Source organism: Camellia sinensis, chromosome 9 (genome assembly GCF_055761805.1).
Source record: "Camellia sinensis isolate YWXY chromosome 9, ASM5576180v1, whole genome shotgun sequence".
Lineage (NCBI taxonomy): Eukaryota > Viridiplantae > Streptophyta > Magnoliopsida > Ericales > Theaceae > Camellia > Camellia sinensis.
The window spans coordinates 22,453,017-22,525,105 of NC_138969.1; the positions used below are offsets into that span (position 1 = coordinate 22,453,017).

The 72,089-nt window shown below is 37.5% G+C and overlaps 2 protein-coding genes across 4 annotated transcripts; both read right to left on the bottom strand.

The window, feature by feature from the left end:
• Positions 1 to 9,499: 9,499 nt before the first annotated feature.
• AAE14 (acyl-activating enzyme 14) lies at positions 9,500 to 16,966 on the bottom strand. Of its 2 annotated transcripts, XM_082886286.1 has the most exons (10): positions 16,524 to 16,966; positions 15,956 to 16,028; positions 14,964 to 15,129; positions 14,745 to 14,843; positions 13,727 to 13,824; positions 13,207 to 13,400; positions 12,466 to 12,593; positions 11,559 to 11,947; positions 10,676 to 10,890; positions 9,500 to 9,765 (listed from the first exon to the last, which is right to left on the bottom strand). In XM_082886286.1, exons 1-10 carry the CDS (start codon positions 16,721 to 16,723, stop codon positions 9,636 to 9,638), a joined length of 1,692 nt encoding a protein of 563 aa, XP_082742412.1. In that variant the 5' UTR covers positions 16,724 to 16,966; the 3' UTR covers positions 9,500 to 9,635. The 2 variants fall into 2 exon arrangements, with proteins under 2 accessions (XP_082742412.1, XP_082742414.1); XM_082886288.1 differs by lacking the exon at positions 15,956 to 16,028 and having other exon boundaries at positions 16,524 to 16,939.
• Positions 16,967 to 35,769: 18,803 nt separating this feature from the next.
• Positions 35,770 to 46,169, bottom strand: LOC114291592 (ADP-ribosylation factor GTPase-activating protein AGD12). 2 transcript variants are annotated; one of them, XR_014339433.1, is made up of 11 exons: positions 45,917 to 46,169; positions 45,335 to 45,428; positions 43,654 to 43,735; positions 41,565 to 41,640; positions 40,731 to 40,894; positions 40,190 to 40,331; positions 38,380 to 38,496; positions 37,769 to 37,864; positions 36,310 to 36,591; positions 36,085 to 36,140; positions 36,000 to 36,049 (listed from the first exon to the last, which is right to left on the bottom strand). XR_014339433.1 is itself a non-coding variant. In XM_082886289.1 (10 exons), exons 2-9 carry the CDS (start codon positions 45,372 to 45,374, stop codon positions 36,310 to 36,312), a joined length of 999 nt encoding a protein of 332 aa, XP_082742415.1. In that variant the 5' UTR covers positions 45,375 to 45,428; positions 45,917 to 46,169; the 3' UTR covers positions 35,770 to 36,140. The 2 variants fall into 2 exon arrangements, 1 of the variants encoding a protein (XP_082742415.1); XM_082886289.1 differs by having other exon boundaries at positions 35,770 to 36,140.
• Positions 46,170 to 72,089: the final 25,920 nt, after the last annotated feature.

Sequence of the window (72,089 nt, forward strand, 5' to 3'; positions counted from 1 at the left end):
AACACCTTGGTACCTGGAGATGGCAAGTTAGGGCCAAACTGGGAAGGTCCTTACAAGGTGGTTGGATTAGCAGGCAAAGGGGCATACCACCTAAAAGACAAGGACGGCAAAGCAATCCCTAGGCTATGGAACACGGCCAATCTCAAGTTGTTTTATTTTTAGCTTTTTCTCTTTCAAACATATGTAATTTTTTCTTTCCTCAATAAAACAATCAATTCTTTTCAGCATGCGTTGTTCTCTGTAAAAGTTAGCTTTAGTAAAATTAGGAATATTGCAAACCTTTTATTCTAGGTTAGCGGGAAAAAACTTACTTAGAGGTTGGCTGGAATAAACCAACACCCTTCCTAAGCCCAGGATAAGGATCCAGGCTGCAGGACGTTTGGTCGGAATAACCAAAAAAATGTTCTAAGTTAGCTGGAAAAAACTAACTTAGAGGTTGGCTGGAATAAACCAACACCCTTCCTAAGCCCAGGATAAGGATCTAGGCTGCAGGACGTTTGGTCGGAATAACCAAAAAATGTTCTAAGTTAGCTGGAAAAAACTAACTTAGAGGTTGGCTGGAATAAACCAACACCCTTCCTAAGCCCAGGATAAGGATCCAGGCTGCAGGACGTTTGGTCGGAATAACCAAATAATGTTCTAAGTTAGCTGGAAAAAACTAAACTTAGAGGTTGGCTGGAATAAACCAACTCTTAGTACTCTTCAGCCGAAGTATGGGGATGGCTGAAGAGTGGTTGGCTGGATTAAACCAACTCTTTGTACTCCTCAGCCGAAGTATGAGTATGGCTGAAGAGTGGTTGGCTGAAATAAACCAACTCTTGGTACTCTTCAGCCGAAGTAAGGGTATGGCTGAAGAGTGGTTGGCTGGAATAAATCAACTCTTAGTACTCTTCAGCCGAAGTATGGGGATGGCTGAAGAGTGGTTGGCTGGATTAAACCAACTCTTTGTACTCCTCAGCCGAAGTATGAGTATGGCTGAAGAGTGGTTGGCTGGAATAAACCAACTCTTGGTACTCTTCAGCCGATGTATGGGTATGGCTGAAGAGTGGTTGGCTACAAAACCAACTCATCGTACTCCTCAGCCGAAGTAATTATGTCGGCTAAGGAGTGGTTGGCTGATAAGCATAGTTTAACCATTTAAAACCGGAATAGCAGTTGGAACAATAGAAGACATTACAAGTGCAAGCACACATCAAAACCTGAATAAGAGTTCAAACAAAATTTTCATTCATTGAAAAGCAATTACAGGGGGGATAGCCCAGTTACAAAGAAAAGGTAACAAAAAAAAAAGAGAAAAAGTGCAAATTCAAGAGAAAAGATCTTCAATTTCGGCGTCAAAGGCAGCATCGGCATCAACATGAAGACCGGTTTCAGGCGGCTCGTTTTCAATCGCAAGAGTGGTTTCGGTCGGAACCACGGTTTCACCTGGTTGTTCAATAGTTAGATCTTCCACCATGGGCTCCGACCGAACTGCCTGATCTACATTCACAACCGGAGTATCCTCAGAGACAGAGTCTTCATCAGAGTCTGAGCCTTCAAGAAACTGCTGTTGCATGGCATTTGCATATTCCACAAGGGAGTTCGGTATAAAGTAGGCTGGAGGGTTGAAAACCTCGGTCTGTGGATCATGACCGAGCTTCTCAACGGCTCCCCTCCAGCCGCACTTAAAGAACAGATCCTTGGCGGCCTCACACTGTTTGACATATATATCCTCTGCCTTCTTAAAGCCTTTCTTTTCGGCTCCTTTGGCGCTCTCTTTGAGCTGGTTTATCTCGGTGTCCTTCTTCTTTTCAAGCTTTACCAGCTCGCGCAGGTACTTGTCCTTCAGAGCAATGGCAGCCTTCTGCTTTTTGGCTTCGGCCGAACTAACCAGTCCGGTCAGTCTGCCGATCTCACCTTGTAGCTCGGCCATTTGCTTTCTGGCCTCCTCTAGCTCGGTCGCTTTTACTTCAGCTTCTGCCGCGGCTTGCCTTGTTATTTTCCTAAGCTCCAGCACTTTCCTATGAGTGATTTGGTTTTTCTGAATGGCTTGACAAAGCAAAGATTTCCCTTTAGCCAAAGTAAAAGGTCGAAAAAAGAAAGTAGACAGAGAAAACGACCGAAGTTACTTACCAGAATCATGGATTTGGTCGAAGACCGGATGGCCTTTAGTTCGGTGTTCAGTTGTTTTTGGTGGTGCTCCATGTCTTTGGGGAGGCACACACTCTTGGCCAGGTTAAAGGCCAGCTGATGATCTTTTTCAGCAACAACCGAATCCGAATCTTGGATATCTCGATCGTTGAAAGTAAGGTTTGGTGCCCAGCTGGCGGTAGTTCGGTTGGTAGGCTCCGGTTGGGGGCTCGGCGGCAGGCTCGGTGGAAGAGCAGTTTCCCCTTCATCAACTAGGCTTTGTTCAGTTTCGGTAGTCCGGGCGCGCTTAGTTCGGCGAGAAGAAGACGGCTGTTGAGAAAGGAGGGCCACAACAGTAGGCTGCGATTGGCTTGATGGCATTACTTCAGGCCTGGTTGTTTCGGTTAAAAGCACCCTGACTCTGTTCTTTTTTGCCATCTCCTCTTCAGCTGTTAGTGGGATCAGTCTAATCTCGGGCAAGGATGGGTCCGGTTCTGGGGCCTCTTCCAGAAGAAAGTCAGTTACTCTGGCTTTCCGGCGACCGCTGTATCGGTAGGTCAGCTCGAATTTCAGCAATTTGGCCCAACTACGTTCAGGATATCGTAGTGCGGCTCGCAAAGTTGCAAGGTTTGGATAACTGTATAAGGAATGAAGGTGGGCAGAATCTGCGAACGAAGAACTGTTAGTTCGGTTGATAGACTAACAAACCGAAATAAAAAATATATATGCAAGAAAGAAGACCGAAGTTAAATTACCGGGCTCTCCTTTTTTCTAATTTATAGGTCGGCCAGGAATTTGGGCTTGAAAATCCTCAAAGTTCCCAAAGACCCAGAAAAAATCGTCGTCGTTTAAGTCTTTGTCTGGTGTATATTTAATTATCTTCTCTCGGCGGCGGCGTATCCTAAAATAATAGACCCACCCATCTTTTTTTGAGCCAATGGAATATTGATGGAAGATTTCGGCCAGGCTAAGGTTTAGTCCGGCTTGACGGTTCAGTTCGGCTATTCCCATAATGATGCGGTATGAATTAGTGGACAGTTGGGTAGGGCATAATCTAGTCTGCCTAAGAAATTCACAGATCAATGGTTGGACTGGAAACCGTAGTCCGGTTTCTATAATGGATAAAAGGGTAAAAGGGACGAAGCCTTCGTTATCCCAGGGAATGACATCTTTTTCGGCTAAAGACAGGTGGACATCATCAGGTATGTTATAGTCCTTTCTGAATTCGGCTAGGCTGCCTGGAGTGTCTACTAGGTACCTATACTTCCCCATTTAAGGAATAAGTTATGAATAAGTTAAATCAGTGCGAAAGTTGTGCTCAGTAGCTCAGTTGAGCACACGGAGGAGTGCCTGGGTAACCTCAGTCTGCAAAGTAGAAAACAAAAGGGTTAAGCACAGATCATAGGACCGTGCTACAAATTAAAAACAAGGTAAAAAAGCCCTACTTCGGTTTTATGGACAGGTTCTATCTCGGTTCAGCAAAAACGATTGGTAGCTCGGTTTGAGCAGGGTTTTTAGCCAAACCTTGGCAAATATCTCGGCATATTGGCTTTGGAATCAATTTTTAGACCGGTTCATCGTCTAGGGGCAGCTTTCTAAGTTCGGTCTAAAAAACTAAGAAAGCTGGTTTAGCCCCAAAGGCTAAATCGGTTGAACTATGAGTTTTGTTACTCCGGTTGAGCCTCTAGGGGTAGCTTTCTGAGTTTGGTTTAGAAACTAAGAAAGCTGGCTTAGCCCCAAAGGCCTAGCTCGGTTTAAGACCGAGGTTCCTAGTTCAATAGGGTTCAAAACGTCGTTCAATGAGCTTATCTCGGCCAGAGTGATTCGAGGGTTGGTAACCTACTGAAACTGCTAATTATTCCTACAAGCTCTAGTTCGGTTATTGTCCAAAGTGATCTACCTATATCGCATAAACAATATCCTAGTTCGGTTGCTACATGATTTTGGATCCAAGACTTGTTTTCTACAGAATAGTTCATACACATGGGTTCTGCTAATGTTTTTCCATGGAAGTTCAGAAGCAAAAACAAAAATGTACAAGCATGTTTCGTAAAAACATAGAAAGCAGAAAGAAGAAAAGCAAAGCAGGTTTCTTGAAGCTTACCAGAGGAAGATGAAGCTAAAGAGGGAAAAATGGCAGCAAAGTCACAGCCTCTTCAAGTGCAACGGAAGAACAGCAAGAACACAGGAAGGAGAGAGAAGAGAGTGATAGTCAAGTGGTAATCCAAAATATAGAAGGGGTTGTTTTGTGAAAAGGACGAAAGGGAAAAATGGCGGGACTGTTCAAATTTCACGAAGTACGAAGACGGCGTGACAGCCGTCCTCAGCCTATCAGAGCCTGCCACGTGTCATTAGAAAGTGAAGCGTTACAGTCACTGTGATTGAAGAGACGTTTTCACCGAACGAGTGGAGCCGGAGTGAAATAAGCTCGGTTTGAGAGGCTACACGGTTTTTTTAGCCCGGCTAGAAAGGCTTAAAAGCGTTAGCTCGGTTGGTCACCAGGTAATCCCAATCATGCTGTGCAGATGGAATTAAGGGGCAATTGAGAGGGTAATTTTTGATAAAAATTGGACCGAGCTATGAGATGGACTTTATGGCCCAAAATATGGACTGGGTAAGAAAGGCTGAAAAGTTACTCCGGCCCACGAGAGAAAAAATTACTCCGGCCAAAAGAGATGAAGTTACTTCGGCTCAGGAATTGTAAAGCTACTTCGGTCTGGACAACTTGGAGTTAGTCCAGTCTCCGAGTTAGTCCGGCCATGACGTATTCTGGATAGATCAGTCAGGACCTTGCTACTCGGTAGCTCGGTCCCAACATACCATGGTTCATACAAGGGAGAACAGAGATGAGTAAAAGGAAGGGCCGAACTAAGGATAGTTCGGCCTACCTTGTGGCTCAGCATAGCCAGTTTACTTCGGTCAAATGGTAGTTCAGCCATGGTAAAAACCAACCCACTTGGTTTAAGCAGTGGGGGGGTGTAAAAGGATAAGCATTATCCTTTAGAAGTATGAATCCTAGGAGGACTCTGCATGGAGAAATAAAAGTCCTACTAGGATTGTGCCACTCAAAACCTATAAAAGCTCACAAGCATCACCTTGGAGGAGGTAACATAACACAACACACAATTTTTGCTTCCTGAATACATTGAGCTTTGTCTATTTGTCAAGTTTTCTGACTTAGGCATCGGAGAGGTTTCCGGCACACACCCGCCGGCTAGCTCACGTTTGTGTTTTCAGGTGACAAAGCGACGTCGTACGGAGGAGCGTGGACTTAGTCAACAGGATTATACGAGGAGAATTATTTCTTCCCCGTACACATAGCATTCATTGACTCTATAATAATGTTCATATTTATATCAGATATTTCTGATTTATAAGTCAGAAACCGATATGCATTACTATTCTGAACATAGCCAATAAACACACAATCCACTGTTTTTTGTTCTATCTTAATCTTTTTCGGAACAGGAACTTCTACCTTTGCTAAACACCCCCACACTTTTAAGTATTTGTAAGAAGGTGGTCGATCTTTCCACAATTCATAAGGAATGCTGTTAGTTTTCTTGTGGGGTATCCTGTTAAGAACATAATTAGCAGACAAAATTGCTTCCCCCCACAAGTTCTGTGGTAAGCCTGAACTTAGTAACATGGGATTCATCATTTCTTTAAGGGTTCTATTCTTCCTTTCAGCAATTCCATTTTGCTGTGGAGAATAGGGTGCTGTAGTTTGGTGAAAAATGCCATGTTGTGCACAAAATTCATTTAAATGTGCATCATATTCACCACCCCTATCACTTCTAACTATTTTAATGATTTTACCAAGTTGATTTTCAACTTCAGTTTTGTATAGTTTAAACATTTCAAAGGCTTTATCTTTACTTTTAAGTAAGTATACATAACAATATCTTATGCAATTATCAATAAATGTTATGAAATACTTTTTACCTCCTCTAGTTTGAACAAATTTAATATCACATACACCAGTATGAATTAATTCTAAAGGTTTGATTTTTCTTTCAACCGATTTAAATAGAGCCTTACTTAGTTTTGCTTCTACACAAATTTCACATTTGTGATTAAGATCAATTTCAAATTTTGGTATATAATCCAAACCAATTAATTTACACAAAGCATCAAAATTCACATATCCTAATCTACCATGCCATAAATTTGACTCAAGAATATAAGCAAAAGATGTGTTATTCTTATTAATAGCAAGTTTTGATACAACCGTCATTACATTCAACTTGAAGAGACCATCACTCATGTATCCCTTACCAACATGCATACCACTCTTTGTTAATACAAATTTATCAAACTCAAATACAAGCCTAAAACCATTTTTACTTAGCAAAAAAATAGAAACTAAATTATTCCGGATGTCTGGTATATGCAGTACGTTGTTGAAGGTAAATTCCTTCCCTGACGTCATCTTCAAGATCACATTTCCTTGTCCAGCGATAGTAAAAGTAGAAAAATTTCCCATGAAAAATTGTTCACCATTTACAGCCTCATTATAAGTAGTGAACATCTTCTTATCCGCACAAATGTGACGAGTTACCCCAGTGTCAACCTACCATTTCTTGGGATTTCCAACCAAATTAACCTCAGACACTACAGCAGAGAGATTGATGTCATTTACCCCGTCAGAGATGTAATCTAATTCTGTCACATTGGCTTGAGTAGTGGTCTTCTTACTTGTACTTCCACGATCCTTCTTAGGGCGGCGGCAATCAGAAGCTCGATGTCCGGTCTTACCACAATTATAGCATTTTCCTTTAAATTTCTTATTGCCATTGTTGTCACCTTGTTTAGAACCATCTCCAACAAACTTCCTCTTTTTGTTTTGTGGTTTATACACTTGTTCAACCACATTAGCCTTGGACTCAATGGATTTTTACCATTCCTCTTTTCAGCCTTACGGTTATCTTCCTCAATTCTTAATCTTACAATCAATTCATCCATGGTCATCTCTTTGCATTTATGTTTTAAATAATTTTTGAAATCTTTCCAAGCCGGTGGTAATTTTTCCACTAATGCAGCGACTTGGAAAGACTCACTCAGAGATATATCCACAGCATGAATATCACGCAAAATTAATTGAAAATTTTGAACTTGAGAAATTACCATTTGAGAGTCTACCATAACGAAATTCAAAAATTTACCGACAACAAATTTCTTTGTGCTGGCATCCTATGTCTTGTATTTTTTTCTTCAAAGAATCCCACAATTCTATTACTGTTTCAAAGAGTTGTAAACATTATACAGCATGTTGTCAAAGCCATTGAGGATGTAATTTCTGCACTGAAAGTCAGAACGTTTTCAAGCGTCTACAGCGGCAACAACTTGCCGATCACTTTCATCCTCTCTCAATACTGGAGCCTCTTCACGGTTTAAGATTCAAAGTTATAAGATAAAATAACATTTTCTGCTTCCATCTCTTAAACTCGGTGCCATTAAATTTTTTCGATTTTTCTCCATAATTTATAAGAACTTGGACATAGTTTTGGATAGAGACCGGAGTCGTTGTAAGAATCGGATTTGGAGTACTACTTTCAGCAGCCATAATATCTGATTGTAAAAAATCAGAAAAATCAAAACACAAATTAATTTTCTACTTACTCAAACCAGAAAATAAATTATAACACAAAATAATTTTACTTTTCTAGTTACTAAAACCAGGGAAATAAATTACTACATAATAATTTTCTGTAACACTATTACACAAAATAATATTCTGAATTGTTAATGACACCAATATATTGCTACTAGTTGTCAAAGAAAATAAACAGTATACTACTACTATTTGTCAAATAGTATATAACTACTATTTGTATTTTCCAATCAGAATATCACTTTGTAAAAAGCATAGAAAACAAACACAATGAAGACACCAAAAAATAGGTTTGTCTTAAGATTGTTGGACAAGCTTCATTGTATTAAGAAAATTATGTTTGTGTACTTAACAACAAACAGAAGAAATAAAAAAAAAAAAATGAGAGAGATTGTTTGATTAGAAAAATCAAACCAGAATATAAAATAAATAAATAAAACAAATTTTTATTTTGTTACAAAAACAAAATCAAAATCTGAAACAAAAAAAATAATAAAATAAAAAAGTAAATTAATTACTTACCTTATTAATTTGTAGAACAAATTTTTGATCAAGTCCAGTGTTTAACACTGTGTCCGTAATGCTTTCAAATTATGGACGTATATCTCCCAAGATAAAATGATCTACTACGAATAATAACAAAAAATTATTTGCACAACGAACACACTTTGTGTTTACACTCTTTTTCACAAGAAAATAATGAAGCAAAATGCAGAGAGAGCAGGCAGAATTTGGGATGAAAATTAAGTGAAAAAATCAATTAAGGGACTACCTATTTATAGATGAAAATGGTGGCTGTTTTGTTTGAATCCAACAGGTATGATACCTGTTCAGACAGATCTGATTTAAATTTCAAACAGATAAAAACCTGTTTTAGATTTGAATTTGAACAGATTCAGATCTGTTTGGATAGATATGAAACTGTACAGAATTTCTAAAGAGGTGAAAATCAAAATTTGAATTTTATTTCCAATTAGAATTTGAAATAAAAACGGACAAATTTTATTTCCAAACAAATAAAATAAATTCGAATGTTTTTGACCCAAAAAGATAAGTATTGGGTCGGACAAACCCAACCCAACCCCACACTACGCACCCGCGCCCAGGCCTAGCCCAGTCTAGCCAGCCCGACCGACTGACCGGACGGACGGACGAACAGCGGTGGCGCGCGCGTGTGTTTATTTTTGGGTTCAATGGGTCTAATCCACTTTACCCATAACTTTTCCCTTCCACAAAATTGGAATGTCCCTTGGGGCCCTCCCTAAGTTACAAACCCAGGCTTTATAAACCCACAAAAGTTTACCTACCAAATCAATGTAGGACAAGCCTTAAACCAAATCTTAAGAAATTTCCACTGAAAACTCCATTTTCATGGAGCCACTTTGATTTCAATTTCCCATTCACCCGATAAAGGTTTTGAGCAACCAAATATACTACGTGAATCATAACGCGGCATAGAACGCGGTACCATTTAGACCCGCCAACTTTGGCATATGGATCCTACCTAAAAAAATAGACTAAAGTTAGAGGAAAAATCTGATTTTTCCAAAACTTCCAAAACCATTTCTAACAACACAAACCAAACACAGCCTTTAATCTTGGAACTTTACTTACTTTCCTCTTATTTACATTTTGTTAAAATTTGATTGGATATATTTTTTATTTTAGATTTTTAACCTTTGGCAACATTTTTTTAAGTGAAAGGTCCAAAGTAAAGCATAAGCAACATCATTCTGCATAAAAAATTGGTATAAAGTTGTAGAAAGCTACACAATCTGCAAAACAAGGAATTTAAATTGCTGTCTAATTTGGTTTTCACCCCATATTTCCTTCAACAAAGTCTTGAAGATACATGAACCAAAATTTCAAAAAATAAAAAAATAAAAAGAAGAAGAACAAACATTTTTGGTAGTTATAGATTGCTAGGCAGGATTTGCGAAGAAGACATAACTTCTCTTCTAATTTCATCTCTTCTCAATTTCCCAGTACTAGTCAATGGAAACTGCTTCTTCCATATAACAAAACTTTTTGGTATTTTAAACCTGAAAAATATAAAAATAAAAAATAAAGAAGAAGAAGAAGAAGAAGAAGAAGAAGAAGAAGAAGAAGAAAGACATTGTATGATATAAGAGGGAAAGAATATATATATATATATATTTTTCTAGAAGTGCCTAATGAAATTCCAAAGAGAAAGGAAAATAATAACAAAAATGCTAGAAATACCTAATGAATTACATACCAAGGCTTCGTTTGGGAAGTGTGTTGGCTTTTTGGCTTTTTTGACTATTTTAGTCTCGGACTAAAAAGCCTGATTTAGGAAAAGCTTTTGGCTTTTTTGGCTTTTTTGTAAAAGAAAGAATGTAATGATTATGGATTGGATGTGATATTTTGTCTTATTGGGCTAAAAAACTTATTTTATTTTTTATGGCTATTTTAGCCATAAAATCCTCAAACCCAACTTCCCAAACATATGCTAAATTATCAACTATTCACAATGAGATATGGGCCCTATGCTATACCCATTGGTAATTTAGTTTGCACATTATTAGGGGTCTGGAGAGAGACTCAGATATTAATTATCTTTTAAAAAGTTGTTATTACTCTAAAGAGGCATGCAAAAAGGCATCAAAATGTGTAAACATGCAGAAACAATGCATAAACAACCAGAAAATGAAGTATAAACAAAAATTTATACAAAATTTCATACCAAAATGAGGTGGCAATGACTTTCTTGAAAATATGTCATATTAATGGGTCAGTGTTTCTAATATGATAAAGCCCAAGGCTGCAACATCATTCCAGATAACCATTTTGTGTAAATTTTCTATTTGTAGAGCACTACTTTAAAAAACATATCTCAAGATTTTATTCTTTTTGACATTTTCCTCGCATTAACACAATCCCTCGAGTTGTCATCAGCATGATCCATATAAAAGTTAGGAAGAAAATTACCCAGTCAAATTCATTTTTCTGCAGAATTGCTGAAGAATTTGAGTGGATAAGGTTTGGTCTTTCTTTCCAGCTAAGTGATCAGAACATGAATCAGCCCATCTCCAATTGTCCCTTATTTGCAAACAAGCAACCACCACCTCTGTCAAACGAGTGTCTGGAAGTCCAACCACTACAATGCCAGAAACTCCCAGATGTTGGGATAGGATAGCCTCCACCTGAGTCATCAAACAACAACAAAAACTTACGCTCCGTTTGTTTCCATAAAATATTCTTCTACAGAAAATGAAACTTTTTGTTGTTGTTGTTGTTGTGTGTGTGTGTGTGTTTAGTTGCGACTTTGAAACTAAGGTGCTAGTAGTTGTATTAGTGATGAAGGTGGTGATGGAAGTAATGGTGGCGGTGGTGAGGTGGCAATGGCAACGGTGGTGATGTGGTGGCAGTGGTGGTAGTGATGGTGGTGGGGGTGACAATTATTGAGTGGTGGCATTGGTTCCACCTCAAATGTGGAAAATGTTTTCCCCAAAATATGTTTGTTTTCCATTAACCACATAAAATATTCTGTCAACTTTCCTTTTCCATCATACCAAAAACCAAAAAATGATGAATTCATTATCCAGAAAAATTTTCAGCTGAAAAAAACAGAGGGAGACTTCAAATTATTTAAGCTAATATATAAATAGGATGACATATAGGATTTTCTGTAAGACATTGCAGTTCGTCAAAAAAGGGGAAAAAAATATACTGAAAAACTACCCAACTCAACTTCTTTTCATTCCTTTATAACCAAACCAACAGAAAATGTGAAATAACAAATTTCGTTTCCTTTATTTTTCTCCATCTGAAGTTCGACTATCAAAGGGATGTATTAAGTTCTTACACTTACCTCTTCAGGGTAAACATTCTCTCCTCCACTCTTGATTCTTCCCTTAGATCGCCCAACTAGCCATACGTTACCAAAGTCATCGATCCACCCAACGTCTCCTGTGTCAATCCAACTGTCATCACCGGCACTCAATGCCTCTAGTGGAATTTGACCCCAATATCCAAGCATTACATGGGGACCCCTAGTCAATATCCGCCCAACGTGGGAACAATCCTCCGAGCTAATCCTTAGTTCGACATGTGGTGCAGCCTTGCCAACACAAACACCCTTTGGTTGGTGAACCAAACTGGAATCAATATTACAGGTTACGTGAAATGAATGGCTCGAGTTATCGGTTGTTGGATCATAGAGGGTCATAAAGGTTAGTGAAGAACATGTCTCTGTCATTCCTTCAAAACATTGCATGGAAATATGAGCAAAGAATTGTGATAATGCTAAATTAGGCATGTTTAACATTATGTTGCAAGTAGCAAACAAATTTGAAAGTTATACTGATGGAAGAAAAACTGAGTTGGTCAACATATATGCATTGAAGTAAAGCTTTTCATAATAAAATTAATCATGTTGAATCGTTGATCTGTGTGCTTGGATCTTCACGTACAAATCTGCTAAAACGTCATACAGAGAGCTTGAGCCTAATCCAGACTCAATCTCAACTCCCATGCATAGTTGAAATCATCATTTTCGTGATCCAATCATATAGTTGTTGATATACAAAACAAAACTCAACTATTGATCATTTTCACATGTTATATAATTCGATGTGTTTTCATTCGTGTTAATTTCCGGAGGTGCAATGCTATTTCGACTGGACAAAAAACCAACCTTTGTCAACATTTCTTTATAAAATGGACATCATATTAAAAAAAAAAAACTAGGACAAACAAAAGATGGAAGAGAAGCACACCATAAGCTGAAAGAAGCTTAGCTCTTGGGAAAAATATGGTGACATATTTGATAAGCTCAATTGAGAGACCACCGCCTCCATTTAAAATTTTCCTCACATTTTCTTTCCCTTTCCATGTCTCCTTCATCCTGGCCAAAAAAAAAAAAAATTAAACATAACTGAGAAAATTGACTACATGTCAAGATAAACAAACACAATACCAAATCCACTTAAAAACATGAATTCAGGAAAGTGAATATAGGCAAACTATAAACACAACATCAAATGCCAGTAACAAATGCCTTCATTCATTATGTTCAAAATTATTTCCAATCGTTAACACATCAAGCCCAGAAAATGCAGCGATTACAACAACTTGATTTTGTGGACAAGATATGTTTCAGAAAAGGCATAAGCTTTAATCCTTGTATCAATAATTTAACAGGAAAATAGAGCATACAGTGATTGGAATGGTTAAAGTATGTTTACATCCTCAAGAACTAAGGCCATGGCTCAGTATTGTTAAGCAAAAAAAACAAAAGCACAATTGAAACCACTGCATCAAATATCCATAGTAAAAAAATGCTGCACATGCAGCTTCTTAGTTTTTGTAGCATGAAAATGTCACATATGCAAAGCAGACACTGAAATGTGCTAACAACATACCCTCCTGTAATTTAATTGCATTTTCTACTAACACATTCTATCAAAGAATGTTTTCCTATCTTTTGTTCTCACAATAAAATGGATCACATGGTTTACCTGATTAAGGAAACAATATCAGCCATTATTGCAGGGACAGTTATAAAAGAAGTCACATGGAGTTGCTCTATGGCTTTGAGTGTCGAGTTAGCTTCAAACTTGGGTATCAAGACATGGCAACCTCCTACCATTAACATGGCCATGGCAGAGGATATCCCACCAATGTGGCATAATGGAGCTGTATGCAAATAAACCTACAAAAAAACCACAAAACAACTAAAGCAATTTGTCCCGGAGCTATACGCATAAAATGCACTTATCTATAAATTTCTTAGGTTGTGTTTGAATCATAGATTTGGGTAGAGATTTGAAAAAGGCGAGAAAAATGGAGAAAAAAGTTAGCATGTATTTCATACACATTTCCCTCGCATTTTCCTTTCACTTCCCAAACCCCTACCCAAATCCATGATCCCCTTAGTCTTTGCTAGTATTTTTCCTGTTGTCATTCCCACTGCTTGAATTGCCATATCCTTGTGATTTGCGTAAGAAAGAAAATCATGTTTGAGAAGGAAAGGCATACATCATCCTCACCATAGTTGACAATCGCAATTTTTGCCAGCGATTGTACAATCAGAGCTGAATGTCTTATGGTAACTCCCTTTGGCCGTCCTGTGGTTCCTAAATCCAAAAACAAATAATCAAATTAAAATACTGTTTGCCTAAAAGATTTGAGAGTAAATTAAAAAGTACTCAAATAATTTCTCAAAAACTTGATGACATTTGAATGGCCAACAAATGGTGACAAACTATTCCTGTTTCTCGAAGTTCTAACAAGCAGTGCCTACTTGTAACTCTAGCAGCATTTTGACCAACCACTCATACTCTGGTGACTGGTTTTTAAATGTTGGGTGATTTCATCAGTTTAAAACTAACTTTCGTGGGCAACAATAGGTGTCAGACAGTGTTCCACCACCTCTCCTAAAACCAATTGGTGTTACGGAAGGCTGCACTTATGCCTTTTACGGCTTTCGACATTGTGCCCACAAGCATGGTTTTAGAGCGGCATTGCATACCCAACGATCCCTCCCTCACGATGATGCTCCCACAACTTGGACGTATGACAACTTGACTCTAGTACCACTTGTTGAAGAGGATATTTCAAGTGGTGAACTCAATTTCGCTAGCTTAACTAAAAATTCTACCAACCGAATGCCCCAAAATTTAGACTCCAAAGATTTTAATCATCGAAAATTGTCAATCTAATAACACTGCATAAACCAAAGTAAAAAAGAAAAATTGCAATTTATCATCTGACATATGGAGTAGCCAAAATTACTAGTAAGCTTTTTCTTATCATGAACATATGCAATTGGTGGTGAAAATTTATACAAAATGAGAAAATTAAGAAAATAGTAAATCGGGTTCCTTATTTCACTCTCAATTCCTTACTGTCTTCGCATTTTTTTGAGAAATGTCGTGTATTTCTTTAGAAATCATTCCCATGACCATCAAAATCAGCCTTCCCCAAAGTTGCTTCCACGGACAATCTGCATACAAAAAAACAAAACAGGAAAAAAAAATGATGTTGAACTTTGTACCTGACGTGAAGCATATTATTGCGGCATTCTCAGGTGCCCAGAGGTAGTTGAATGACAGAGATCTTAAAACACGCTTTCGAAGTGTTTCAGTAGTTAATACTGCAAAACAAAGAGGAAATAACAATATCAAGACAATATGTCAATAATTCAAAGAGGAAAAAGATTCAACTCCATCAACAATATATTCCATGGTGTATGTTTATCAAGAAATCCACATACCAAATCTTTCGTTGTTGCAATCTGAAGGGGAATTCATGAAAACAAGCCATCTCAGTATCGGTATAGTACCTCTCTGGAGCTTTGAATACCAGTAACTTGAGCAGTCGTCAATCACCAACATTACCGGGTTCACAACCTCCATTGCAAACCTTGCCTCGTCCAAGCTCTATATGTTGAGATAACAAATTATTGCTAAATGTGGTATTTAACAAACAATGGCAGAATTTAAATAAGGCGGTCACATTATTAAGAGATTCCATAATCAAATACGGTTGTTGAAGCTTATTTATGAGAATGCACAAATTTTCAAACTGTACAACTGGATTTGGTCATCCAAAGCCCAAATTGTCAAAATAGTTTTAATTTCTCAATCTTCATCATTTTGCCTAAAATTGTTTTAACTAGTCATTTGAAGAACAATTATCACTATTCAGATTTCGGCCTCAGTGCAACCTTTGATGTTAATGGACTACAAAAGCTGATAAAAAAGCTTATAAGGTATAAAAGGGTGATTAGTAGGCTCAAGCTCAGGAAACCATGGGGGTATGTCATATAGCAATTGTTTCAAGTGAGTAAAGTTCAATATGGGGGGGGGGGGGGGGTGTTTATCCCAGTATAAATTATCCTGCATTTGCTTCAGATTTTGTGACCCGGAATAACTTATCCCTACGGCCCTTTTATCCGTCATATGGGGATTATTTTGTCCATCGGAGGTGGGACAATTTACCCTAGATAAGACTTTCATTGCAAAATGACAAAAATAGCCTCCTTGGCATAACGTATCCGGGATAAATTATCCCACCTAATCTTATCTGAAAATTAAACATGGCCTATGGGTTTTGCCTATCTGATCAACAAATGGCACTCAATGCCTTGAATGTAACTAGTATCAGAAATTAACCACGATCACTCGTTCATGAAGTCTTGAATAGGCAAAACCATGAATCCATAAAATAAACATGTATATCCAATTTAGTGATTTACATACATACCCATCTGTAATTGAGAGGAGCAGCTATCCCTCCAACAAATGTAACAGCCAATAACCACTCCAAAAACCAATCACTGACCCCGCCAAAAAAAATAAAAAATAAATAAGCAAACACTGTATATATGTCTATATATGCATAGAGAGATAGAGAGAAAGGGAATAAATTATCAAAGCTCCAAAATTTAAATCTTATTATCATGTTAATTGACTTATCAAACCTATTTTAGCTACACTACATCCTTATAAACAATAATAGAATTAGCCTTGTCAACTATACATTTTAGCCAAAAAAATTAAAAAGTGCCGTAAGTTCTCTATTTTTCTGCAAATTTTTTTGTAAAAAATCTTTTCTAAAAAGTTAAAAATTATCAAAATAATCGGTTTTGCAAACGAGGCCTTAATAACCATTTTAGTCCCAAAATATGCTATTTGTGTTATTATAGTTCCGAATATTTAAATTGTGTGAATTTAAATCCCGCAGTAAAAATGTTTCAATACATACATTATACATACATAGATTACATATACATATACATATAGTATAGCTAAGAATTGATGAGGAGAGGAACCTGTTGAGTGCACAGATGGCAACAATGTCACCGGGTTGGAGACCCAGATCGAGAAGCCCACGGGCGAGGCCCAATATTGCCTCCACGAACTGTTCGCCGGTTTTTCGCCGGTGGCCGGAGATTGTGACCGGCGAATTGCGGCGGAGGGTGGCTAGGCGGCTTAGGCACTGGCAAATGTGGGCGTCGGAGTGAATACCCATTTCTGTGGATTGCCCAAATTGGGCTTCTGAGAACTCTCTCTCTCTACGAAGAAGACATTGAAATTGAAGGAAGAGCAAACAAAGAGCTCTCTTTCGCTCTCTCTCTCTAGAGAGAGGCTCCAAAGCGCGGTTTGAAAATCTTATCTTATCTGATTGTGATTGTGATTGTGATTGTGTGGCCAATTGGTGAAATTAAGGAGAAATTTTTGTATGTCTAAGTAGTCCGTGTCACTGCCTTCTATCAATTATAAATATATATAACTTTTATTGTTCTTTAAATATTTAACATAAATATAATTGATTTTATTATCAAATCCAATCATAATAATAAAAAATATCATATGTCATATATTCTATCTATATATAAAAAAATTTCAAAATTAAGGCTCCAAATTAATAGACTCGACTCGATTTGTTAGAGTTCGTTTATAATTGGTTTCAGAGTGAGTAGGCTTTTTGATTTTTTAAGTCTGGGGTTAAAATGTCTTGTTTAGGATATGTTGTTTTGACTTTTTGTGAGAGAGAAAAAATATAATAATTATGGATTGAATGTGACATTATTTTATCTTATTAAGCTAAAAAACGTATTTTGTCTTTTTTTAACTAAAATAACTCCAACCCCAACCCAACCCAACCCAAGTTGCCAAACGAAAGCTTAAAGTCTGTTTGAATTTAATTTGTTAAATTTCTTTGTGTTTGAACTCAAACTTATTAAAATTTTGATAAATAAATCTAAATATATTGGTACTGTTTGGTGCAACTTATTATAAGCTAAAAGTTAATAATCAAAAAGTAGAAATCAAAAGTACTCATTCTCCAGCTTCTAAATAATCAGTTTTTCTCAACTTATTTAAGTTATTTCTACCTAAAAAGTTATAAACAAAAACTACACTAAACCATCTAACCCAAATTCTTAAATTAAAATAAATTATAATCACCTCTTATAAAGTTGGCTTGTAAATTCAATTCGCTAACTAACTCGTTTAATATTTATTATTTATATATTATATAATGTAATATATATAAAAAAAATAAGATAAATACTTTATTTATATGTTTAAAAAATGTAAATGTAAATCATAGCTAATTAAGGGTAATTTATAAATAAATTGGGCCGAGCTAAGGAAGAGGCTTCTTTGGAAGATTGGGCCGCACATCGGACCGAGACTGTAGCTCGGTCTAAAAACTAACGAGCTTAGGCCAGGTGAAGTTCGAACCGAGCTATAGGCCGAGGTGTTTGGGCTTCACAAGTTGGACGTCGCCCTTGTTAGCTTGGTCAAAGATTGCTGCAATTAGCTTGGAGTAAACAGACAAAACTGAGGTAACATCAATGACGAGGGCCGAGCTATGTGTAGCTCGGCAGGGTGGCATTCATTAGATCGGCTTCCAATCAAACGGTCTGAATAGCAGGGGACTGAGATAAGTCAGTTCGGTCAGGAATGTATAAACCGAGGTAAAGGGTTCGGCCATTTCACTTGGCTTGCAGTGATAAGACTCCTTGTAGGACTCTGCTAAGGAGAGTTAGAGTCCTACTAGGATTATGCAAACCATCTCACTTGGCTGGTAGTGAGTAGGAGTGTGACTCCTAGGAGGACTCTACTAAGGAGAGTAGAGTCTTGCTAGGATTGGGCAAAACCATCTCACTTGGTTGGTAGTGAGTAGGGTGTGCGATTCCTAGGAGGACTCTCATAGGGAGAGTTGGAATCCTACTAGGAATGTGCCACGCAGAGTTTATAAAAGCTCATGACCAGACCTATGTAGAGGTATCCCAATTCTTACTCCAGAATACACAGAGCTTATTGTCTATTGTCTAATTGCTGACTTAGGCATCGGAGGGGTTTCTGGCACGCACCCGCCGGTTAGCTCACGTTTGTGTTTTCAGGTGGCAAAGCAACGTTGTTTGGAGGAGTGCAAACTTGATCAACAGGATCATACGAGAAGAATTATTTCGTACTCGTACAATTGGCGCCGTCTGTGGGAATTTCACAAAGAGCAAAACCTCTTGATCAAGTTTTCCTCTCTAGTTGAAAGCAATGGCGCACAATGAAGACTTGCCACAATTTGCTATTGATGGGAAAACACCGGAAGGAGATGGGAGGCGCGAAGGTTTACCTTCTATCCTACCCATGGCAGAATTAGATCTCCAGCAAAGGAATCTGCGGAGAAAAGCAAGAGAAAGATAGGGCTCAAGTCCACACCGCTCTTAGAGCCCTGATAGACAGAGACGGAAGATGGATCCTCAGGTTCTCGAAGATCGCGTAAGGGAGCAAGACGAAGTAATAAGAAGAATGGCAGCTGACATAGAGACGATGAAGCGCCAGATAAAAGGCAAACGGGTGGCAACAAAAGAGGGGCGCAAAGGCAACACACACTCTTGCCACTTAGAAGGTCGTGACAGACAAGTCACACTATCACAAACTAAAAGAAGAAGTCTCAGGTCGGGCGATACACAATCAAAGACTTCCAGGGCACGCTACTCCAGGCTTGAGAGAATGAGGACTGAAAGGGCTCGAAGGAGAGAAGACACTCAGGCTCACGACCCCCGCAGAGTTTCCGAACTACAACGATTGGTTCCTAGAACACATGGGAATGCCGAGGTAGGAACACTAGAGCCGCGCCTTGCCTATGAACCAGCAGACAAAGTGTTAGCAAGGTTGCAAAGCTCGCCGTTCGTTCCGACAATTGAGGACGCACCATTACCCTCAGGCTTCCACCGGCCCAAATTCACTACTTATGAGGGGAAGTCGGACCCCTACATACACTTGAGCCACTTTCGCCAGGTTATGGCCGTGTATCGGCGAAACGAGGTTCTGATGTGTATCTTGTTTCCTTCTAGCCTTGGCGACATGGGTTTAACATGGTTTAAAAGGTTGCCAGAAAGCAGCATAGCTTCGACCAGATTCAGAACGAACACCAAGACACCAATGGAGATTGACCAGCTTCTCTCCATAGACATGGGCGAGAAAGAAATATTGAGGTCTTACAATAACCGGTATTGGGAGACTTTTAATCAGATTGGAGATTGTCCTACAAACTTAGCTATCGCACAGTACAAATGAGGTTTGCCGGCTGGCAATAAGTTGAGGGATTCAATGACAATGACGCCGCCCCTTACTATGGAAGCCCTAATGGAAAGAGTGCACCAACACATCCAGGCAGAGGAAGACGGGGTGCGCACCAAGGCAGAGTTTGGCGCAACAGTGATACCAGACAAAAAGCTTTTTGGCCAGAGTTAACACGGTTGACAAGTAGGATTGACCACGCAAAAGTCTTTGACCGACTAGGGGGCAATTGGGAAGGTTGGCAAGATTGGCCAACTCTTTCTAAATAAGTGTTTGCCCGACTAGGAGGCAACAGAAAAGGTTGGCAGGTTTGACCAACACTTTTTTCTTTCCTAAGCCGAGGATAAGGATCTAGGCTGCAGGACGTTTTGCAGGAATAACCAAACACTTCACTCTAAGTTGGCAGGAATAACCAACTTTGAGCTCTCTTCAGCTAAGATCAGGATCTGGGCTGAAGAGGTTGGCTGGAAAAACCAACACTTACTTTTCCTAAGTCGAGGATAAGAATCTAGGCTGCAGAACGTTTGGCCGGAATAACCAAACACTTTACTCTAAGTTAGTAGGAATAACCAACTTTGAGCTCTCTTCAACTAAGATCAAGATTTGGAATGAAGAGGTTGGTTGGAAAAACCAACATTTTGTTCTCTTCAGCCGAGATCAGGATTTAGGCATCAGGATCTAGGCTGGAGAGGGTTGGCTGGAAAAACTAACATTTTGTTCTCTTCAGCCGAGATCAGGATCTAAGCTAGAGAGGGTTGGCTGGAATAACCAACACTTCGTTCTCTTCAGCCGAGATCAGGATCTAGGCTGAAGAAGGTTGGCAGGTTTGACCAACAAATTTCTGAACTCTTTGGCCGGGATGATGGTTACCTTGGCCAAAGTAGGTTGGCAGGGTTATTGTAAACCGAGTTAGTCTACTCGGCGAGACATAGAAAGAACGACTCGCCGACGATTACAAACTCGAAGAATATATACGTTGAAGGCAAAAAAGTAGGGCTATTCAAATTTTTGGCATGACGGCTGTAATAAGAGAACGGGGCTAATGAGGGCACGCCACCTGTCCTTGGGATAGCGTCGTACCAGACATGCCAGATTAGTGGAATGACGTGCTGAGCAACTGACCAGACTTATTGGGACTGAACGAGCTGTGAGACCGAACAAACTTCTCTAGTTCGGCAGAGTTGAGCGTTTTTACCTCGGCTAGAGGAAAGTAATCTCAATCATGCTGCGTAGATGGAATTAAGGGGCAATTGAGAGGGTAATTTATAAATAAATTGGGCCAAGCTAAGGAAGAGGCTTCTTTGGAAGATTGGGCCGCACATCGGACCGAGATAGGAGCTGCTGTAGCTCGGTCTAAAAACTAACAAGCTTAGGCCAGGTAAAGTTCGAACCAAGCTATGGGCTGAGGTGTTTGGGCTTCACAAGTTGGATGTCGCCTTTGTTAGCTCGATCAGAGATTGCTGCAGTTAGCTTGGTCTAAACAGACAAAATCGAGGAAACATCAATGGCGAGGACCGAGCTATGTGTAGCTCGACAGGGTGGCATTCATTAGATCGGCTTCCAATCAAACGATCTGAATGGCAGGGGACCGAGATAAGTCAGTTCTGTTAGGAATGTATAAACCGAGGTAAAGGGTTCAGCCATCTCACTTGGCTTGCAGTGATGAGACTCCTAGTATGACTCTGGTAAGGAAAGTTAGAGTCCTACTGGGATTATGCAAATCATCTCACTTGGTTGGTAGTGAGTAGGAGTGTGACTCGTAGGAGGACTCTGCTAAAGAGAGTAGAGTCCTGCTAGGATTAGGCAAAACCATCTCACTTGGTTGGTAATGAGTAGGGTGTGTGATTCCTAGGAGGACTCTCATAGGGAGAGTTGGAATCCTACTAGGAATGTGCCAAGCAGAGTCTATAAAAGCTCATGACCAGACCTATGTAGAGGTATCCCAATTCTTACTCCAGAATACACAGAGCTTATTGTCTATTATCTAGTTGCTGACTTAGGCATCGGAGGGGTTTCCGGCACACATCCGCCGGTTAGCTCACGTTTGTGTTTTCAGGTGGCAAAGCAACGTTGTTTGAAGGAGTGCAAACTTGATCAACAGGATCATACGAGAAGAATTATTTCGTGCTCGTACAATAGATAATACATTTATATAATAGTGGTGTGAGATATTATTATTTTGGTAAAATATTAATTTTTTAAATATATTTATATATAATTGTATAATTAAAGTTTTAATTATAATTTTAGTGTCATACACAAATATAAATTTATAATTTTTTTGACTCGTTAATACTTGTGAACAAACTCGAATTCAAATCAAGCCTAAATCAACTTTGTTTAAACTCAGTTCGTTAATTTTTTATTGAATTTGAGTTTAAGTTCGAACTCGTTAAATTTTTAATAAACAAATCCAAATATATTAAAACTCAATTTAGCTCACTTGCATCACAGCTCAACTGATTTGGAGAGTGGGTAATTCAATTGCACATTATTTTATTTTTTTACTAGTTGGACGCCCACGCACTCCGTGTGTGAGAGTCGCGCTGTTGTTGACTGAGAATAAGATGCACCACAATAAATAGTATTATGAAGGTGTTTTTAGATAATTTTAAAGTCGTAATATCAATCTACAAATAGACTTGATTAGATACAAAAATTTGAGTTTGGGAGCATTAAATTCAAATTAAGTATCATCTCCATACATGGAAAAAAAAAAAAAACACTTACTAATCAGACCTATTAACTAAACTTATTTACCTACATGTCCTATTAACAAATTTATCACTGTAAATTTATTCATAAAAATAAGTGAGACTGATAAATTTATTAATATGACTTAATGAATAATAAGTCCCAAAAATAGGACTTATTGGTAATTTATCCTAAAAAAAATTGTAAATTAAAAAATCACATATTAGATTGTCTTGTTTGACAGATGGTTTAACCATAAAAATATGTAACCTTGTTTGAGCGTTGTTGTTCATTGGTTGCTTGCTTGAGTGATTAGGTTGAATGGGTATAACCAAAGCAATTACTAATTTCTTCATTGTGTTAATCACTAAAAAAGACATTAGAACCAAATAAATCCAGCCCATGCATATCCACTTTGCCCATGTTTGATTTGATTTGATTTTTAAAAGCTTGTTTCAATTTTTTTAACTAAAAATTTATTTGGTGAAATAAATAAAAAAAATTAAAAATACTTATCACTTTTATATAATTTTATCTTTTGGAAGGTCAAAATTCATTTTTTAAACAAGCCAAATCACCCCTTGTATCTAGACATATGTGTACCGAACAATAGTAACTTTAATAGAAAAACATGATGGCTTTTGGTTGGCTAACCCAACATGTATACTCAATACAGGTGGCTAAGTTTGAAAGAAGATATTATTTCAAAAATAATTTTTTGGAGAGAGTTTAGAAAATTTGAAAATTTGTTTGGTTGTATATTTTGAAAATAGTTTTGGAGTTTTGGAATTTTGAATGACTGAGAACGAGAGAGGAGAGGGAAAAAATGATTGATTGATATGTAGTAGAGAGAAAAGTGATTTTGAAATTGTTTTCTCTAAAATTTTCAACTAAACATGTTGAATTTTTTTCTCCAAAAACATATTTTGAGAGATAAATCAAACATGCTTATAATTTCTCATATAAATATATTTACAAACACAAGCATATTCGATTGCTATAAATCTATAAACCATATATAAATCACAACAAAAACACTACGTAGCAAACAAATGAAAGACATGCAATCTTAGACACAAAAAAATCATATAAGTTATTGTTTAATTATTAACTAACATTACCTTCACCTAAGGCTCTTCTTCAACTTCATGGGCATTAGAAATGGAGGTAATCACAATATAGAATTTTTTTACTTACCCGAACAAGACCATTTTGATAGTGAACACTATGTGAAAGAGGAAATTAAAAACAAACATCCAAACTTTGACCGACAATGATGTGGCATAATATGTGTCAATTTTTAATTTATTACACATTCAATGATAAAAGGTCCAACTCTTATTATATCATTATACCAAACTATAGATCTCTAACATTTTGGAAAAATTTATTATATATTATAGGAACAAAAATACTATAAATCCAAACTTATGAATCCATAATTTGTCCATCAATTTTTTTTATATGGGTAAATTCTTGGTTTATAAATATCTTGTTATATGAAATATTTTGTAGAAAAACTGAAATGACCACCTCTATGCTCAAGCTACGTGGTTTGATATGTAGCAAAGCTATACGTCATCATTTCTATACCAAATGGCCCATCACAATGGTAGGCTATAATATTAATTTGTAGAAATGACATTTTTTCTAATTGGAGCTTGAGACTCAACTTATTGTTTTGCCACTCTTTATACATGTCAGTTGGCTCCCCACGCGAAACGCATGGGGGGTCTTGTCACCAAAGGTAGAATTTTAAATTTTATTTTTGGAATGAAAGTACATGTATAAAAATATTGAGTTAATTTGAGTACATTAATAATTAAACATAATTTCTTCTATAAACATTGTGAAAAAATTATTTTACAAGAAAAATAAATTAATCTAGTAAGTATATTTTTTTTTCAAAATATATATAACATTTAAATTTTTAATTTTTTTTAAAAAATGGCATATACCTCTTGTATTAATAAAATACTCAATAAAATTGATATATTGAGAGTAGTTTGTTTAATAGGCATGTTATTATTAATTTTAAAATTTATCATAAGTTAAATTTTTTTGAAAATGTTAAATGATTTTTTTTTTTTATGAATAGATTATGTGAAACTGTGGTTTCAAATTAAACCGGACCGTATTTAAATAGTTTGGTTTAGATCAATTTCATAATTTTAATGAGTTAATTTTATTTTAATTTTTTTAGAATTGTAGCGAATAAATTAATCTTGATTTCATCCTAAATCGATCCCAATCAGACCATATTAACCCCTCGTTATGAGATTTGTCAACCTTCCTCCACCAATAAAGACAAATTATTCAAAAGTCATGATGAGCAATCAACCAGTTAAAAATAAATAAATGGCGAATTACACTAACAATCCCTATAGTTTGAGACTCGTGTCACTTTGGTCCTGACTTTGCAATTATGATACATTTGACCCTAAAATTTGAATCTTGTTCCAAATAAGGATAACTGAAGATATCATTGCTCAATTTCAAGAGCAAAGTCGTCAATTTGATAAAATATAAACTAATTTGACAAATCAAAAAAATATTTTTGAATTTTTAAAAATAATTTTTACCCACCAAAGATAAAATTATGTAAAATTGATAAATCTTTTAGACATTTATTTTAACTTTTTTACCAAATTAATCTTTATTATGTGTTTAGATAATAATCATGTAAGGAGTGGTTGTTAGGCTTTTAATGTGTAATCGATATAGGTAATATATGAAATGTTTTTAGTTTTGAATTTTTTAATTTAATGGATTGGTTTAATAATAATATCAAAGTTATCGTCATATTTGACTTTTGGAAAAATATAAACCAATTTAATGAAAAGAAAAACAACTACCCATTACATAATCATCATCCAAACGCATAATAAAAATTAATTTGGTAAAATAAATAAATAAATAAATGTCTAAAAAATTTATCAATTTTACATAATTTTATCTTTAGTGGGTAGAAATAATTTTTAAAAATTCAAAATATTTTTTGACATCTATTTTTATCAAATTAGTTTATATTTTATCACATTGACGATTTTGCCATTGAAATTGAGCAATGGTATTTTCAATTGTCCTTATTTGAAACAAGATTCAAAATTTAAGATCAAATGTGTCACAATTAAAAAGTTAATGATCAAAATAACATAAGAATCAAACTATAGATATCGCTAGCATAATTTATCCATAAGTAAATAATAAATAATGAGCAACCAACAGAATGGGGGAAGGGTAATAAACCACAAAATAGAGGGCAATTGGGCTTTAGGTGGTGTTTGGTAGAACTTATAAGCAACTTATTTCAGCTTTTAACTTAATTTAAGCTAAAAACTTGTGTTTGGTTCAGCTTAACTTGACCAACTTATAACTTAAATGAAACTAATTTTCAACTCATTTGAAAAGTTGGTCAAGGGATGCTTATTATTTTAGCTTAAGCCCACAGCTGCTCTGTGGGGGGTGAAATGACTTAAATGCCCTTCCTAAACTCCATTATTTACGAAAATGCCACTATATATACCCGTTTGATGATCTCTCTTGCCCTAACTCTCGTCTCTCACACTCTGCTCTCCTATTTTCCTCTCCTCTGGTGACTGAGAAGAAGCTCTACCAACACCCACGAAAACAGTCGTCGACCTCTCTGATCACAGCAGATCGAGCTTGTAGAACCGTCGTCTAACTCTCCAAGAACAGTTGTCCCCTTGTTTTCCGTTCATCTGCACCGAAAAAGATAAGATTTCATGACTGTGATACATGTACGGACTCGATTAGGGTTTTGTTTTTGGTTATGTGAAATGGTGTCTTCTCTCTCTTCTTTACTCTCTGATTAGGGTTGAAAACCCTTTTTTGACTGCGATCTGTTATTAAGTTGAGGTGAATTGCAAACCCATGTTAAGAATTCGCTTTTGTTGGCTTCCATGAATGAGCTCAGCCTTATATTTTTTAGATGTAGAAGAAGTGAAATATCATTTTTAGGTGGTGAAAAATGTTCCTGATTAAATATTAAGATAATTATTTTGTGTGAGTTTTGGTTGTTGAATTTTTTTAATTACTAATCTTTGGAATTTTGAAAAGAAATTAGGGAATTTTTATGTTGAGATGATGAGAGCATCTAGCTTGAAAATTAAATTATGTTTGTTAATTGTTTTTCATTTTATTACTTTTCTAATTGTAAATATTCTTTTTGTGCTTTGAAGAGAATTTAGTGAATGAACATGTTAATACTGGCAATATATTTGTTTGAATTCTATTTTCTGGAGTTCGTAAAGAATAAACCCACAATTTGGCCATACTGATGGGTATCTTTTTTTAATTAAATATTTTGATCTGTTTGAATGGATGATACTTGAAAATCTAGCTACAAATGTTGGTACATTTCTATACAGTTGTGCAATTTCTTTTCGGAATTTCCATGTTAGAAAGAATATTGAAAATACACTAATGAAAACCTTTTTCATCAAAGAAATAGGTTAACAGACTAAATCCTAATAGTGTTTTGGTACTCTTATAGTTTAGATTATAATGTTTTATGTTTATCCAGTTTTACCAATATAAATATTACATTTTGACACGAAGAATAATACAACAGTTGCTCAAATGAGCTTAAACCTCCTCCATAGCCAATATCATGTGGTAACACCCATTTAATTTTATTTATTGTATGTGACCAAAAAAATAATGCAGTGGACTATTCTATGTTGAAGATCCACATCTATTCTGCAGAAGCATTTAATTTGCATCCTATCTAATCCTCCCTTTCACATTTCTATTTGCATTACAATCACAACAAATTGAGGACATCTGTTTCCCACTACAGATTTAAACTTTCTTTGTGTTTGAGTGCTTGTAGTCTTTCAATACAATTACTCAGCCTTAGGTGCCAATTAGTACAATAATATCTTTGTTGCTATCTATTGGTATCTATTTAGCCTTGGAGATCTCTTCTTTGTGGCCTTTACCCATGTTCTTCATTGTTCACATCCTTATAGGTGTTGTTTACTCTTGTGCTTACTAATTTATCATTTTTCTGAGGTGTTTTTATTTTTTATAAGCAAAATATTTTCAACCAAAAACTGACTATAAGATTAGGGCCCAATCACATAGAATAATCTCATCTTTTGGAATATGAGTTGCTACTATTTCCCAACTACAGATTTCAACTTTCTTTGTCTCTGAGTGCTTGTAGTCTTTCAATACAATTACTTAAGTGCCAATTAGTATAATGTCTTTGCTTCTATCTCTTGGTATCACTTTTTTCCTTTCTAAAACCCCTTTTAGCCTTTACATATCAACATCTCAATAAATTGTTATCCTTGTCACATAGTTTTTAAATATTCTCTTTTCTTGCCCAAACAAACTTCCAAAATTCATGATTCCATCACCATTCATTTGAAACTGGATATATCATACTCTTTTCAGATGATAAGGAAAAATATAGATATTTCATTCAACCATGTCTCTTTAACGTGCACATTAATTATAAGGAAGCCAAACCGTGCAGCAAACTCTAAGATCACATATTACCAATTACTATTCTCAAGATCTATGCACTTGATATACCTCCCTTATGTTTCCAAACACTGCCAGTTAAAGCAAAAAACTCGTCATGACAGGGTTTCTTTTAAGTTAACCTTATTACAATTTTTTAGCTTTTTGTTGTGCAAATTATACCTCAATTCATTGCCTATATTATATTTTCTACTTCTCATAAACTTTCTCAAATATTATCATATCTAATGTTTACTGCGTCCACCTTTGAACTAAAAGATCACTAGTATTATACTATTATCCTCTTCTCCTCGCAGCATCTTATGCTTTGTCCAACTATTAGCATATCATACATTCTTTATTGCAAAACACCCTTCTACTTTATTCTTAGTGTTTACAACTTGTTAGATCTCCAAAATTTTCATTTCATTTTTTCCCTCGAATTTGAAGCCACGAAATTTCTCTATCATAGTTTATAGGCGAAAAACACAAGCATTTCTGAAGATGACAACGTATATAGCAGGTGCTTGAAATGCAACTACACTAAATGAATCATAAATGATATAAAAGCAAATACGCAACTCAAATAACTCATAAAGTAAACTTGGTATTCAAAACATTCACCAAAGGCCTTTCATTCAAGTAAGATAAAGATTCAGAACTTCAACCAATTATGGATTGTGTTCTAGATTTCATTAAGAGACTTACATCTTTCTAATTAATGCAGAGGCATGTCATCCTCTAGTAACTATTCTTCTAGTGCTGAGACCTTGGACTTGAGGTATGAGGCTTTGAAATGTGATTATGGTGTAAGAGCTGCCATAAGGGTTACCGAGTCTGAGAAGCCATCAAAAGGGAGACTGTATGTCATTTGTGAGAAGAGAAATTGTCAATTTTGGAGGTGGTGTACCCCAAAATCTATGAGGATGGTAGAGAGGCAGAGGAACGAGACAAATCTTTATCAAAATCAAAACATCGAGACTGGAGGGCTAATAGTCAAGAACCAAATGCTTGAGCAATCCTTAACATTCATGAAGCAACTTGTTGTGGGTTTGTTCATAATTTGTATTGTTCTGTCAGTTGTATTACTTTTCAAATGATTGTAGGTGGCTTTTAGATCAGGTATTTTTGTGCTAAGTTGTGTACCCAATCAATGTTGATATATCTATCCTAGTTTCCATGTATGGTTATTTTGTACTAATCTTATGTTTTAATGCAAGCAATGATAAATGAGTATATGTTAAAGAATTTTTTTTTTCTTTCATAGAATGAGTACCCAAGAGGAAACACAATCTGAAAATAGGAAGAACAAAGGAAAATCCTCTCAAGTACCATCCATTAAGGCTCATTGGGATGCAAAATCAAATGAAATTTTTATTAAGCTTTGTGTTGAGCAAGTGAAGGTTGGACACAGACCTGGTACACACTTAGATAGGGTCGGGTGGGAAAATCTAATAACTAGGTTTAAAAGTATGACTGGAAAAGCATATCAACAAATACAAATGAAAAACCATTAGGATGTGTTGAAAAAAGATTGGCTTTTGTGGAATAATATGTTAAAGGGTGAGACAGGCTTAGGCCGTGATACATTGACTTAAGCTATATTTGCATGTGATGAGTGGTGGACCAAGAAATTGGAGGTAAGTAAATTGCTGAAGATGAACATGTATTTGTTTTTTGTTTAAACAGGCCAAATTTTGTTATTTGAAATTGTTAAATTTTCTTCTGTAATTGTTGCAAAGGTATCCTGATGCTGTTAAATTTTGGAGTATGCCATTGTAATTCATTGAAGACTTAAACATATTATTCTCAGATACAGCTGCTACAGGAGAATGGGCATACACTCCTAGCTCAGGGGTTATGCCTTACATTGATGAGACTCTAGAGGAATTTCATACCCCACATAATGCTGAATTTCATGATGATGCTGATTTGGAGGTAGTTCATCCTTCCGAGTTAAACAAAAAACGTTCATCAAACACTGATAGTTCATCAACCAAGAGCAAGACAAAGAAGAAATTTACTGGTGCAGCTCTACTTAACAAGACACTTGATCGTATAGTCAATGTGGTTAAGTCATCTTTAGCAACTTCAACATAAACCTCATCAAGATATCCTTCAATTGCAGAACGTTTGGCGAAGTTGAAAAGCATCCCTGGTGTGTCCCCGAATGATGAGTTGTATGTATGGGCTGCCAGATTGTTCTTACGAGACAAGCGTCGTGAGTGCTTAATGACTCTTCCTACGGATGAAGTTCGGTTGAGGTTTCTAAAGTTGGAGATTGAGATGGAGAAGATGACCACAGGTTATCGCGGCTAATTGTTTCTAAAGTTGGATGTTTCTGAATTTCGTAATTATTTCATGTTTAAGACCTTTATTAAGACTTTTATTATTAATTGTGGACTGTTGTGCTGGACTCATTATTTTTTTTCTTTTATTAATATTTTTTTGGACTTTGATTAATATTGACTATGTTGGAGTTTTATTAATATTTTGTTGGACTTTGATTAATTGACTATGTTGGACTTTTATTATTAATATTTGGGTAAGTGGCATTTTTTCAGTTGAATGGTAGGTGAATGGTTGACTGGTTGAATGTTAGTTGAATGGTTGATTTCAATTTTGAATATGAATGGTAGGTGAATGGTGAAAACTTTTATATATATGTAGATGTTTTCCAGCTGGTGTTATTATGAGAAAGGTTGAATTGCCTTATGCTTGTTGTGCTATATTTATTTTTTGTGCTGAATTTCCATCTCTTTTGTGCTGAATTTCCATATGTTGCTGTTGCTGTGCTGAATTTGGAGTTGTTTCTAGTTTGAATTTCAATCTGTTGCTGTTGTATTGTTGTGTTCATTGAAGGTAAAATCTTAGAAAGTTCAATTTGCATGTTGCTGTTGGTTCTAATTTATATATCTTGCAAAAATACTGACAAGTCAACTATTTATGATTATAAATTTTCTGTTATTGACAAGTGAAAAATGTTGATTATAAATTTTCTGTTGTTCTGATTTTCTGTTGCTAATCATCTTCATAATGATCATTTTTCTTGTTATTTTTAACAGCAATCATATTTATTACATTTTTGTGAGGCAACTAATTTGTTATCCATCAAAATCATTTGGATAAAACCCCAAATTGGATATCCTCACTAATCAATCTGCATACAGGAGATATTTGTCAAAGCCCATGATGATATATAAAGAATCCCACAAAGAAAAGAAAAAAAAGTGATGTGAGATTTTCATTCGTGCATTATTATACATTTTGAGCCAAATTGAATGAAATAACCTAATTAAAATTGGAGTAAAATTGTATGGACTAAATTATTAAAATTGAAAATGAAATTTGAGTTAAACTATAAGAATAAAAGTTAATTTTTTCTTTAAAAATTTGATGTTTCCTAATTTTGCTTGAAGTCGTGATGACTTATATGCTAAATTTGGACTAAAATCTAATTACAAGAAAGTAAGGTCATTCTTGTAATAGTAACTAAGCCTTTAAATGGGTAGGTATTTGAGAGATGAGTAACAGTGATGACGAATGTGGAATGATGATTACCATGGTGAAGATACGGAAGATGAAGGCAGCACATTGCAAACCCAATAACATAATGATATGCTCTTAGCTACGGCGGCAACAGTTGCAATGACATATGTAACAAATTATTTGATAAAAGAACTATGTATGACATTTAGTTTAACAGGAGGGAAGTTGATGGTAGAATTACAATAAGGGAATCGGGCAAGAATATTTGAAAATTTTCAAATGGAAAGAGAGATATTTTATCAATTGTGTGATTTGTTACAGACAAAGTATGGCCTTGAAACTAGACGAAAAGTCTCGATTCAGGAGCAAGTTGCAATATTTTTGTATATTGTTGGCGGTAATATTCGAAACAGAAATGTCCAAGAAAGATTTCAACATTCCAGCGAGACTATTTCAAAATACTTCAAGAAGGTGTTAAAAGTTGTTACAATGATGTCTATTGATTGGGTAAGACCTCAATCGAGAAATGGTGTGCATCCATATATTTGAAGCAAGCGCAAACATTATCCTGGAGCAAGCGCAAACATTATCCTCATTTCTAGGTAAAAAAATAATTACAAGTGAAACTTGGGTGTTACATATAATAATATTGGTGGGATATTTCTAATAATCTGTGACTAAAAATAATTTTATGAACTATTTTGTAATAGGATTGTATTGAAGCAATTGACGGAACACACATCAAAGCATATATATCTCCAGATAAGCAACCTCGTTTAATAGGTAGAAAGGGGTATGCAACTCAAAACATAATGGCCGCATGTGACTTTAATATGTGTTTCACATTTTGTTAACCAGGATGGGAAGGAAGTGCACATGATACTCAGATCTTCTTGGATACAATTAGGAATCTAGTTATAATTTTCCAAAACCACTAGAAGGTAACTGTTTTATATTTGATTGCTATAGTAGATGCACCACACTCACATCTCCATATTTATTTTTACATTTATAATTGCTTACTTTAATTTCATTTTTTTTTTTAAATAGATGAGTTTTACTTGGTGAATGCTAGGTATCCAAATATGAAAGGATATCTTGCACCTTACAAAAAAAAAAAGATACCATCTAACTCAATCTGAACATGGTCAACTCCCTCAAAATGCACAAGAAAAATTCAACCAAGCACATTCATCACTTAGAAGTGTACTAGAAAGAGCGTTTGGGGTTTGGAAAGCAAGATGGCCGATGATAAAGGATATCCCACCAAACTATAAGTGGCCAACCCAAGTCAAACTTGTTTGTGCAACAATGGCAATTCATAATTTCATCCGATAAAGTGAGTTCCGCGATATTGCATTTGACTCTTATGATAGATTCACAGATTATGTGCCTAATGAAGAGGAAGGATCTTCGTCTCAACAAGCACGCCATGGAAATGATGTTGACTGTGATGACAATGAGATGGAAGTGAGAAGACATAATAGTTGTATGTCAATTTGCAAACGAAATTAGGAGATTTTTAAAGGAAAAATTAGTCTAAGGTCCATCTCCCATTTTTAGTAATGGAAAAGATCCACAATATTATTTTTTGATGTCTAAGGTCCCTAAACCCATACCCATATATCATACCAGAGAAATTTGACTCTCCTCCGAAGGAACAAAGCTCTTTTTCGATACCCAACTCTCGAAATCATTAGCCTTAGACTCAGACCCAAAAAAACCCTCATCTATCCTCTATCTCTCCTCTCAAAACCATTACTAGATAAAAACTTCTTCGATGCCCCCTAATCATCAACCTCATCAACACGAGACGACCCTAATTCTCGGTTCGAATCTTCGTTCCTACGCGGCTCCACCGCGATTTCAAAGACTCATCGCCATACGATCTGAACCCACCGCTGAGCCTAGACTGGTCGAGCTCCTCGGCAGTTCGCTCACGTGGACATGTAGGAAACAACATCAGATCTGCGTTGCCGCCATTGTTTCTCTCTCTCTCTGGAATCTCAAACTCTCTCTCTCTAGAATCTCTCTCTCACTCTCTAATAGCTCTTGCTGTTTGAGCTGCGTATGTATATCGGCCATTGGTAGTGTAAAATGTATGAATTTGAGCAATTTATTTTCAGTAACTTTTCAAATCAATAAAAGACGTATTTTCTCTGTGTTTTAGTCTCTGGTCCATAATTTCTCTGGTCCAGAATTTTATCTAGTGAGCACTTTACTTTGGTTGTGTACTATTAGTATATATATATATATATATATTACACTTCTCATTCTTTCTTTTCTATTCAACTGATAAAGATTTGATTGGTAAAGGATTTAGAATTTTCTCTGGTACAAGATTTTGAATTTTCTCTAATAAAGGATTTGAATTTTCTCTAGTTCTACAAAGAAATGATTCTACAAAAGCAAATAATTTTGTTCAGGGAAATTTCAATTTTATCTGGAGAGAAGGAAAATTTCTCTAGAGAAGAGAGAAGGCCAGAGAAATTCTCTAGAGAGTGGGTCAGAGAAATTTGAAAGTTTAGAGAAATTATGTTTCTTGGTTGTACTTAGTTCTCTGGTACAAGATTTTGAATTTCTCTGGTAAATGATTTGAATTTTCTCTGGTTTCACAGAGAAATGATTCTACAGAAGCAAATAATTTTATTCATAGAAATTTCAATTTTCTCTAGAGAGAAGGGAAATTTCTCTAGAGAGAAGGGAAATTTCTTTGGAGAGGAGAGAGGGTTAGAGAAATTCTCTGGAGAGGAGAGAGGGTCAGAGAAATTTGAAAGCTCAAAGAAATTTTGTTTCTTGGTTGTACTCAGTGTAATAATTTTGTGCATGATCTGTCTGGTGTGCAAATTTCTCTTTACATCAGTGTTAGTGGTGGTGTTGTTGTTTTGCCTCTTTTTTTTTTCTTTTTTTCTTTTTTTTGTTTTGGAGTTAAAAACCATAGATGTTAGTTCCTTACATAATCTGGAAATTTCTCTGGAGAGAAATTGAGAATTTCTCTGGGTTGGAGAAAATTTCTCTGGTCTAGAATTTCTCTAGATAGAATTTCTCTGGGAAGTCTAGAGAAATTCTCTGGATGAAATTTCTCTGGATCAAATTGAGAGACCTTAGACATTATGAAAATATTAGATGTCCTTTATGTTATAAAATCTTAATACCAGTGACCCTAAAAAAAACCCATTTTTAAATATCTAGGAATTTTTATTTTTATTGCCTTAATAGTAATTTATTATATTTTTATTACAATGACATTTTTTTTGTTCCCTTGTCAACTCAATATATTAAAAAATAATAATAAAAATAAAAAAATAAATTTGAGGTAATGTAAAAATGTATCAAATTAGTTAATAATTAATCAACTTCCATTAATGAAATAACTTTTCCAAAATTTAAAGAGAAGAAAATGACAAAATTATAATTTTTTTGTTCATAAGAGCAAAAATGACAATTACACAAAAAAAAACTATTTTATAACTTATTTACCAAACACTACTCTGTTGCTTAAATCTATAATCCCACAGCTACACTAAACAGGTTACCAACTTATACTCACAGTTATAAGTTATAATCTGTTATGTTATATATAATCACTTTCTTCGACACCTTTGGCATCTTGCGTTAGATTCAAGCTGGTTTCTTTTTTTTATATATATTACAGATTTCTTTAGATTTCTCCTATGAAAATTTAAAACTAAATTAAAAAAAAAAAGCGTTTACAAAAATATAATATATACGTTTTTTAATTTTTACATTTAACACATTCCAGTGCTTCACGCTCTTACCAAACACACAATGTAACACTTCCACTGGAATTGGATCTACTTTTTCACTAAATTAACAAATACTTAACACATGAAATTAAAACTCACTTTTATTATTTTTTTTCATATAATATACTTTAATAAATATTTTAAACATATTCATTAGAGATACTATGATCATAAGACCTTTATAATCTTAAAACTTAGAATTTTAAAATATGTATTCAAAAGTTAAACATAAGCAGAGAAATACGTCATGAATACATATACATTATACGTTGTATAATATTTTTAAAGAAATGTTGTCAATTATATAGAAACGTACCTAGAATTAAATAAGATTTAAAAATATTTCTATCATTCATGTGAGATATTAAAAATATTCCTTTATTAACAAAGGTAAATTTCTTTATTCCTCAAAACATTGTAAAAGATAATTCAAATATCAGACAAAAATCCTACACCGTCATCTTTGTTCGCTATCCTTGTTCTATAAAAATAGAGAGTAAAAAATCCATATAACATAGATGATAACAACCATCGAGCATGATGAACTCAATCCAAAAACAATCATAAATCTTTCCAACAGAACATAACAATCGTTACATCAGAATTCTCACAATGAGCTTTATTTTGGCTTTGGCTAAATAAACCAAAAACAAAAGATAAATTCAACTAAAAATTCTAAAAATGTAAACTTTCCCACTAAAATAAAAATAAAAAAATTAACAATTACCAAATACATCAATTTTTTTATATTCTAAAACAACAAAAAAGCAATTGTCAAACCCCACCAGAAACAGCTATTAAACAACCCATAGGAATGGGATCCAACACAGAAACAATAAACCTCAAAAATGGTTTCCAGTTAACAAGATGAAAATCCACTCGAGTTCATCAATGAAGCACATTCTCAAATCCCTAAAAAGAAGAAGAAAAAAGAGTAATGAAAATTTAGAAATTGGAAAATTTATGAATAAATACAAAGAAAAGCAGTGTATGCCACAACTCCATACACACAATTCGTACAACATTAGGGTTTTATTTTTAAATGGAAAATGGGAGGGGGAGAAATTATTTATATACACACCTATTGCTCAAGAGGAATCCACTCTAGTTCTAGATCTAATTCTCCAGATTCCACATTCTGAAGCTTCAATGACACATCCTGTTTCACCTTGCCATCGATTATGTTGACGGTGCTATCCTCTTTGAGGGCATTGTCATTTGATTTCAGCCATTTCCCAATCTGCATGTTTCCAAACATTCCAGCATCTCCAAATGCCATTGCAGAGGTTATCATTGGTTGGATATCGATCTCAGCTTGTCCCATAATATCGTCGGCTGAAAATGTGTCATGATCATATACTTCCTGCAGCGAGGAAAGATCCAAAAGCTAGATGAAACATTATGATCATAGCATTTTTAAGGTTAAAAAAAATTGATTTATTGATCAAGGGATTTGTATGCTTCAAAAACCAGAAAGATTAAATTTATTTATTTATGTATTTGATAAACATGAAATTGTTCATTCATTCATTCATCTATATTTTATCAATTTAAAATACAAAAAATGAGCTTGAAACTAAATCTACTCAAAAGAACATAACGATTACATGACATACAAACCCTGGAATTGTTAGAAAGAACAAATATATATATATATATAGAGAGAGAGAGAGCTTCCAAGTTAACGCAGAAGTGCAATCTGGAATCATTTACAGCAGTTATGTGAGGAAGTCAATCTGTGTGATTGTTTTATTTTAATGGAACTGTTTTCTACACAACAAATTTTTCGTTTTTTTAGGGTAAGGTGACCAGAAATTTTGTGACTGTCCATCAAATACAGCTTCAATTTTAAGGCCGAGGCAAGCCACTAGACACAGTGGATGAGGATGAGCATTGTGATGGTCTTGTCATAATTTTCTTCTGGTTTCTAGGAGGCGGCTTTAGGGATTTTTGTAAGGTAGACATTTTTTTATTATCAATCAATAGAAAATAAATTGCAATATTATGAGAATTGCATCAAATTGAAAATTCAACATACAACCATAAATGTACAACAAATCCAACAAACATAAGAAATACCTAAAACAAATACAAGGGACACAATGATGGACAAAATCGAACCTCTAACCTTTTAGTGATATGCATGGACTCATGGCCAACCCAGCTAACTTCGTATATACAAAAAAATAAAAAATGAGGTTTAGGGTGTTCAAAATATTTTACAATAGTGCAAATACCTTCCAACAACATATACTATTATTAGTATTAATATTTTGTCAGGGTATTCAATTGAATACCATCAGTTATTTGTGCCGCTGCCCCTGCTGGTTTCTAAACAATAAGAGCAAACACTAAGAATGTGGGTACAATTTTTGCACATACTTCTTGGTACTGTTTGAAACCAGGTAGCATGCCATGTCTTATCATTGGTGAAGCATTGAAGCATCAAAGACATTGTAATTATTATAAAAGAAAAGGGAAAAGGAAAGAAGGAAAAATGACTTATAATAATGAAGATTTCCTTGAAAAGATAGGCTTACCAGTTTTACGGGGCCAAAGTTCTGAGGAACAGAAAGCATGAGTTCCTCATTCCATACTGGATTCAAGTTGCTTCTTATTATGCCTGTTTGGACTTTCTAATAACAGTAACACAAATTTTTCAGAAATGAGAAGAAACCTCATATATTTCTACAGAAAAAAATTAAATCTTTAAAACATCAAACAAAGGTCCATGTATAAGATGCTACCAAACGAGAAGTACCCTTAGCAGGGGTTTGAACAGCCATTGAACCAAGTATACATTTTTAAGTACTCAATAGAGAACTAAAAGAAATAAGATGGCAACCCTTTAGGAGTAGTGAAAAAATATATGAATTTATTTAATTTAACTAAATGCATAACCCTTGATAGAGCTAAAAGGAGGAAAACGATTCATGTAACCGATCCCGCTTGATTGAGACATAAGGCTTAGTTTAGTTTGGTTTACTTTACTTATGAATTATTACTCTTTCAGTTTTATTTTTTGGCAATGTGCTAAAATCCAGAATTGAAATCTGAACATATAAGCAAGATTTACAGGTATGAACTGTAGACCTTGTCCATGCCCATAAGGTTCAGCCCTGAGGATAAAACAAAAGTGAGAGTGACTGACCTGCTGTCCAAGAGTCAGGACAACGTAAGGATCACTTGACAGCATATCTCTGACTGCTAAATTTATGCCTTTTAATACTTTGACCTTCAACATTCCAATAAATTCCACCATGCCTTCCTGTCATCAGTTTCAACATAAGCTTTGGTTATTTAAACCATATTGTGTTGATTATGTTGCAAAAATTCACTGATACAGTTGAACGTCAGTGCGGGTTGGTTGACTTGTATACCTAATTATATGTAGTGTGAGGTGGGTGGTAGTGTTAAAAAAGTAGCAAAAGAGATTCTTGATGAATTTAAAGGAAGTGGGCCACCATCTGAAAAACTAGGTGGTGGAAAGAACTTCATAATATTCTCCTAAGTAAGCAAAATAAAATAAAATAAAAATTTCTTACAAAACTTTCCAAACATGTTGGAATAATGAAAGTTTTGAAAGATACAAAATAGCAAAACTAAAGCTAAGCGAGCAGTTACAAGAACAGTTAGACAAGTAACTTAGAAAGCTAAGCAAGCAGTTGATTTCAATGAATCCTTTATTTATAGGAAATAAAACACTCCAGGAGAGAGGCTCTGGCCGGGTAGCACCATCATTGTCAATATAGACGAAGAGCAAAGGCAGCTTGAAGTCATAATTGGATTTACAATGAATAATTATGCAGTGCAGTGATTCACTGATATATCTACTGGTTGGATCATTAATGCTTCCGTTATTGTTCTCTTTTCTTTTTTATTTTCTCCTTCAAAAGTTCATCCATTCAAGTATTCACTTTTATACAAGTACCCATAAGATACACATGCTGCTACTGTAATGGTTTTACTTTGCTCCTCAGCTTATGTGATTGTTTCAAACACTTCAAGTGTCACAAAACAGTAAAATACATCTCCTTAACAGATTAATATTGTGAAGTTATTTGTAGTCAAAATTTGATGGCTGATTTTTGTAGAATAGAAAGTTCACATATAATGAAATAAGTCATTCCACTGTCACACGAGATGAATGTATATGTTACCAAACCAAGCCTTAAGTCCCATCAAATGAGGTCGGCTACATGAATCCTTCTTTTCCACGCGGCTCTATCAAAGGCTATTCCATTAGTCAAATTAATTCGATCCATATCTCTATTTACAACGCTAGCCAATGTTAATCTAGGCCTATCCGGTCCCCTAACAATTCCATCTACTGTCACTGCATTGCATCTCTTCACTACTGCCTCTGTTGGTCTCCGTTGAATATGACCAAACCATCTCAATCGATTTTCTCTCAACTTATCTTCTATTGGTGCTACTCCTACCCATTCCCGAATACACTCATTCCTAATTCTGTCTTGTCTAGTCTTGCCACATATTTTAGGTGCTGATGATTCATTTTTTTATACCTGTTAAGATGTTGGTGACCCATATTACTAAAGGTTATTTTGGTATATTCATCTTCTTTAATGGTGCCATATTTATTTTATTCAAATGAGGGTAAAATGGTCAATTTATAAGGCAATGTAGCCAACCATTAACATTCTCAAACTGCAGTTAACAATAGGGGAGGGCCTGCAAACTTTTAAAACAAGGAGCTCCTGCTACCTGAAGGCTAAACCTCAAGAAAGGTTGGTGCAATTTAGCCAAGAAAACAAACAAACAGACCAAAACCAATAAATTAATAAGACCTAGAATATATTTGCAGGAGAAATACTTGAAACAGCAAGGGCTATAGTATGCATTTGATCTAAATACTCAGCATACATTGCTAAATTAGGCATCAACCATGTTTATCAAACTTCATTCCCACAATTTGAATTAAAAGAGGTCAAAAAAATTACCAATTTCTGTGATGAACTTGAACTAAAAGTATCCATAATCTTTCTGGATAAACTTGCTTTGAGAGAGTTCTTCTTGGAATTGGAAGGAATTGACGAGATCCGCAAGCTAGGTTTCAAAAATTCTTGCAGTTCATACTTAGATCTACAAAACAGAATAAAATAAAATAAAATAAAAAATGAAATGGTACAAATACCAATATCAAGACCCTGTCTACGACCCATAGATCATCGGCCAAATGACACTAACCATTCATGAATTCAAATTCCATTTCTGGTTATGCAATCATCACAATCAAGTCCAAGATTTGAAGAGGACGGAATTTAAATAGGAAACACAAGACAGTTTATCTAGTTGATTGAAAGGCAAGTACAAAATGTCTAGTTACATTGACCAGTATGAATATCAAGTCAATATTTAGCCAGCTGGTGACAAACTAATGAAGTTTGAATCAAGTGGGAGATGAAGAATTCAGAAATTTGAAGATAACCACGAGCATTAGGACAATACACGGCTAAAAATACCTTTAAATTTTCATCTAACCTGATAAACTTTGCACGCTCCTCATGACCAGACTCTGGCCCGGGTTTAGTGTATCCTTGAGGAATAAAAGCCTCATAGATGGAATTAGCAGAAGCATTTCCTCCAACCTCAATCATTGCATCAATTTCATCATCAGACCACTCATCTAATGTCACAGACAACACCTGCACAGTTAAAGTTAATGTTGCTCAGAGAATTACATTCAACCTTGTATTCAATTCCCACTTCATTCTATATTCCAACATACGAAACATACCATTAGAGCATATAATTTCCAAGTGACTATTGTAGTCCAGAATCATTTATTTTCTAATTTTTGAGAGAGTTGTTGAGTCTAAGGCATTTAGACTTAGTGTTCTACATGTTCATCGATTGAGCTAGGTGCTCGGAGGATCGTGTTAGCGCAGTTTCTAACATGGACTAACGGAGATTTGGAGGTACGCAGAAGATTGGACAGGCATGGATAGTAGATTAGACTACAGAATTGCTCGGTATTAAAGTAGGTAGGATCTCTGTGTGTGCGGGGTTGCTTATCTTTATCTGCATAGTTTAATTGCTTAATTAAATTGGTAAAACCCGGTAAATCTGCTGAATTAAAAGACTCATATTCAACTTGAACTGAAAAATAATATAGGCTATTCTGCACACCTCGACTGAAAAACTATTTTTAAAACTTTGTCACCTCAAAACAGACATATTTCCATAATAAAAATAAATAAATAATCATACATGTTCCTATGCGTAAAGAACAACTTGAGAAGTGTTCCTGTCAATAATTCTTTATTTTTCTCTAGAGAGGGCAGAAGAGGAATCTGAGCAGAGCAGAGCAATTACCTTCGAGATATGGGTACCAAGGCTTCTGTGTACACCACAACATTTTAAGCATATAAACACCCCAATATTGGCTGACCTGAAAATGCAATGTACAACTGATTCTTAAACATTCATGTAAAATATATATACAAGCCAAAGCATATTCTCTATGCATATCACTTCATGTCAAATCCTTTTGCTCAAAACCAGGGAAAGATATGTTTGAGACAACAACAGATGTGACATATAGCGCCAATATCTATCCTGAGAGGGTGGTGTCTGGCTCTGTGATTGGCTTCTGTGCAAGTAGAAGAACTGCTTATTGAATAACGTAAAAAAGAGGCTCAATCACAAGCCCTGATGCCTGTTTGAATGCAATTTCACTTGCATCACCTCCTATAGCTTTTATGCTGATCTCAACTACATCAAATGTTTCCTTTACTTTTTATTTTATTTATAAAAAATAATAAATAAATAAATAAACAAACAAACTTTTTCAGCAACAATAAATGTTCTTGGTTACATGGATGCATCGATGATTATTGAACTCAATTATATGTTTCTCCCAAGTCAGAAACCTCGCCAGGAAATCTATCTTCCTTCTGCATCATTCCATTAGTTTCCAAATAAGAAAATGTCTTCTATGGCCAATCTCCTAACCAGTTCCCAATAGCCTTTTTTCAGGTTACACTTACTGCTCGATCAGTCCATTACAAAGTAGTATAATATAACTTGTAGGTTTTTGTGGGTACTTGTATCAAGCTCAATACGTGGCAAGCCCTACAGGTGCCACATCACCAAAACCCCACCCACGTGGCAGACCAATAAGGCACCACGTCGGGCACGTCGTATGTTTGATACATGGCAAGCCCTATGGGCGCCATGTGCCAAGGCAACCAAGACTATATGCTTAGCCTAAGCGGGAGCATATATACAAGCCCAAATATATCTAGATATGAAGAGCCCTGCAACAGGCAGCACCATGGCCCCACAGGGCCCATGGTCCTTCATACCTCGCTCCGAGACCAAACAACAATACAATCAGCCCCCGGTTCACTTGGACTTGGATTGATAAACACTGGCTCTCCTAAACATTAAAATAAGCCCACGGCCCATTCTCCTACTTGGTCGCTTAGAAGCGAGCCTCTCTCCTAAACATTGAGATAAGCCCGCGGCCCATTCTCTTACTTGGTCGCCTGGAAGCGAGCCCTTGGCTCTCCTAAACACTAAGGTGGGCCCTAGCCCATTCACCTACTTGGATGCCTGGGTTGGGAGCAAGACCCAGGCACTACTGCTCGGGATCATCAGAGGATACTGGACTGGCGGCTGAGGTCATGGGATCGTCGAGATGGTTGTCTTCTTGCTAAGACAACTCCATCTCGACCAGGCTTGAAGGAAAGGCAACAATGACCTTACGTTCATGTCATCCGATGCATATACGAAACATTACTTTCCGCCTGCCATGAAACGTTGCTCTCTGCCTACCGTCAAGCCACAGACGGCAGAAGGGCTTATATCACTCCTGGCAGAGTTGAGGAGAACGAACCACCTGTCCAACAGTTTGCTTGGGCTCCAATACTCCTGTGGCCTATATAACGTATCGTATATGCAGCAAGAAACAACAACAATACAACCAAGTCTCATGCTTAAACACCCTCTTTTACTTTACATTAGTGTTCAAGGTCTATCACTGCCAACCTCTCCCTCTCCAAGCTTGCCTTGATCTCCTCCTCTCCACCTCCGGTGATCTCAGGCTATTGAAGTGCCCGCCATCTTCCCGAACTACCTCTAACGGCACCTCTCACTCACAGTTTTGTATCACTCTTCCTTCACAGTAAACAAATGCTTTGCAATCTTGTTAAATAATTTACTCAACCAGGCAACACAATCAGTCATAAACATTCAAGCCTCCTATGGAATAAGAGGTCTAAAGCAGTCTCTAAAATTATATCACAATAAAAAAGGGATACAACTTAAGCCAAAAACATCAAGAAAATCAAATATGGCCAGAAAAGTTCAGCCGTAGCACCAATGAAGATAAGATACTATCATTAACAGGAATATCCTTGCAACATAGAGAATCTAAGTGTGTCAAGGAATTGAAACTTACGCCCACTTGGGGTCTGGAGCACCACAATCAGCACAAGAACGATTGTCACTTTGAACCAATAGGTCTTTTAATCTTCTTCTACCTGCATGAGTAACATCCATATATTCATTTAACAAACTTCTAATGTGCTACAAAAAATGTAAGAGTTGGAAAGGAGGTAGAGGAATATCATAGAAAGTCATGAATTACCTTGTTCATAAAATTAACAATCACACTGACACATAAGTATTTGGAAAAAAAATCACATGTAATAGTATGCCAATATTTTGGATGTGAAAATACATTCCATAAGATTCACGGTACATACATTTGCACAAAAAAAGAAAACAAACGGGAGGAGAAACTATATTGTGATACTTAGTTGTTCGAATCGAAATTCTCATTCCTTTTTTTCCTCCCTCCATACCTTAGAATATCAGTCATATCAACAGCATGCAGAGGAACTTCAACTCACTTCCTCGTGATATTTGGTTTTTTTTTTTTTTTTTTTTTTTCATAATAGGAAATTGGAATTTGGCCTTTCCCATAGTGTACCTTCAAATGGAATTAATAATGCTAGAATCTAGATGTGCAGTAAAGCTTCCTTCTTTTTTTTCTTTTCTTTTTTTCTTTTTTTCCTTTCTTTTTTGGTGGGCTATTGAAAGGAGTAGGGACCATTGCTCAGTGTAATGGAAAGCATGGGCTGTCAAGCATAAAGAGTCCGGTCCACGTCTTGTGCAGTCACTTCAGCATTATAGTGGAGAGCACTCAAACCTGAAGAGTCAGGTTTGAGTCTGGGTCAGCCACTTTCTAAAATAACGCCAATGATGAGGATTACACCCAGAATACCCTCCCAACACCCACATATATTTTTTTGACAAAACACCCACATATATGAGACCAACATTGAGTAATAGCATTTCTCATGTCAGTAATAAGTGGGTTAACATAAGGCAAAGCATCTTTAAATCATTACAGAATTGCAAAATTCAGGCTACCGCAATAACATTCTTGGAGTAAACTGAGGCATTTGCTTCCACTTCTGGTGTAAAAGGTAAAAGAAAAATAAGTCTAAGTGAATAATAATAAAATTAGTGCAGGGAGAAAAACGAAAATAGGATCCAACACTTGTAAAACAAGATTCATTATTTCCCCCACAGCTTTACAAACTGTTTCCACATTATTATGATCTTAGTCATTGGCTCCTCATAAATTACAATCTAAAAACATATAATGTTTTTCATTTGTGTTCAAGTGATATGCATCCCAAGTGTCGAAAGTGTGTCCGGTTCTAAAATATTTAAAAATTAACAAGACATGTTTGGAAATGTGTCTGAAGAGACAAATTATTCGGTGCTCTTGGGGCACCTCATGCGATGCTCCACACAACTCAGAGACAACCTGTCAATGGTTCCCACTTGTGTGTCCCAAATTTTGTGGGCTCCAATAACAGGGGCCACTTATTGTGATTATGTGTCACAGCATATGTGGTGCATACAAAGCACTCAATAATTTTCTGTCCAGGGAATGTCAACACAAATACTGCATCTTTTTAGAAGTTCCCGTGCTACTTAGCCTTCCTCATAATATCTCCCCATCAAATTTTACATAAAATGCAAAACAATAACAATGAATTCTACAATTACAAAATGATCAAACTATATTAATCAATTTCTATTCTCAGTTCCGTAAATTAGCATACCTGAGGATGGCCTCCCTATCCCCGCTGGAGGTCTACTCATTGCTCCGTTTAAAATCCAGAATCATCCAACAAAACTTGTCTTTAATTTAACGGTCTACATACCCACCAAAAATAAAAATAAAAAAAGAAAATCAGTTATAGTGTAAAGCTAATCACTAATCAAGAAACCCAATGAAATATCTTCAAAAAGAAACCTAACTACCTACTTCAAATATTTGAAATGCAGGGTTTCTACAAAATCAAAAACATAACACAGAAGATCAAACTTGACCAATGCCTCTAAATTAAGCTTAAAAACATATAATCAAAAAATCATTCAAGACACAATTACATACCCATTAAGCATCAAGAGGAAGAAAACTAATCAAAACACAATGATGAATCGCAAGGGCACGAGTCAAATAACATCAGGGACATAATTAATCATCAAATGCTTCAGAGCAATTAAAGGAATCTAATCGTTAGCAAAGGCCACAGATCAATGAAATTAACCATTAAATTCAATAAAAATCGAACAAGGGAAAGAAATTCATCAAATCAAGCAGAAATGAATGAAATATCTGCACATGTCGTTGAATTCACCTGATAATTGAACAAATCTGAATCTTCGGCTTCCGATCAAAGACAGAGAGAGAGAGAGAGAGAGAGAGAGAGAGAGAATTTGGTTCTTCAAATTGCCAGGTGGTGGAGTGAGAGGGCAAAAGAAGAGAGAGAGAAGAGAGAGGAGACGGTGGCGAGGTTTCACATCATGATTGATTCCAAGGTCCGTTCGGTTTGATTTTAACGATAATTTCAATTTTTTACTTATTGTTTTTGTTTTCAACGATAAAATAATGTTTTCAACGATAAAATAAAATTGAGTATATGGTGTGGTTTGGGAAGTCGGTAAAGTTTGTAGTTTTTTAATTTTATAAATTATTTTAGTTTGGGGTTAAAACGTTTGGTTTAGGAAGGATTTTTAAATTTTTTAATTTTTTTGATTTTTTTTTAGAGAAATAATGTAATGATTATGGGTTGAATATTATATTTTATTTTATTGGGCTAAAAAATCTTTTTTTTTTTGTAACTATTTTAGCTAAAAAACTCAAAAAGCCTGTTCCCAAACAAAGGCTATGTATGATGTGATATTTATGTGAGATATTTAGTAAAATATTTAATATTTTAAACGTTTTTTAATAAAATTGTATATAGATTTATTTTGATAATTAAGAAAAAATATTTATTAATTTATTGATTTATTTAAATTATATTATTTCTATTTTTTTCGCATTTAAAAATAAAAATAAAAAAGCCAAAAATTTTGATTTTTTTCTTCTATTTTTCAAAACAGGCCATAAATGTATATATAGGTCTCGTTGGGCAATATCATTTTTTAGTCAAAAAGTCAAAAAATCACTAAAAAAATAAAAAAATCAACAATCTATACCAAAAAATCAAAGTTTTCATTTTTTCTCTACTTTTTACACATGTTTTCGTAAAAAATAAAAAAATCATCTCAAACATACTTTTTTTTTATATCATATTTTAACTAAAAATTCAAAAAATTACTAAAAAAATATATTCTCAATCGAGGCCTTAAAATAGAAAGTCGTTATTGCCACTCTACCTTACTTTAAATACATTTTTTTTTTGTCATTATTATTAGAAGTGGTCATACGTTGGGTTGGGTAGACAAGGGTGCGTGCATGCGGTTTGAGTGATTTGAGAGCAAAATTATTAATTGAATGACGGTTTGATAAATTAACGGATTAACAAATCACGATTTTGGAGGGATTGGCGACTTGAAGAATATTCTAACCAATTATTAAATATTTGTATAATATATAACACTAATTTGTATAATATTTTTTATATATATAATACAAACTAATTTCACATAATATGTTTCGTATATATAACTATTAATTTGTAACAAATTTTACTTCTTAAATTTCTCTCAAACTCATTTTTATTTTGATATTTCATTAGAGATTTAAAATATATATGTATTAACTATAGCGGAGTGAAACGATTTCAAAGGCGGATTATAAATTTTAAAATTTAATTCGCAATTAGCGAATAAAGCAGTGTGGATTGATGCGGATCAATATTGTTTTAGCGGATTGGACAGTATTTTAAACAGCCTTAGTCGGCACTACATAATAAAGGACTTTGTGTTTGTCTAAACCCAACCTAGCCTTAACATCGGGCCTCTAGATCTGCACACACTCTGTCCAACAAAAATATATAAATCCCAAGTCTACCCATTGAGCTATATGTTAAAAAAAAATCATAATTAAATTCAATCACACATCATATTTCTTAAATAAATATATTAATATAATTATAAATTAAAGAATTTTGTGTATTAATTAAACAATTTCTTAAATAAATTCAATCATACATACCACAAATGTGAGTTTTAATCAAATCAACAAATATAATTAATTAATTTAATAGCGTTGCGGACCAGACTGAGTTAAAAGTATAAATTTCAAGCTCCGCCTATTAATATATCGAGTTGAAAATATTGGTCCAAGCTAGTCTTATGGGCTAAAACAACATTCTCAAGCCCTAAAAAAATAAAACTGGGTTAGGCAGGGTTAACAAGCCGATACCCATCCTTACTTATTATACATAGAAGAGAGTGTATTTGAAACAAAGTGAAATGAATTATATATATAAAAAAAAGAGTGTATTTTGAAAAAAATGAAGTAGAAATAACGACTCCCTTAAAATATTCTTATTCTTCATTGTTAATTATGTTGGAATTTTGATTTTTTATAGGCTTATTTTGAGCCAACTTTGAGTCCAAAATTGAGTGCGTCCCACACGTCTTTTGGGGTGGGTTCAAAAAGGTAACGTGTTCCTTGACGCATGGTAAGTCACACAGTGAAAATGGTTCGTCAAAACCATTTATGAGTAAATGGGAGCATGACGTCGTTTTCGGGTTCGTGGAATAGACATTTCAAGAAATAAAATGTGGGTTTCCTTGAAATGGATTCTCCCACAAGCTCTTTAAGAGAGGTTGTGTATGTATATAAGCTCTAGGTGGCAACACTTGGATTGGACCCCAAGGGGCATCCCAAGTTTGTAGAAGGGAGGAGTTATGGACAATGTGAACCTTAGCCCAAACCACCACACATACGCGCCGCCCGTTGAGCTTTTCTGGGCGCGGGTGTGGGTTGTGGGTCGGGTCGGTTCCAATATTAATTTTTTGGACAAAATTAATTTGAATTTTTTCAAATTCTTGCAAGAAATTATTTGAATTTGAATTCAAATTTTTGTCCAAAAATTATGCCTCTTCCAAATCCCACAACAAATTCAAATTTCGAACAGTTTCAAACTGTTTTTATAGGTTTAAAACTGCCCAAACAGATTCAAAACTGGCCAGCAATTTCCAACAGATCTAAAAACTGCTTGTACCTGTTCAGTTTGAAATTGAATCTGTTCGGTTTGAAAGTGCACCTGTTTGGACAGATTGTTTGGTCACCAATCTACTATAAATACCAGGCTTTTCCAGCAGTTTGACACATTTTGATCATCCAGAAAAATTCTATTCCCATCCTATTTTGCTATTTCTTTGCATAATTCTTCATATTAATTTTTTTTTAGGAAAAATTAAGAGAGTATAGAATATAAGTTTTGTTCGTCGTACAAATTGTTTGAAATGCTACTACAATTTGTGAAGATCATTGTATCTTGGGAGATAGACGCCATTTTTCCGTAAACACTGTAGCGGGACGAATCTGTCTTAAGGACAGAGTGTCATATACTTGACTTGATCTTTTTGTACTTTTACATTTCGGTAAAATAAATTCTGTAAGTAATTTATTTTTATTTGTTTAATTTGTTTCAAGTTATTTATTTTATACAGAAAATTGTTCCAACAATCTTAAGACATAATCGGATTATTCTATTTATACAGAATTTTTCGTTTGTTTCATTTTCTTCTTTTCCTATTCTTACAGAAATTATTTTCTGTGGTTTTATAAAGAAATATTCTGGTTGAAAAAACAGATAGTAGTAATATATTGTTTGACAAATAGTAGTAATATACTATTTGTTTTCTTTGATAATTAGTGGTGTCATTAACAATTCAGAATATTTATTTGTGAAGTTTGTCAGAATTTAATTTTGGTTTTTAGAAATAATTTCTGAGTGTTTATTAATTGAAATTTTGTTTCAGTATTTTAATTATTGAAGTGTTATAGAAATTTAATCTTTTTTGTGGAATTAATTTGTTTAAATAAAATTTTATTTTATTTTCAAATTAATTGAAAATAAAAGTTACAATTCTTGTTTCTTTTATTTTTATAGAATTTAATTCTGTGATTTTGGTTTAATTTTCTGTGTAATATAAAATTCTAATTCTAATTTTGTTAATAATTTAGAACTCATGGCTACTGAAACTGGACAAACTAATGTTCAAACAAGTACGAGTATGGTGGCTGCAATTGCGCCAACCTCTCCTCCTGTTGTGACTGTGACAGTGAATCACGGTGAGAAGCCAGAGAAGTTCTCAGGAACTAATTTTAAAAGATGGCAACAGAAAATGCTGTTCTATCTTACTACTCTAAACCTGGCGTGTTTCTTCTGTGAGAATGCTCCTACTCTGAACGAGGACGAAACTGACCGACAAGTGGTTGTTGCAGTCGATGCCTGGAAATATGCTAATTTCCTTTGCCGGAATTATATCTTGTACGGACTTAACAACACATTATACAACGTCTGCAACCCTATCAAGACAACAAAGGAACTATGGGAGTCTTGGAAAAAAAGTACAAAACAGAAGATGCTGGCTCAAAGAAATTTGTAGTTGGCAAATTCTTGGATTTTGTGATGGTTGATTCTAATACTGTGATCAACCAAATTCAAGATCTCAAACTCATTCTGCATGACATTCATGCAGAAGGTATGTCTCTTAGTGAATCCTTCTAAGTTGCTGCCTTAATTGAAAAATTATCACAAGGTTAGAAGGAATTTAAGAACTACCTCAAACACAAGCGCAAAGAAACGACTTTGGAAGAATTGATCGTGCATTTGAGGATTAAAGATGACAACCATAATTGTAAAAAGCGGGTTGGTAAGCATCCAATGGAACCCAAGGCAAATGTGGTGGAACATGCTCTAAAAGCAAAGAAACGAAAGTTTTTTGGAGAAAGTTCCACACAAAGCTCTAAAGGAGAGGAAACTAAAAAGTACAAGTTTAATAGCAAATGTTACATCTGTGACAAAGATGGACATCGGGCCAAAGATTGTCGTAGCAAAGGTAAAAGCAAAAGAAGAACAAGCAAGAAGTCTGCTCAAGCCAATATGACCGAAGTGGACAAAATATCCAATGATGTTGATGACACAGATCTTTTTGCAGTTGTTTTCGAAGCAAATCTTGTCAGAAATTCTAAAGAATTGTGGGCGGACACTAGTGCTACTCGTCATATTTGTGCCGACAAAAAGATGTTCGCATCTTATGCAGTAGTGGACAACGGTGAACAACTTTTTATGGGTAACTCCTCGACTTCTAAAGTTGAAGGACAAGGAAAGATTATTTTGAAGATGACATTTGGAAATGAACTCACTCTCAACAATGTGCTGCATGTACCAGACATTCGCAAGAATCTTATTTTCGGATCTTTGTTGAGTAAAAATGGGTTTAGGCTAGCATTTGAGAATGATAAATTTGTACTTACTAAGAATGGGATGTATGTAGAAAAATGTTACATGTCTGATGGCCTTTTCAAAATGAATGTAATGACTATTATATGCTCTGTTATTAATAAAAATACATCTTCTTCTTACTTGCTTGAGTCTTCAAATTTATAGCATGGTAGATTAGGACATATTAATTATGGATCTTTACGTAGAATAATTAATATGAAATGTTTACCTAAATTTGACATTGATTTAAATCATAAATGTGAAATTTGCGTTGAGGCAAAATTAACTAAAACTTCTTTTCATTCAATTAAACGAAGTACAGAGCCACTTGAATTAATTCATAGTGACATTTGTGATTTTAAATCAATTTAAACCAGAGGTGGAAAAAAATATATTATCACTTTCATTGATGACTATACTAGATATAGTTATGTTTATTTAATTCGAACTAAGGATGAAGTTTTGAAAACTTTCATTCAATATTAGAATGAAGTTGAAAATCAACTTGATAAGAAAATTAAAAAAACTTAGAAGTGATAGAGGTGGTGAATATGAATCACCTTTTGGTGAGTTTTGTAAAGAACGTGAAATAATTCATCAAACCACCGCTCCTTACTTAGAAAAATAGGACTACAAAAGAAATGATGAATGTAATATTAATAAGTTCTAGATTACCTCAAAACTTGTGGGGGGAAGCAATACTTTCTGCTAATTATATTCTAAATAAAGTACTGTACGGGGAGCAAATATTCAGGCAAGCCCGTATTCCTTTCTTCCAAGCTCCTGTCTGTCCGATCGACCTGCGAGCACAACGGCGGTGAGCTATCCGGCGGTGTGTGGCCGGAATACCCCTCCGACGATCAAGTTAGACACACACAGGGATAGAGAAAGAGAGAGAGGATTGAGTATTTTGTGTAAATCTCACCAAATGTTCATCTGTCTAAGCATGAGGGGCGCAGACTCGCTTATATACCTTCTGCACCCCAAATCTACTCCCATTAGTCTCTCAACACGTGTCGCTGTTATCCCATCTGTCAGCACAAATCTTGCTGAACACCACCTAACCAAACTGCTAGCCCACTCTACTGGGAGCTTGGCAGTCGAGCTGCAGTTTCTCGGCTATCAACGGCCATATCGTGCAGCTAGCTAGAGCGCTCTTATAACCGAGCTCCATAAAAGCCGAGCTCGGGTGCATTCCGACAAAGCCGAGATTGAAGTAGGGCATGCCGATTAACCAAAGGCCTTCATGCCGAGCCACAGGTGCGCGCCTTCCAACCGAGCAACGCACGAACCGTGGAACCCTGCGAGGCTGCGGACATCTCAGCCGAACCCTCACTTGACCGGCTTCTGTACCAACAAGTCTGAGTAGCTCGGTTCCACACGCCCTTTGCCATTGCCGAGCAAAAATCCCTTCTGGGTAGGCCCAGGCTACCACAGCCCAAATGTGTTCGGCCTATAATTTGTCCGGCATCACCACGGCCCAATCCAGATCATAAATCTCCCTCTCAATTGCTCCTTAATTCCGTCCGCGCAAGCATGACCGGGATTACCTGTTCTGACCGGGGTAACACTTCCTTGGTTCTCAGTTGCAAGATGGTGACTGGGTTAGTTGACATACCTGTCTTCAAAACTTGCCCGGTCGACGCCTCGATTTACTATCATGTCTTTTCAGTACTGACGTCGCCGTCAATAGGGACACGTGTCGTGCGTTGATTGGCCTCGAGCAACCAACCCTGACGTCCCCTCGTATTCAAAATTTTTGGCGGTTCCTTGGGCCTATATACATGCTCAGTCTGTCTTCATTTCATTCTTACTGACTCTCTTCCATTCTAAGCGTCTTGAAGCTGCAGTGCCCCCGCCAAGCCTCCATTCTCGTCCTTCCTCTGTGTTTGTGCTTGAAGGAACTGCATCTGCCTCTACTCTGGTAAGTCCTTTGAGCTCTTTGTTGCTATTTCATTTGTTATTCCATGCTTTAGGGCACATAATCCATAGATTTTAGGGTATAGGCCCCCAAAACCCTCTCATGCCCCTTGAACTCGTTGCTGTTCTTCATCCTCCCTAATAAACACCTGAAGATCTGGGGTGAACCGGGCTCCAGGTCTTCTTTTGATCCCAAAAAATATTAAGACCGAGCAACTTACAAGTTTGCCCAAAACCTTAGTAGAAACGGGGTAGGCAGAGAACTTGGTCGCTTGACCGGGCTAACATCTGGTCCGCTTGAGCGACCGAGCTCCCTGCGACCGGGGTGGTCTGGCACTCTTCATAACCGAGCTAAAGTCAAGCTCGTTTGCGCGACCGTGCTTCCACCTACAATTACCTTTCCTTTCCTGCAGAGTCCAAGGGGACCACAGACCAGTACTGAGGCTCTCAAAGACCGAGCAGCCATTAAACACCAGTCTTTGCCAAACCACCTCAGTCGAGCTAAATTAGCCGGCTACAAATGGGGCGTTTCCGCTTCCTTGTCGATACTCTGGCTGCCCTGGCCTTATTCCGGGAAGAGTATGGTATCCCGGCCGACGTCCACCTAGAGCTCAGCGAGATTGAGACAACCCCTTGGGACAGATTAGACCAGTGCCTCTTCACCGTGCTATCCATCATTGAAAGAGGCCTTCGCTTCCCAGTCAACCCACTGATGACCGAATTCTTACACCGCACCAGGCTGGCACCCACTCAAGTCTCAACAAACACTTACCGAATAATCAACGGGGTCCACGAGTTGAACAACCGGCTAGAAACCAACTTAGGTTTAGCCGAGATACTCCGTCAATACACCCTTGGGCACATGGGCGATGGCATCGCCTATTACTTAAAAATTCGACTAGGCAAAGAAAAAATAGTGACCGGCACCCTAGACAAGGACTTACACGATGACTATTTCTTCTGGGTGTCTGGCAACTATGAAATAGCCGACGTACCGGGCTAGTTCATTAGCAAGAACTTCGGTGAGACATGTAAGCCGTGCTAACTGCTCGGTCAATTTATCTTTCTTTACCATTCTGTACTTGACACTTTTCATTTCTTTGCAGCGATCCAAGCCTTGCAAGCCAACTACCACTACCCCAACGAAGCAGCCATAAGGACCTTGCTCCGTTACCGCAACCGGGATTGTAATGAGCTCCTCGGCTACACTCCAACATACCGGTACTCAACTCCACGCTGGAGTAAGGTCACAGACTTTCTCCATGCTCCATCACCTCCTCCAGATCCTACACTGCCAGATGTCCCCTTCATCTGTTTAACCGAGGCAGAAGAAATGGCGAAGAGAAGCCGTATCAAGAACCTACTCACCGCAACATCCACTGAGATACCGAGCATACCAGCCCGCTCTCCTGCTGCCAATCAATCCAGCGGGGCCATGGTGGCGTTGGCATCTACCGTCACCGGGCAAGCAAGCCAAGACGTACGCCGCGCTGGGAAAAGGCCTCGTGCAGACCCATCTGCCGAGCTGGTTGCGGAGCTCAATACCAAGCAACCTGCCGTCACGGTCGACCCAACGCTCGCATGGAAACCGCAGCTCAAGCACCGGGGGAAGGAGATCCCGGCAACAGCTGCTATCAAGGGCGACAAAGAGCATCTACTCACCTTTGAGCGCTCCTGCTACCGAGCGACGTGGTTGGCAGTGATCATGTGCCAGACACCTGGTTGGTGAAGTCGTCGGTCAAATCCATAACCAGGGTACGAATCTCAAACTTCCCTCAAAATTTCTCAAGTGTTTGTTCGGTTTCCTTTCTAACCAACTTTCTTCTTATAGGCCATCCAGAAGCAGCACTTGGTCATGGAGCGCATTCATCGACTCCGGTAGAAGGCCAATGATTCTGCCAGCCAGGTTGCAAGCCTTCAAACCGAGCTCGGGCGGGCCAAGTCTTCTCTGCAAATCGCAAATTCGGACAACAACAAATTGCTCGGCCAACTTGGTGCCGCCGAGCAGGAAAGAGATGCAATAAAGGCTGAGCTGGAGGCCTTGAAGTAGTCAAGGGAGAAGGATCTGGAGGACGCTAATAATGCCGGCTTCAAGGAGGCCGAGGAAAACTACACAAAGCAGGTTCAAGCCACCCAAGATATCTACTTCAAGGCGGGTTGGAAGACTGCTTGTGAGCAGCTCGGCCAGGGACATGGGATCGACATATTTGCCTTTCCTCCAGCTATCTTCTTGCCGACTTACCTTGTGCCACACACCAACGATATCTTCGCTGCATTGCAGGCTGAGGCTGAGGAAGAAGGAGAAAAAGAAGCCGAGGGTAATGCTTAACAAGAAAACAGTCCAGAGCAGCCCGGCGCCCAAGATCAAACAACAACAATCAACCTAGAGGCAACCGAGGACGAATTCCCTGACCTTTCCCCCCTAGCTTAGGTTTCTATTTTTTTTTTATTTTTTTTTTTTGCTTGCACATGTAACCGGGCTATCCGCCCCTCCTCTTGTAATTACTTTTCACATCAATGAAAAAACTTAATTTCCTTCAAGTGTTTGTACGGTCTACAAGCGAAATAGGTTCAACCGAGCTAAATATCTCGACAAGACTAACCAACTCGAGTAACCGGAATAAAACATCGCGGTTAAAGTCTTATGAAGTTAAATAAATCATCAACTCCTTCGACTGGAATAAAACATCTCAGTTTTAAACTAAACGTTAAGCAAATCATCAACGCATTCGACAGGAGTACACATCTCGGTTGAGAGTCTCGGAGTTGAGCAAAACATCAACTCATTCAATCGGAGTAAACATTTCGGTTGAGAGTCTCAGAGTTGAGCAAAACATCAACTCATTCAACCGAGTAAACATCTTGGTTGAGAGTCTCCGAGTTGAACAAAACATCAACTCATTCAACCGGAGTTAACATCTCGGTTGAGCATCTCAGAGTTGAACAAAACATCAACTCATTCAACCAGAGTAAATATCTCGGTTGAGAGTCTTAGAGTTGAGCAAAACATCAACTCATTCAACCGGAGTAAACATATCGGTTGAGAGTCTCAGAGTTGAGCAAAACATCAACTCATTCAACCGGAGTTAATATCTCGGTTGAGCATTTCAGAGTTGAGCAAAACATCAACTCATTCAACCGGAGTAAACATCTTGGTTAAGAGTCTCAGAGTTGAGCAAGACATCAACTCATTCAATCGGAGTTAACATCTCGGTTGAGCATCTAAAAGTTGAGCAAAACATCAACTCATTCAACCAGAGTAAGACATCGCGGTTGAGAATCTAAAAGTTGAGCAAAACATCAACTCATTTAACCGGAGTAAGACATCATGGTTGAGAATCTCAGTTAATCAGATCATCGACTCAATGAACCAGAGTAAATCATCTCAGTTTTAATCTCAAAATCAACCAGAGTAAAACATCATGGTTGAGAATCTTAAAATTGAAAAGCAACAATCAGAATGCTAAGGCAAAGATGAGACACTTCTATATATTGACAAAAAGAATATTACATTCTGAAGTATAAGGCAAAAAATTCCTTTGCACAAAAAGAAAACAAAAGCTAAAAATAGTACAGTTTGAGGTTGGCCGCATTCCATGGCCGGGGTATTCCTCTGCCTTCCAGGTCCTCCAAGTGGTGTGCCCCCTTGCCCGCCAGACCGATTATCTTGTAGGGTCCTTCCTAGTTTGCCCCTAGTTTGCCTTCTCCTGGCACCAGGGTATTGCCCATGACCTGCCTTAAGACCCAGTCACCTACTTTGAACGGTATGGGGTGCACCGTTTTGTTGTATTTCCTTAAGAGCTCTTGTTGGTAGGCGGCCACATGGATGAGAGCCTTTTCCCGACGTTCTTCCACGAGGTCCAATTCCAGGGCAATGGCTTCGGCGTTCAGCTCTGGCTCAAAACTTTCACTTTTGAGGGTGGGCATTCCAACTTCCAAAGGTATGACCGCTTCCATGTCATATGCCAAAGCAAAAGGTGTTTCCCCGGTAGATCACCGCGGGGTTGTTCGGTATGCCCAAAGGACGTTTGGGAGTTCCTCGGCCCATTTTCCTTTGGCTTTCTCAAGCCTCTTCTTCAACCCATCAAGGAAGGTCTTGTTTGATGCTTCGGCTTGACCATTAGACTGTGGGTAAGCCGGGGTAGAGTTGTAGAAGTTAATCTTTAAATCTTCACAAAATCCTCTGAATAGGCGACCGTCAAATTGCGTGCCGTTATCAGAGATCAAAATTTTGGGGACACCAAACCGCGTTACCACATTCTGCCAGACAAACCGCTTGACGTCTTTCTCCTTGTCTGTTGCCAAAGGCTCTGCTTCAACCCATTTGGTGAAGTAGTCTGTGGCCGCGATGAAGAACTTCCGGTTGCCTGGTGCAGTTGGGAGTGGTCCCACTATATCGAGCCCCCACATCGCAAAGAGCCAAGGGCTGGTGAGGGGAAGAAGTTCTCTGGCCGGTTGGTGAATTTGGTGGGCAAACTTCTGGCACTTCTCACACTTGCGAACATACTTCTGCGCGTCGGCTTGCATGCACGGCCACCAATATCCTTACGAAATAGCTCGGTAGGCCAAAGATCTGCCCTCTATGTGACTGCCACAGATGCCTTCGTGAATTTCGTATAGGAAGGCGTCCACGCTGCTCGGGTGCACACACTTTAGATAAGGACTGGTAAAGGACTTCTTCTATAGAGCGCCTGACAGAGAGAGCCAAAACCGCTCTGACTTCACCCGAACTTTATGTGCTTCCTTCTTCTCGGCTGAGAGGGTCCGATCTCTGAGAAAGAGGATAATAAGGTCTATCCATGATAGACCTAGCTCGGCGAAAAGTACTTCTGTCTGCCCGGTTTCCTCAATGCTGGGCCGCGGAAGGAATTCAATCAGGAGAGGGTTGGGAGATGTGCTATCGACCATGGAAGCAAGGCCGGCCAATTCATCTGCCCGGCCGTCTTCTTCTCGGCCAATCTATTAGACCCTTATTGCCTGGAATCGCTTAACGTGGTCTCTGACCAGAGCCTGGTACTTCATCATTCTGGCATCCTTTGCTTCGTAAACCCCTGAGACTTGGTTAACCACAAGCTGGGAATCACTGTAAACCATTAGCTCGGATGCGTGCATCTGAAGCGTTCTCTTGAGTCCGACCAAAAGCGCTTCGTACTCAGCCTTGTTGTTTGAGGCAGGGAATCCGAGGGTGATAGAATGTTCTATAGTCAGCCCATCTGGCGAAATCAGAACTATACCTAGCCCGGCACCATGACGGTTCGAGGCTCCATCAACAAAAATTTTTCACATTTCGCCAGCAAAGAGTTTCCAACAGTCTGAGGGGTCCTGAGAGGCTTGAAGGTTGATGGGATCACGGTTGTTCGGCTTCAAGTTCTGTGCTGGGCGGTTCTACTTCAGCCCCCTTCGGCGATTTGGCACCGGACTCAGCAAGTTGAACCGTAATGCCTAAGTCCGTAGGCGAATCGCCGGGTTGCAGAATTATGCCGGCTGCAGGCTCTGTGCTGTATGGTTCTATTTCTTCTCCCCTTGGTGATGCGACACCGGTCGGAGCAGGTTAGTCGGTGATACTCGACTCCGTCATCACATCGCCGGGCTGTGGTACTGTACTTATCGAAGGTTCTTCGGTGGGGCGCGCAATCTCCGCGTCCCCGTCATCGCCTAGCTGTGTTATTGCGGTCCGGCCTGCATTCACCTCCTCATCTGGCGTGGCAATATCCACCGGGCATACCGAATGAGTTCCAGGTGAGAATTTAGCCACGAAGTTCGCCAATGCCTGGGCTTTTATGGCAGTGCGTGGCTGGAACTTCACGTCAAACTGTCCCAGTTCGACCGCCCACTTCAGAATTCAACCAGAGAAATCCGCTCGTTCGAACAAAGCTTTGAGAGAGAACTCGGTCAAAACGATGATGGTATAAGCATGGAAATAGTGCGCCAACTTCCTAGAGGACATCATCAATGTCAGTGCAAGTTTTTCCAGCGGCAAGTATCTCGACTCCGCCGGTAACAAGGTTTTGCTGACGTAGAAGATGGAGAGGTGCTTGATTCTTTCTGGTCGGACAAGCACCGCACTGACCGCGTGCTGGGAAACGGCGAAATAATGGTAGAGTTCTTCGCCAGGTTTCGGTGTGACCAACAGAGACGCTGAAGAAAAATACTTCTTGAGCTCGGCAAAAGCCCGGTCACATTCTTCATCCCATGAGAACTTTGATTTCAGAGCCTGAAAGAAAGGACAACAGCGATCTGATGACCGGCTTATAAATCGATTAAGCACGGCGGCCATTCCGGCCAGATGCTGCACGTCCTTAGCCGAGCTAGGCTGCTTTAATTCTTGTACGGCTCTAATTTGTGTGGGGTCTACCTCAATGCCTCGGTTCGTGACTAGGAAGCCTAAGAATTTTCCAGATCCCACGCCAAAGGCACACTTGGACGCATTCAGGCATAGCTTGTGTTGTTTGAGAATGGCGAACATCTCAGCCAAGTCGAACAAGTGGTCTACTTGATGCCGGCTCTTAACCACCATATCATCAATATAAGCCTCCATTGTCCGACCTAGCAGATGAGCGAACATCTTGGTCACCATCCTTTGGAAAGTTGCCCCAGCGTTCTTCAAACCAAAAAACATGACTCGGTAGCAGAAAAGTCCCCTCGGTGTAGTGAATGAGGTGATCTCGCGGTCGGGGCCATGCATGGCAATCTGACGATAACCGCGGTAGGCATCCAAGAAATTGAGCCTGCTATGTCCAGCCGTTAAGTCTACGAGCAGGTCTATTCTGGGTAGTGGAAAGCTGTCTTTAGGGCAAGCTCGGTTAACGGTCTTATAGTCGACACAAACTCGCCACTTCCCATTCTTCTTTGGTACAACAACCGTGTTGGAAATCCACCGAGGGTAGTGTCCTTCCTGAATAGCTCGTGTCTCAAGCAAGTTCTTCACTTCCTCTACAACTACCTCGCGTGATGCAGCGCCGATCTCCTTGTTCGCTGAATAACCGGCTTGGCTCCGGGGAAGACATTTAGGTGATGGCAAATAAAACTCGGATCGAGGCCGGGCATGTCATAAGGCGACCATGCAAAAACTTCGATATTGGCCATCAAAAACTCAACCATCTCGGTCCTTTCCTACGTGGTAAGGCTTGAGCCGAGCAAAAAGAACCTGTCCGGACTCTCTGTATCAATTCGCACTTCGACCAATTCTTCGACGGCTTTGTCCTCGGCCCTTGTGCCCACATCGTCAAGGACTCATCGGTCTTTCGGTCCCTCTATCATTTGAACGAAGCCCTTGGCAGCTCGGCTCCCGTTGACTGCCACGAAGCATTGCTTCGACATGACTTGATCGCCCCAAATCTCCTCAATTGCCCCCGTAGCCGAGGGAAATCTCATCACCTTATGGAAGGTCGACGCTACGGCTTGCATAGCGTGAAGCCATCCCCTTCCAAGGATCAGGTTATAAGTGGATGGCACCTGCAATACCCAGAACTCCACTTGCTTGACCACGGATCCCGCTTTGACCGACAGGATAATTTTTCCCAAAGGCCACTCAGGTTGTGAGTTGAAACCAACCAGTGGCGAAGTTGCTAGAGCCAAGTCTGTATCCCGGAGCTTGAGCTGTTTGAATGCGTCATAGTACATAATCTCGACCGAGCTTCCCTAATCGATCAAGATGCGTTTGACATCGAATTCTTTGATGTGGAGTGTGACCACTAAGGCATCATTGTGCAGTGTCTGAATGCGCTCTAGGTCCCTTGTAGAGAAACTGATCACGTCTTTTTCTTCGGTCTTGCCCCTTTTGATCGCGGGCTGGACCAACAAAACTTCTCTCATGTGCTCCGCCTTCTTGATCATACCTTGGAGTTCACATACGCGTGCCGGTTCCACAATGCCATGGATTACATTAACAATGCCCTGAGGGGGTGCCTCCAAGTCATCCGGTCCACGAGGATCAACCGAGGCTTGATTTGCCTTCACGTCCCTGTCAATGTAAAGGTCCAGGTGTCCGGCTGTGACTAGCTCTTCCAAGTGTTGCCTCAAAGGCAAACAGTCCTTTGTCCGGTGGCCGCGCTTCCGGTAAAATGTGCAACGGTACCGTGGATTGAAACCCTTCTGTCCATCGCCCAACTTAGCAGGAAACCGGACATAATCCTCATCACGGATTTTACTAAATATGCAATAAATCGAAATCTTAAAGACCGTGGTGATGCATGTCCTGGCTTTCAACCTTCTGTTCGCATCAGCTACATCGTCGCGGGGGTATTCATTGCGGTCATTCCGTCGACCCCTACCCCGGTTTCGACGATTTGAACCTTGGTCAGATTCCTCGGCCTGATCATTTGAACGGTTGGTCTCTTGTCCGACCGCGTGCACTTTGCCAGCCGACCTCTTGTCCATTGCTACCGGAGTCGCCTTCGTGGTAGATGCTGCCACATCATCTTCTACTCGGATGTGCTCGTTGATACGCTGCATTAATTGGCCCATGAACGTTGACTGGTGCATAGTAAGCGAGTCCTGCAGTCTATGTCCGACCGGGAGACCACGCTTATACTGCGTGATTGCAAGGTTGACCGAGCAATCCAAGATCTCATTAAAGGTTTCCCAGTACCTGGAGTTGTATGCCTTGAGCGTGTCGCTCGGCTCCATCTTGACACTGAGAAGGTGGTCAACTTCCTTCGACGTCTTAGTGTTGGTTTTGAAGCGCGTCATAAAGGCTTCCGCCAACTGCTGCCACCCCTCGATGCTTCCCTCCGGCAACCTTTCGAACCATTTCAAGACGGGAAGATAAGGCACATAAGGGCGTCATTTCGCCTATGTCCGGCCATGACCTGTCGGAAGTGGCTTACATGCATATAAGGATCGGTTTTTCCATCGTAGAGCGTGAACTTTGGCTAGTGAAACCCTGCCGAAAGCGGTGTTGTTTCTATCTCCAGGGAGAAAGGAATGGCGCTCAGCCTTGCCAAGTCTGTGTCTAAAAGGAGAGGCGCAGCCAGGCGGGGTGGAGACATTCCGACCTCTTCACTAGCGTGAACCCCATAAGATAGCCGCTGGAACGCCGGCACCCTCTAAGCCTCCCACCAGCGAGCCCGTTCCTTCAAGACTGCCCGCAAATCCTCTGAACGAGCGGAATAAGAATACCTCGACGTCGTCGCCAGACGTGAGGGTTGATAGGTGCTGTCTTGGGCGCTGGACTTCTCTACGTGCGCGTCAGAATCTCCAACCTTGTAACTTCTGGTGATTGAGATGAACGAAGTACGCCGCTGGCTCTGACTGGCTGAACGGCGGGGTTGGGTGCGCTCACTGTGGTCTCCCACTCCAGCTACACCCTTCCCTTTGACATGCCGCTTAAGATCCTCCATCTCCACCGCCATTCGCCAGATGACGGCGTCTTGGTCCCTTAGCTTGTTTTCCAATCGTCTGACATGCGATTCTCTCCGCCGCTGGTGACCGTCTGGACTCCGTGAATGACCAAAGCTTCTTCCGCGCTTATCCCGCGCGTCTCTTGAATGTCCTCCTGGAGAAGTCTCCAGGTCCGCCATCGGAGGAATGATGGTAGGATGCCCATCTCTCCGTCTGCCTATCTCCAGGGTAACTCCGTCGATGACAGACAACGAAATCTCGTTGTTGTTCGCCATGGACGACGATTAGATGAGCCTGGAAGACAAGGTTTTGTCTGTCAAGTTTCCACAGACGGCGCCAATTGTATGGGGAGCAAATATTCAGGCAAGCCCGTATTCCTTTCTTCCAAGCTCTTGTCTGTCCGATCAACCTGCGAGCACAACGGCGGTGAGCTATCCGGCGGTGTATGGCCGGAATACCCCTCCGATGATCAAGTTAGACACACACAGGGATAGAGAAAGAGAGAGAGAGAGGATTGAGTGTTTTGTGTAAATCTCACCAAATGTTCATCTGTCTAAACATGGGGGGTGCAGACTCGCTTATATACTTTCTGCACCCCAAATCTACTCCCATTAGTCTCTCAACACGTGTCGCTGTTATCCCATCTGTCAGCACAAATCTTGCTGAACACCACCTAACCAAACTGCTAGCCCACTCTACTGGGAGCTCGGCAGCCGAGCTGCAGCTTCTCGGCTATCAACGGCCATATCGTGCAGCTAGCTAGAGCGCTCTTATAACTGAGCTCCGTAAAAGCCGAGCTCAGGTGCATTCTGGCAAAGTCGAGCTTGAAGTAGGGCATGCCGATTAACCAAAGGCCTTCATGCCAAGCCATGGGTGTGCGCCTTCCAACCGAGCAACGCACGAACCGTGGAACCCTGCGAGACTGCGGACATCTCAGCCGAACCCTCACTTGACCGGCTTCCGTACCATCAAGTCTGAGTAGCTCGGTTCCATGCGCCCTTTGCCATTACCGAGCAAAAATCTCTTCTGGGTAGGCCCAAGCTACCACGGCCCAAATGGGTTCGGCCCACAATTTGTCCGGCATCACCACGACCCAATCCAGATCATAAATCTCCCTCTCAAGTACCTTGGAAGAAAGTGAATCAAACACCTTATGAAATGTGGCATGAGAGAGTACTATCCTACAAATATTTAAAAGTGTGGAGGTGTTTGGCTAAAGTGGTTATTCCTAGTCCTAAAAGGACTAAAATAGGTCCTAAAACTGTTGATTGTATTTTCATTGGTTATGCCATGAATACTAGTGTATATCAATTTTTTATTCATAAGTCAGAACATTCCGAAATACATGTAAATACTATTATTGAATCTCGGAATGCGTCTTTCTTTGAATATGTGTTTCCAAATAAAACTAGACAAGAGACTAGTACTAACAAAAGATCTTTTGATACGATTACTAGTTATGATCAAGAACAAGAGCAAGAGATAGATCAAAATGAAAAAGAGGAACTTAGGCGTAGTAAACGTGCTAGAACCTCAAAATCTTTTGGTCCAGATTTTCTAACATTTTTGTTAGAAAAATGAACCCTTAACTTTTAAAGAAGCAAGCAATGATGTCAAATGAATTCAAAATTAATGAATATGACAAATGCGTTTACATTAAAAACACAAGCGAAGGTTATGTGATAGTATGTCTTTATGTGGATGATATGCTCATCATAGGTAGTAATAATGAAATGATTAAAACTACCAAGAAAATGTTAAATAAACATTTTGACGTGAAAGACATGGGGATTGCTGATGTAATACTTGGTATGAAAATTATCAAAACATCAGAAGGATATGCTTTGCTACAATCACATTATATTGAGAAAATACTTGACAAATTTAGCAAAGATGATGATCATCTTACTAGAACACCTGTGGATGTTAATTTGTTTCTTTCTAAGAATGTACATGAAAGTATTTCTCAATTAGAGTGTGCCCAAATTATTGGAAGCTTAATGTACTAGATGAACTGCACTCGCCCAGATATAACCTATGCAGTAAGTAAATTAAGTAGATATACGAGTAATTCAGGAGTAAAACACTGGAAAACTATTATAAGGGTTCTTAGATATCTCTGATTTACTCATAACATTGGGCTAAATTATACTAGATATCCAGCAGTACTTGAAGGGTACTATGATGCAAACTGGATATCGGATACTAGAGACTCAAAATCCACTAGTGGGTATGTCTTTACTCTTGGTGGTACGACTGTATCTTGGAAATCTTCCAAACAGACTTGCATCGCTAGGTCTACTAAGGAATCAGAATTCATAGCTTTAGATAAAGCTAGGGAAGAAGCAACATGGCTTTGTCACTTCCTTGAAGATATTCCAATATGGCCAAAATCGGTGCCTGCTATATGCATACATTGCGATAGTCAATCAGCAATTGGTAGAGCATAGAGTCATATGTATAACGGTAAGTCACAACATATTCGTCCTCGACATAACACCTTGAGACAACAACTCTCTAATGGAATTATTTCCATTGAATATATGAAGTTTAAAGACAACATAGCAGATCTGCTAACCGAAGGGTTAGCAAGAAAGTTAGTTGAGAATTCATCGAAGAGAATGGGACTTAAGCCTGTTAAATAAGAGTTACCGCAACGGCAACCCAACCTAGTTGACTGGAGATCCCAAGATCTAGGTTCAAAGGGGCAACCAAGTTATGTATGACTCATAAGGATCATTGGGGAGTCAAACTCATACCCATTTTTATTATGAAATAATGATGTCTGCAGCGGTTTAGGTTAAGTAATACTTTTAATGATTCTTATATCTAGGTATATCTAGTGGAGTATGGCATGATACTCTTCATAAGAATCACCAATATGAGTGTGAACTGCGCCTGTTCTATGAGATTTGAGAAAGACTATAATTCTCTAGAGCACTCATGAAAGACCAGGTTGTTCAGGGCTAAAATGAACACAATAGTGAGAACTAAACTGTGTCTGGTAATATACTATGTGAGTTATATTGTCTTGGTTTACACAAACGGCTGAACAGTTCAAGACATCATGTTCACTGGTTAGCTAGTAAATCTGATAATGTTTCACAAGGAAAGGTTCAAAGGCAAAGGCTGTCTATCCTTTGCAGAATATTTTCAATATCTGTACTTTTTGTAATTTGATCATGTTGTTACGTTTTCTCTCCGTCAAATTCCATTCATGTGGGGGATTGTTGGAATTTTGGTTTTTTATAGGCTTATTTTGGGCCACCTTTGAGCCCAAAATTGAGTGGGTTCTACATGTCTTTTGGTGTGGGTCCAAAGAGGTGGCGTGTTCCTTGCCGCATGGCAAGTCACACGGTAAAGACGGTTCGTCAAAACCATTTATGAGTGAATGAGAACTTGACGTCGTTTTCAGATTTGTGGAATGAACATTTCAAGAAGTAAAATGTAGGTTTTCTTAAAATGGATTGTCTCACATTGAAACTTTAAGAGAGCTTGTGTATGTATATAAGCTCTAGGTGGCAACACTTGGATTGGGCCCCAAGGGGCATTCCAAGTTTATAGAATGGAGGAGTTATAGACAATGTGAACCTTAGCCCAAACCACCACATATGCGCGTGCCACAAGTCGAGCCGTGCTAGCTGCAGGTGTAGGTTGTGGGTCGGGTTAGTTCCAACATTAATTTTTTGGACAAAATTTATTTGAATTTTTTCAAATTCTTGCAAGAAATTATTTGAATTTGAATTCAAAATTTGTGCCTCTTCCAAATTCCACAACATATTCAAATTTCGAACAGATTCAAACTGTTTTTACAGGTTTAAAACTGCCCAGATAGATTCAAAACTGCCCAGCAAGTTCCAACAGATCTAAAAACTGCTTGTACCTGTTCAATTTGAAATTGAATTTGTTTGGTTTGAAAGTGCACCTGTTCGGACAGATTGTTTGGTCACCAATCTGCTATAAATACCAGGCTTTTCTAGCAGTTTGACACATCCTGATCATCCAAAAAAAATTTGTTCCCTTCCCATTTTGCTCTTTCTTTGCATAATTCTTCATATTAATTTTTTTTAGAAAAAATAAAGAGAGTATAGAACATAGGTTTTGTTTGCCGTACAAATTGTTTGGAGTGCTACTACAATTTGTGAAGATCATTGTAGCCTAGGAAATAGACGTCATTTTTCCATAAGCACCGTAGCGGGGCAAATCCGTCTTAAGGACAAAATGTCACACACTCGACTTGATCTTTTTGTACTTTTACATTTCGATAAAGTAAATTTTGTAAGTAATTTATTTTTATTTGTTTGATTTGTTTCAAGTTATTTGTTTTACACAAAAGATTGTTTCAACAAATTACTCTTATTTCCTAAATTGTCACAAAATTTTCCTATTTCATTTTTAAACTATCGAGTTCATTTATTTAATTTATAATATTTTTTATTCATGTGATCCAATTAAAAATAATTGTACAACCAATAACAACCTAATTTGACAGGCAAAAAGATAATTTTATAATCTAAACAATTTAAATCATTCAGTCAAACGCCTATTAAATTGATTGTGAGGTGCAATTTATTTAAAAGTAAGAAAGTGAGCATTTGATTTAAGTTGTTTAAATTTTAAAATAATATTTTTTTTCCATCAGATTAAGGTTTAACACTAGTGTGTACAAATTGTTTTCAATTGTATCACATAAATAGAAATATTTAAAAAATTAAGAGCTGACTACACAAAAATAATAATTTAAGACTAAGATTTAAAAAAAATGATAAATTTTTGAAATAAAAGTGAAATTAATTATGTTTTCTAATGTATACAATATTATTGTTATATATCAACCTACCATAATAATAGGCGGTTGTTTGTAGGTTTGAATGTGATTGAACAATATTAATGAAGAGTTTGCAGGCTGGAGGTTGGCCCATTCATAGAACATAAGGATGATCATGATCAAAAAAATTTATCTTTCAAAATAGGTCAAACACATATTAACTGAAAAGTATATTAATTAGATATCTTGACTAGGTGATCATATCAAATATAATTTTAAAAAATAAAATAATAACTATGATTTTTATATTATTTAAAAAAATAATACAATGTGATCATGTGTTATTAATATTCAATTAAAATAATTTTTTATATTAATAACTTATTTGATAAGTTTTATTAATTTTAATAGTTCAAATCATCTCAATGAAATTCCAAATGAAATCCATCCAAGAGGTAGAAGCTTCAAAAAGTATCCCAATTCCTATTAATGATGAGATTGAGGTATATTAATATTGATGTCAAATAAAAAGTTTAGCTTTAGATGCAGACCAGGCAAAATATGTTTTTCCATTAATTTGGATTTCCATCGGGTAAATGGTAATTTATGTTTTGTCATTAATTCAGATTACAATGAATCCAAATATAAGCTTTTTATTGGTATTAACATAAATGTGTCACAATCTTTACTCAACCTATTTGGTCTAGTTAAAATTCAAACGAAAAATAAATCAAATTCTTCCATTAACTCATGGGAAGCTTATATTTATACTACAAATCCATCTCATTACATTCTGTTTCATGCTATGATCATTTTTTTTTTTTGTTACAACGGAAGGAAAGAAACAGAGGGACGGCTAAGCCCTTTCCCTTGAAATTCTTATTAGATCTGTCAAAAGGTAGCTTCTCAGTTCAGCTGGTGGTTCATTCACCACCAGCATGTCCTCTGGTTGGCCTGCACCCAGCTTGGCTAAGGCATTCGCACACAAATTCTCTTGTTTCCAGATATGTTGAATGGTGCACTCGCTACCGCTGAAAAGTATTTTGGCATCCTCCACTTTCTGAAAGAGCAGTTGCTTTCAATTGGTTCCTCCATCAGCTTCATCACTTGGGCCGCATCCGTTTCGATGAGCACATTGTTTATGCCTTTTTGAAGAATAATAGTCAGTCCTTTATATAAGGCCCACAGCTGTACTTCTAGACTAGTTCCTATTGGAAAAATGGTTTAATATAGGCTTATTTTGGGCCATCTTTGAGCCCAAAATTGAATAGGCCCCAAACGTCTTTTAAGGCGGGTCCGAAGAGGTGACGTGATCCTTTCCGCGTGGCAAGTCACACAGGGAAGATGGTTTGTCAAAACCATTTATGAGTGAATGGGAAGTTGACGTCGTTTTCGGATTCGTGGAATAGGAAATTTAAGAAAGTAAATGTGGGTTCTTTGAAATGGATTGTCCCACATTGAAACTTTAATAGAGCTTGTTTATATATATAAGCTCTAGACTACAACACTTGGGTTGGACTCCAAAGGGCATCCCAAGTTTGTAGAAGGGAGAAGTTATGGATGAAGTGAACCTTAGCCTAAACCACCACACACGCGCGTGCCCGGCACGGCTGATATTAATTTTTTAGACAAAATTTATTTGAATTTTAAATGAAATTAAATTCAAATTTTGTGCCAAAAATTGATTTAATTTTCTATCCATTTTTACCTCATTCAGTCCGAAAATTCCAAACAGATTAACTGCTCTGCAGTTTCACAAATTAAGTTTGCACAGTGCACTGTTCGGACAGATCAGTCCAAACAGGTCTTATATTTGTATGAACCCGGACAGATTTATTTCTATTCAGAATAGATTTAAATCTACCCAGCCAATTTTGAACAGATTTATACTAAGGTTTAACACATATTTTAACTGTTAAAAACTGCCAGCACTTACAGATTCAAACAGTGTCTAGATCTGTTTGAATTTTGAATCATATTGTTCAAAACAATATCACACCTGTTCACTTCCACAAAGCACCTGTTCGGGTCAGATTTATCATCTATAAATACTTGACATTTCCAGTAGTCTTGGGAATCCGAAAATTAGTCTAAAAATTCCTTTCGTTGTCCTACTTTGCTCATTTAGTGCATTATTCTTCATATTCGTTTTAGAATAAATTTCAAAGAGTTAGAACATAGGTTTGGTTCGCCGTTCAATTTGTTTTGGAGAGCTACTACAAATTGGTTAAGATCATTGTATCCTAGGAGATAGACGCCACATAACCGTAAGCACCATAGTGGGGCAAACTTGTCTTAAGGACAGAGTGTCACACACTCGACTTGGTCTTTTATTTTTCATTTGGTTCGACAAAATAAATTCTGTAAGTTTATTATTTTATTTTGTTTTAATTAGTTTCAATTTATTTTATTTACATAGAAGGTTGTTCCAACAATCTTAAGACACACTCGAATTATTCTGTTGACAGAATTTTTCGTTTGTTTCCCTTTCTCTTTCTTCTTTTAAGAAAATTATTTTATGTGGATTTACAAAATAATATTCTGGTTGGAAAAACAAATAGTGATTATATGCTATTTCACAGATAGTAGTAATATACTGTCTATTTTCTTTGACAACTAGTAGTAATATACTGGTGTCATTAACAATTCAGAATATTTATTTGTGAAATTTTGTCAGAAATTAATTTTGGCTTTTAGAAATTATTTTCTGAGTGTTCATTAATTAAAATTATGTTTCAGTATTTTAATTTATTGAAGTGTTACATAAATTTAATTTTCTATGTGGAATTAATTTGGTTAAATAAAATTTTATTTTATTTCCAAATTAATTAGAAAATAAAAGTTACATTCTTGTTTCTTTTATTTTTACAGAATTTAATTCTGTGAATTTGGTTTAATTTTCTGTGTGGTATAAATTCTAATTATAATTTTTTTTTATAATTTAGAAGTAATGGCTATTAAAACAAATGCTCAAACAAGTACTACTGTGTTGGCGACAATTACGCCAACCCCCTCTCCTGTTATGACAGTACCGGTAAATCACGGTGACAAGCCAGAGAAGTTCTTAGGAACTGATTTTAAAAGATGGAAACAGAAAATGTTGTTTTATCTTACAACTCTGAACCTGGCTCGTTTTCTCCGTGAGGATGCTCCTATTTGAAAGAGGATGAAACCGACCGACAAGTGGTTGCTGCGGTTGATGCTTGGAAACATGCTGATATCCTTTGCCGGAACTACATCTTGAACAGACTTGACAACACATTATACAACGTCTACAGTCCTACCAAGACAGCAAAGGAACTTTGGGAGTCGTTGGAGAAAAAGTACAAAACGGAAGATACCAGCTCAAAGAAATTTGTGGTTGGCAAATTCCTGGACTTTGTAATGGTTGATTCTAAAACTGTGATTAGCCAAGTTCAAGATCTCCAACTCATTCTGCATGACATTCACACAGAGGGCATGTCTCTCAGTGAATCCTTCCAAGTTGCAGCCTTAATTGAGAAATTACCACAAGGCTGGAAGGAATTCAAGAACTACCTCAAACATAAGCGCAAAGAAATGTCTTTGGAAGAATTAATTGTGCGTATGAGAATTGAGGAGGATAACCGCAATTCTGAAAAGCGGGCTGGTAAGCATCTTATGGAGTCTAAGGCAAATATGATGGAACATGCTTCAAAAACCAAAAAACGAAAGTCTTCTGGAGAAAGTTCATCACAAGGCTCTAAAGGGGGGGAAAATAAAAAGTACAAATTTAATGGAAAATGTTACATCCATGACAAAGAGGGACATCAGGCCAGAGATTGTCGTAGCAAAGACAAAAGCAAAAGAAGAACAAGCAAGAAGCTTGCTCAAGCCCATATGACCGAAGTGGACAATATTTCCAATGGTGTAGATGACATCAATCTTTCTGCAGTTGTTTCCGAAGCAAATCTTGTTGGAAATCCTAAAGAACGGTGGGTGGACACTGGTGCTACTCGCCATATCTGTGCCTAGGGGTGTGCGCGGTGCGGGTCGGTGCGGTTTGAGAGAAAAATAGAAACCGTATGGCGGGTGGCGGATTGATAAAAGTGTCACTAGAATTTGCCATTTTCTTTATCAAAAACCGGCGGTTCGGTTGGCAAATAATGGCGGATTTGCCTTGGCGGTTCGGGCGGATTAGCGGTTTATAAAAAATATAATTCAAATTACAAAACTTAAATCAAAGAGTAAAAAAAAAACGAGAGATACCGTAATGTTAAGCATCTTGCGAAGCTTTCTTCTGATGCAGCAAGTGTAGTAACAACATGATAATATCAACGACTATGCCATCAGTTCATTACAAGCATCTGTGGAAGCTACAATGATCAAATACAATACATAAAATTCTCCTCGAGCAATAATGTAATACTATATTCTAAGGTATAGAACAACAAGCAAACTTAAGTAAAAAAGAATTTTTAGAATCTTATAAAACATGATTTAATAGCGGTGCGGGTCGGTGCGGTTTGGAAGAAAAATAGAAACCGGCGGATTGATAAAAGTGTCACTAAAATTTGCCACTTTTCTTATCAAAAACTGGCGGTTCGATTGACAAATAATAACGAATTTGCCTTAGCGGTGCGGTTCGGTGCGGTTCGGTGCGGTTTTGGCGGTTTCGGCGGTTTCGGCGGTATTATGCACTGTGCCAACAAAAAGATGTTCACATCTTATTCTGTAGTGGACAACGATGAACAACTTTTTATAGGCAACTCCTCAACTTCCAAAGTTGAAGGACAAGGAAAGATTGTACTTAAAATGACATCAGGAAAGGAACTCACTCTCAACAATGTACTGCATGTACCGAACATTCGCAAGAATCTTGTTTCCGAATCTTTGGTACTTACTAAGAATGGGATGTATGTAGGAAAAGGTTACATGTTTGATGGCCTTTTCAAGTTAAATGTAATGACCGTTGTACCCTCAGTTATTAATAAAAATACATCTTCTTCTTACTTGCTTGAGTCTTCAAATTTATAGCATGGTAGACTAGGACATGTTAATTATGGATCTTTGCGTAGATTAATTAATATGGAATGTTTACCTAAATTTGACATTGATTCAAATCATAAA

Bases quoted from the DNA above. Each gene is read 5' to 3' on its own strand.
- AAE14 (XM_082886286.1), bottom strand. From the start codon at position 16,723: ATGGGTATTCACTCCGACGCCCACATTTGCCAGTGCCTAAGCCGCCTA. The intron at 15,130-15,955 runs GTATGTATGTAA...CTCAACATATAG, and splicing joins CTCCTCTCAATTACAGATGG to AGCTTGGACGAGGCAAGGTT. The intron at 12,594-13,206 runs GTAAACCATGTG...TTTTTTGGCCAG, and splicing joins GATATTGTTTCCTTAATCAG to GATGAAGGAGACATGGAAAG.
- LOC114291592 (XM_082886289.1), bottom strand. From the start codon at position 45,374: ATGAGTAGACCTCCAGCGGGGATAGGGAGGCCATCCTCAG. The intron at 38,497-40,189 runs GTAATTTTTTTG...AACTGATGACAG, and splicing joins CAAGTTCATCACAGAAATTG to GAAGGCATGGTGGAATTTAT. The intron at 36,592-37,768 runs GTAAGCCTATCT...TCCTCGCTGCAG, and splicing joins ACTTTGGCCCCGTAAAACTG to GAAGTATATGATCATGACAC.